General features: G+C 46.0%; 2 long non-coding RNA genes across 2 annotated transcripts; both read right to left on the minus strand.

Annotated features, from left to right (window-relative positions):
* Positions 1 to 6,902: 6,902 nt before the first annotated feature.
* On the minus strand, positions 6,903 to 11,644 carry LOC140633452 (uncharacterized). Its single transcript, XR_012031069.1, has 3 exons — positions 11,615 to 11,644; positions 8,458 to 8,611; positions 6,903 to 7,997 (listed from the first exon to the last, which is right to left on the minus strand). It is a non-coding gene; the product is annotated as an uncharacterized lncRNA (long non-coding RNA).
* Positions 11,645 to 34,529: 22,885 nt separating this feature from the next.
* On the minus strand, positions 34,530 to 37,207 carry LOC140633451 (uncharacterized). Its single transcript, XR_012031068.1, has 5 exons — positions 37,070 to 37,207; positions 35,549 to 35,614; positions 35,141 to 35,233; positions 34,834 to 34,984; positions 34,530 to 34,747 (listed from the first exon to the last, which is right to left on the minus strand). It is a non-coding gene; the product is annotated as an uncharacterized lncRNA (long non-coding RNA).
* Between the last annotated feature and the right edge of the window lie 34,882 nt (positions 37,208 to 72,089).

The raw sequence follows: 72,089 nt of genomic DNA on the forward strand, positions 1-72,089 counted from the left end.
TGTTGGTTGGAAAAAGATAGGCATGAACTCTATAAAGCTTAAAAGCTTTATTATAGGCTTTTTCTACATATTAAGTGTGCAGCACATGTCAGGTTTGTTCAGCTATTCTCTACTTATCTGTCCAAGAGAAGCCAGAACACAGAAGGAGGTTTCAGAAATCCTAGTTTTCTCAGCCAGAAAGTTAGTCCAGGACCCAGGGAACACAAGGCAGGTGCAGCTCCTGAATATTCAAGAAGAGAACGGTGACGGGCCGAAGTTAGAACGATCAGAGTTGAATTACTTAGATTAACAGAGTGAGCACCTAACAGGTGCCCATCCCTGTGCTGGAAACGCCCAGAAGCCAGGAAAACCAGCCCTCAAATTGCTCATCATCGGGTACATTGATATTCAGAGACAAACACAAAATGTTTTTTGGTTTCACATTTTTATTTAAATTCTAATTAGTTAACCTAGAGTGTGATGCTGGTTTCAGGAGTAGAACTTAGTGATTCCTCACTTACATCCAACACCCAGGGCTCATCACGACAAGTGTCCTCCTTAATACCCATCACCCATCTAGTCTCACCCCTGCCCACCTCCCTCCATCCCCACTTTGTTCTCTATAGTTAAGAGTTTCTAATGGGTTTGACATCCTCTCTGATTTTTCTTCCTATGTTTTGTTCCTTAAATCCCATATGGTGCAAAATCACACGGTATTTGTCTTTCTCTGACTGGCTTATTTCACTTAGTGTGATACATTCTAGCTCCATCCATGTCACTGCAAGTAGCAAGATTTCATTCTTCATGATGATTGAGTAATATTCCATCATGCATATAGACCACCTCTTCTTATCCATTCATCAGCTGATGGGCATTAGGCTCTTTCCATAATTTGGCTCTTGATGATGTTGTTATAAACATTGGGGAGCAGGTGCCCCTTCAAATCAGTATTTTTGTATCCTTTGGGTAAATACCTAGTAGGGCAATTGCTGGGTCATAGGGCAGCTCTATTTTTAACTTCTTGAGGAGCCCCCACACTGTTTCCAGAGTGGCCGCACCAGTTTGCATTCCCATCAACAATGTAAGCGGGTTCCTCTTTCTCCACAACCTCACCAACATCTGTTGTTTCTCGTGAAGTTAATTTTAGCCATTCTAACTGGTGTGAGATGGTATCTTATGATTTTTATTTGCATTTCCCTGACAATGAGTGATGTTGAGCTTCTTTCCACATGTCTGTTGGCCATCTGGATGTCTTTAGAAAAATGTCTATTCATGTCTGCTGCCCATTTCTTAACCAGATTATTTGTTTTTTGCGTGTTGACTTAGATACTTTCTTTATATATTTTGGATACTAACCTTTATCTAATATGTCATTTACAAGTATCTTCTATCTTTTAGTTTTGTTGACTGTTTCTTCTGCTGTTCAGAAACTTTCTATCTTGATGGAGTCCCAGTAGGTCATTTGTGCTTTTGTTTCCCTTACCTCAGGAGTTATGTGTACTAAGAAGTTGCTATGGCTGAGGTCAGACAGGTTACTGCTTATGTTCTCCTCAGGATGTTGATGATTTCCTGTCTCACATTTAGGCCTTTCACCCATTTTGAATTTACTTTTGTGTATTGTGTAAGAAAGTGGTTCGGTTTCATTCTTCTGCATGTGGCTTTCCAGTTTTCCCAACACCATTTGTTGAAGAGATTATCTTTTTTCCATTAGATATTCTTTCCTGATTTGTCAAAGATCAGTTGACCATGTGGTTGTGGGTCCATTTCTGGGTATTCTTTTCTGTTCCATTGATCTCTATGTCTGTTTTTGTGCCAATACCATGCCGTCTTGGTCACTACAGCTTTGGAATATAGCTTGAAGTCTGGAATCATGATACCTCTAATTTTGCTTTTGTTTTTCAATGTTCCCCTAGCTATTTAAGGTCTTTTGTGGTTCCGTATGAATTTTAGGATTGTTTGTTCCAAATCTGTGAAAACTGCTGATGATATTTTGATAGGGATTGCATCAAGTATGTAGATTACATTGGGAAATAAAGGTATTTTCACAATATTTATTCTTCCAATCCATGAGCATAGGATGTTTTTCTGTTTCTTTATGTCCTCTTCAATTTCTTTCATAATAAGCATTGTCTAGTTTTCAGATCCTTTGAGTCTTTGGTGAGGTTTATTCCTAGATATCTTATGGGTTTTAGTGCAATGGTAAGTGGGATCGAATCCTTGATTTTTCTTTCTGCTGCTTCATTATTGGTGTATAGATTTGCAGCAGAATTCTCTACATTGATTTTGTATCCTTCTGAATTCATGTAACAGTTCTAGCAAGACAAACACAAAATGTTTAAATGGCAGTACAACACTGTGTAAGACTTAGAGGAGTCAACCCCAAACTCTTCAACTGAATACTACTGCCTAAAGATTTTGAAAGGAAACACAAATACGGATACACACAAGCATAAAGGGCTGAGTCCCACCTTTTTCCAAAATTCATATGTTGAAGCTCTAACCCCCAGAATTTCGCATGTGACTGTATTTGGAAATGGGGTCTTTACTGAGGTGATTAAAGTAAAATGTGGTCATAGGGGTGAGCTCTAATCCAACAGGATTGTCCTTTGGAGATCAGACATAAATACACACATAGGGAAGAGCAGGTGAGCACAGGGGGAGAGGTGGCCATGCATAGGTAAGGAGAGAGGCCCCAGGAGAAACCAGCCCTGCCAACACCTTCATCTGGGCTTCCAGTCTCCAGAAATGTGGGGAAATAGATTTCTATTGGCTAGGGCACGTGGAACCCTCGATGGTGTTCCTCATTGCAGAGTTACTTGTCATTCAGCACTACTTTTCCAATGGAAGTTCGACTTTCCAATTGCTCTGTCTCCTTCCTTCTCAGCCATCACTGCCAATAAGACAGCTCTGACCTCTGATTTAACTGCTGACCTGGAAGTGGATGGTGTTTTCCTGTTTAACTTACATATAAAGAAACGGGTATTACAAGGGCTGAACATGTATTTTTTTGTGTCAAATACAGAAAGACAGGGGCATCATCACACTTTTTCCCACCTCTCTCCATGGTCCATTTCAGATTCCACACCAAGGCCTTTAAGGAAAAGAGCCAAGTTAGAGCCAAATGGTCTCTCTGTGGCTGATGGGCCCTGGACCAGGGCCGTCCTGACTCCCTCTCCCAATTAGCTTTCTGTGTATGTTTCCTTGAAACCAGACCCACCATGTGCCAGGGGACCCAGGCATCCTCTGACATGAGTTTTGAAATGCTGTGTTGAGAAAAATAGCAGCAAATGTGAACTTTCTTCAGACCAATAAAGGACCTGTGGCCTCAAAACACTTGAAAGCTACCAGGGAGCTTCCTGTGTATTGGTGGAGTGTATAATAGTTCAGCCCTCCTGTCCACCACGTTCTGTTCTTTGCCTGCTTCAAATTCACCTCCTGATGCAGCCTTGGAAGGCAGAGCTGGAGGAAATGAATTGCATTGCACACGTGCCTTGCTCAGGATTGCCAAACAAATGAAAGTGTCATAAGAAATGGTCAATGTGGTTTAAGCCTCTGGTCCCCCAACATGTGCATCTTCATTTGCCTTAAAGCCTTTTTTAGGAAGGAAGTGTGGGGAGCCTCCACAGCCCTTTCCTCTGCTGAAATCTCTCCTGTGACCAGAAAGTGTGACTCATTGATTCCTGCTCTGACATGAACATCTCTAATGAATGCCAGCTAACGAGAAGCAGGGTGACTACTTTCTTTAAGTATATTCCAGAAAGTTCTGGCAAGTTTGGAAAAATTGTAATGCTGTTAGGTCATCACAGTACAACATAGCTTTGGCTGAAGCAGAAAACAGGCAAACGAAGGGAAGCAGTAGGTGGGCTGCAGGCTACAGAGGAACTGGTTTGCAAATTGGTTCCCTGGAGCCACTGTGGCCTGCACAGTTATAAATTCTGTGTAGCTTTTTGCTAAGAACTCACATCAGCCTTTGAGAGAAATGGAGTTCTGATCTGACCTCCTCCTAATGGAGAACACAGATGTGGGAATCCAGAAGCCGCTCGATGTTCCGAGCCCGGGGCTGGGATCACAGGAGCAGGAAAACAGGCATTTTGTGCAACTCAGTCCTGAGCCTTGCATTAACTGCCAGTACCTCTAGGGTTTTATAATTCAAGTATAATTTGGTTGTTAAAAGAAAACATGCTACTTTGTTATGTTAGTTGTCCAAATGTTTCTTTTTTCCTAAAGAAAAAAATAATGTTCAAAATGAGTTCATTTCTCTTATAATACAGTGCTGTTTAGTAAGAATTAATTTCCATGAAGATCCAGTGATCTAATCAACAGACATTCATTGAGCAAGTATCTGAATACACATGCAAAACACCGTATCTTTGATGTAAAACAATAATAAATGTGAAAAGCAATGTTCTTATTCTGGTATTATTGTATAATAATCATAATCATAACAAAATTGTGCTTGTGTCCCTCTGTATAGTTTATGCTTGAATGAGACAATGGAACTGCATACCCAGACAATCCTGAACTAAGCGTCCGAGCAGCTAAGAGGCATGCCAAGACTAGACAGGTCATAGACCTCAGAATCAGGGCCAGATGCCCATTCAATGAGTCTATACCATCTCATGGACACACACACAGCAGCAACAAGCAGCCAATAAATACATCAACACAAACACTGCCTATACAGAAGTTGCTGCTGCTGCAATTTGGTGGCTGGTGGTCACCGAGTTCTGTCCCTGCTCTACCACTTACCAGCCGAGTGGTCTTGGGGGGCTGGTCTCCCTGTCCATCCGCCATTTCCTCACTTCTAATGAGACAAATAGTAATATATCTCAGGGGTGTTGAAAGGGTTTTATGAGTCAGTGTAAGTGAAAGGCTATACTGTGCTCGGCATCGAGGAAGCCTCCAATTTGAGGAATGTACAGAAATAGTTTGCTGCAGCCTGGGAGGCAAATAATTAAGAATAAAGAATACCGATGGGTAGGCTACCCGGAGGGAAGTGCGTGGAAATAGGCAATTGAGAAAACTGTACCAGAATGGCACAGTGTTTAGGAGCTGATTCCAGAAACCAAACAAGCATCTGGTAAGTTCTATGTCTAGCGAAGTACTAAGGATTGTGAGGACACAGACTTTTTTAGAATCCTTACCTTGGAAATAGCCCCCAGAGAATAGGGCTATTCTCTAACAGAACAGATTTACCTTACAGCAGCCCACCTTTCTGGTGGGAGGACTAGATCTGTTTTAGATGGCACAACACAAACACAGTAGAGATGCCGGAAAACGGTTGTAATTGCTAGGGAAGTCTTCTTGGAAGAGGTAAAATTTTAATGAGATCTTGAAATATAGGTAAATATTGTGAAAGAAAGTAATTTGAATAGGCATAAGATCAGAAATTAGAATACCAGATCAAGGCAGTCCTGGGAATTAAATTACAGAAAAGCCTAAGAAGTGGCAATCCCAAAATTGAGGATCAAGTTAAATATTCAAAACATTGTACTGAATTGACATGGAAGCATAATTTTTTAAAAGGATTTAAATTTTTTCCCCAAGTTCTATTTTGTCCTTAAATGCCTCTATATTCCTGACACAAATTTGATGCTTCTATTTTTGACTAGGAAGAGTGGAATATTTTTAACCAAGAGCATTCAGTCTTGAGGCTTCAAATTGCCAATTTGAAATGATCTTGGTTGTAGCTCAAAAACGCATATTAAGTTACACAGATGCAATTACACGTAGATTAAGGCAAAGAATTCTAGGCTCAAAATATTGCTATTGCTTTTATTATTACTCCATTGTTGTGGCATTACACATGTCTTATATGTATTTCCTTTGTGGGAATGCCTTTATTTCTGAGGGTTTTTGTAGTTTCAGCAAGTCATTTCATTATTCTTATAACTGTCTCTGGAGGGTCTTAAAAGAACGAGAAAATCTACATTATTATAACTAGTGGTTATAAACGTCTCTTTTTTAATAGATTGTATTCTTTTTAAAAAAAAAAAAAGATTGTATTCATTTATTTGAGACAGAAAAAGAGAGACAGAAAGCACAAGCAGGGGGGAGGGTCAAAGGCAGAGGGAGGATCAGACTCCCTTCTGAGCAGGGAGCCTGACATGGGGCTTCATCCCAGGACCCTGAGATCATGACCTGAGCCGAAGGCAGACATTTCATGAACTGAACCACCCAGGTGCCCCAATAGATTGTATATCTTAGAGCACTTTTAGATTCACAACAAAATTGAGAGGAAGGTACAGAGATTTCCCAAACACCCCCCCCCAACCCACATGAACATAGCTTCCCCGTTATCAATACCTCACCAGAGTGGTACACTTGTTACAACTGATGAACCTACACTGTCACATCATTATCATCATCCATAGTCCATATTTGATTTTAAAGTCCAGTCCTGGTGTTGCCTATTCTAGGGATTTGTATAAATATATTGTGACATGTGTCCACCATTGTGATATCATATAGAGCACATATGATCTATTTTAACCTTATGTATTTCATGTTTGAGTCAAGTCATGTTCACTATACTATTTACCCGTTGTTGCAGGAGCTTTTGATACATATATAGAGAGAAAGGGAATATACAAATAAGCATAAGGTATGTAGTGGTTTGATTGATGGATTTTAAAATTGTTAACAGGACAATTAAACCCAGTGATTTGATTGGATTCATTTTCTCATCTGTAAAATGGGGAACAATGATAGCTTCTTATTCCCAGGACTACAACTGGGATTGAAAGTCAACACATGAGTGGTATTTGGAAGAAGCCTCTGCAGAAAGTTACAAATGCTAGTGATTATTATAAAGGGGGGAGTTAAGAGAGGAGAGCAATGCTTACTGATTCATAGTTTCATTTGACAAATATTTCTTGAGTAATTACTGGCAGGAACTACATTGAAGGCCTGGAATTAAAACATAAACACATGAATTCCTAAAACTTCACTGTTTATTGGGGTAAAATTACATATAAACAGTTCATTTCAGTATATGGTGCAAGGCAATTAATAAAGTATCTTTCAAGTGCTCTCGATATACAGAGAAAGAATCCATTTTTAACCCATGTGACAGTAAATTTGTGTCCCTGAAGAAGAATGAACAGTTAATCATGTTCTGTAGATGGAATCCAGTATCAGAAACATCCAGATAGAAATTGTCATTGTTCTTTGGGCTGCTAGAGCAAAATTCCACAGACTTGGTGGCTTATAAACAACATACATTTATTACTTACTGTCTGCAGACTAGAAGTCCAAGATCAAGTGCCAGCAAATTCCATGTCTGGTGAGGCTTTCCTGGTTCATACATGGCATCTTCTCGCTGTGTCCTCACATGATGGGAGGATGAGTAGGCTCTCTGGGGTCTCTTTTTAAGAACATTAATCCCTTCATGGGGGCTTCAAGATCGTGACCTTATCACTGCCCAAAGTCTACATCTTGTAAGACCATCCTTTTGTGAGATAGCTTTCAACACATGAATTTTGAGAGGACACAAATGTTCAGTCCATAGCAGAAAGGCATATGAAGCAAGAGTCAAGGTGACCTATGTGGCTGCTGTGGGTTTTTGAAGCAGAAATAAGATGTACAGATGCCTGGAACTGGATCTGACTGCCCCATGGGAAGAGAAGGTGGCCTGCCAATCAGGCAATGCTTCCATGGCACCACATGGATACGTTTGTCTGAGGCCAAGCAAAGATGGCACAAGTCATGTGTAATGGGGTGAGAGTCCAATGAACCCCAAAGTTCTGGGTCCTATAGATCCACAGACTATGAAATGCCTCTGCCCTTCTTTATTTAAAAATGGTATTCTAGACTCCTTTTTACAGGATTTGAGCTCCATCTCTGCATTGGGTTTAACCTCTGAAGTCAAGGTGAATAGCACTACAGGGTGGTGCTGTTCTTGAGGACTGTACCCAAATCAGAACCTGGGAGATGTGAGAGCATCCCCTGCAGAAGCCCAGACTGCACCATTCCGTGAGAAGGTACCTCTTATCTCAGAAACCAGCCTCTTTCAATTCCTAAATGCAATGATGTAAAAGGAAAAGTGTGAGACCAAATAAGATGCAGCCTATGTGCCCACTGCAGGCTTCAGGACTTCTATGAACAGAGATTATACCGAGGGCCCACACTTGTCCGAGAGCTATAGGGCTGCCTCAAGGGCTTTAAAAAGTTTCACACACCAAACATTCTTACAGCGGCCATGAGCTATTCCAAGGTATGTGCACTCCCTCGGGGCTCTCCTGCTTGGAACGATAGCCAACATTAGAGCAGTCACCTGAGGTTCTCATACTGTGTCAGTGGGTCCAGCCTTTAGGATCCAAGTTGTAATGGTCTCATGCTCTAAGCAAGAGAGTTCTGATATTTTTCACATGGAAACAGACATAGGAAATGTTAACAGTTAGCTAGCCCATGGAATAATAGGGTGCTGCTGCTCCCAGCCACAGGCTCACGAGTTGGGGTACCAAAACCTCCACGCACCTGTGGCCCACCCACCACTACCAGCTCAACTGGTTGTGTGGTTTTGATCTCTACAGCAGACCCACAAAGAGTTCTGATCCTCTTTATCCTCTTTTGATTTATCCTAGTGTGTTTTTGCATTTTAAGCATTTTCACAAGACTTCTTGGACCGTTTCTGAAAGAAAAAGCAATATACAAAAAGAACAAAAATTAAACAAATAGCTCCAACCTAGAATTCACTTACAAATATCAAAAAGATATTTTGATATCTATCCCAAAATGGGTCTGGGGGAAATAGGGCAGAGAATGAACTGTTCCCCTCCAGTGTTCTGGGTCCTCGGTGATAGGAGAAAGAAAACATCGGCTGCTCTGTTGAGGCCATTTTGTTTGGTAGCTTTCTGCCTCTCCCCCACCCCCATTTTATTAGTGAAGAAATGTATCCGAAGCACAAACCACCGTCTGTTCAGAATATGATAAGTTGAGCCACTGAAGCATCACCATGTGCTAATGAGCTACAGGCAGCCAAGGAGCTGGGGACATACTGGCACGATGTCTGTCCTGCTGTGGGTGAGACACGGGGCAGCAACAGGCAGCAGCAAAGGCCCACGGAGACCACGGGCACTCTAAGGAGACAGCTTCGCTTGCTTGATTTTTGACAAAGCCTGAGCGTGGCTTCTGAAGAGAAGGGGTTGTTCAACTAGGCAGGCAGGAGAACAGGATACCTTCTTTCCTTTGTTTTGTCAGGACACCTGCATGTCACAGCGGGCACCAGAGGCCCACCTAGGGGCTGTCGCATTTGGACTGTTCAGGGAGCTAAACACTACGCAGTTCAGACAATGTCCCTCTGAACTACAGACACTTAGGATTCCCACCACAGGCTTCTGCAGAGGTTAGGTTGACGTTCTAAAATCTCGCCAACAACACTTTTTGTTTTGTTTTGTTGGCGAGTCCATTATTTTAGGAATCCTATTTCACTTCAGTGTGAAGTGGAGGTTGTTATTTATTAAGCTTTGTATAATTTTGGGGGTTTGTTTTTTCTCCTTAGCATAGAGTACAAAGAAGTTTGTCTTTCTTTGTGGTTTTTTTCCCCTTTGTGTAATGCAAATGTAAATAGGTAAAAAAAAAAAAAAATCAAAGATGAATCCAAGCGACTGAGAGATCTGTGGGTCCTCATTACTCCTCATGTCACTTCACTCCTGAAGGCATCCGACACCCAGCAGGGCCATCCTGACGAGAGGTAAGGGGACACAAGGCAAAATGACATACAAGGCTGCCCCGAGTGAGTCCATGAGTTAGTGAGGACTACACAGCCCACATAGTTTGAATTTCTCAGTCAATTGCCTGGTCAGTGTCCTACTATGGATGATACATTAGGCAAAATCGTTAGTATTGCACAGACTGAGCGTTTCTCTCTATTTTTGGAATGTCTGCAGAGATGTGAAGTTACAGCAAAGCAGACATGAGGAAGAGGAGGGAGTTCATCAGGAGAGTCAGAGAGAATGGTGGGCACATACACTTGTGTAGACACAACTATGTGTAAGGGGGCTGGACAACCATTGGCTCCCTCCAGAAACAATGAAGGACCGAGAGTTCTCACTTTCAGTTGTGTCGTTAATGAGTCTTCAAATTCAAAAGAAGAGTATGCATTTTGCAACTTTAAAAAATGTGTAAACCTGCAAATTAAGATTTCAAAACACCCCATCATGATAAAGGTGACTGTTGGGTCTAGACAAGTAGTATGTGGATTTTTACATTGGTCGGAGTCTTTATAAAGGAACCCAGGATCTCGAAGTGTAGACTACTTCAAACTAGGCCGTGTGCAGGTGGAGAAGCTGAATGTGGTGCACTGCACATTAATTGGTGCAAAATCTGGGTATGTATTTTGAGAACTTCTTGGGCATGGCCAGTGGTATTTTCCATCCTGGATCAGTAACATACATGTTTTTAAGTTATACCCTCCTGTCTGGGGCATGAAACACCCATCAGCAGAAGCTGGCCAACACCATTACCCAGGATTTTCCAATCCCACTACAGCTGGGCCTTTCTGACCAAGGCCCACTTTCACTGTCTGGTGATGTGCTCTCCCTTCTGCCTCCATTATAAGGTCTCTTTATAGTGAGTGAAGGCTTCCTCTCTGAACATTCCTTCAGGAATGAGAGGGAAATCTTGGAGAACGAGGAAAGAGAAAGAAGGAGCAGAGCCTTGCTAAGGTGGTTTAAGGAGCCCCAACTCTTTTGTAAGTAAGGGGAATAAATGCCTCTCAGAACTGTCTCCAAGATGAGCAACCCAACAAAACAAGAAAGCAAATGAAGTTGCAGGCCTGCAGCTTGTTCCCAGGGGCGGGAGGAACGCATGAGTCGATTCCTGAAAATATAGGTGGTGAAGAGGGTATCAGCCAATTGAAGAGACTCAGCCAAGCCCAGTGCAGGGAGTACTGTCCCAGCTTCAAAGACTGGTGAGGGGACTACTATTACACTATGTTACCTGAGCAAGACTAGAAATGGTGCATCAGATGCCACATTGGATGAAGTTGAGGAGGGGCAGGTGGTAAGAAGCATTGAGAATTCCCACAGACCCGCCACTAGAGGTTCCCAGGGCGACTGGTTCAGTGCTTATTCTGGAACCTGGCCAAACCTCGACCAAACAGTAGAATAATATGTCCATGGAGAAGGAAGGGACGTCCTCATCTGCCTGACCTAGACAGAGCTATAGCCCATCTCCAGTCCATATTCAGTCCAGCCCAATAGGAGGAATGGCCGAGGGAACTCCCAGGGCGCTGAGCCCCTGACCTGCTGCTGTACTATGTCAACATTCTCTTCAGATCCCACTAATAAGCAGATCACAGCTCTGTACAGAATTAGGCCACAGGATTTTCTTCCACGTAACTGACATTCTGCTGGAAATGGCTAGGAGCAGCACTTCCCAAACTGGACTGATAAACCTCATGATGCAAATAAACTATGCACCTTGGACACTGCAGAGGAGTTGCCACTGTTCCTGGCGCATCAGCCGTATTGTAAGTATCCTTAAAAAGATACGCATTGAGTTACTCTAGTAGTAAATCCAAGATGCGCTTGGATCCGTACCACTCTCCAGCAGGAGCAAGTACTGAAATTGTTGATACCTCTTAAAGTGACGGGGAAAATGGGAATGGCCTACCCATGGACAGCTTATCTACCTTAAGCTTCTGCAAAAGAGGAAGTTTGTGCATTTGTTTGTTTTTCCCCACAGCAGTACGCGCTACGCACGCATAGACCAGAGGGCAGCTGCGGAGAGAGCATCGCAAACAGAGCTGATGTGGATTGTGGAGGGATTGCTCGTGTCATTCTTGGTAATCTGAGATGGGATGGACCTGAGAATATTTGGGGAGACAACTGTCCACATGAGAAGCTGACTAGCTTTGGAAGTGTGTAGGATGCACGCCTGCTCTCCCTGTCCGTGGAATGCAGCTCCCTCCCTCACTGTATAGATATAATTAAGGCAAAGTGATAGGGTGGCCACCCTCAGGGCAGCAGAGGAAAAGGAACTACAGGTGGAGTTTGTGCAGTTGGGATGGGAAACCCCTACTCTCTCCCACCTGGGTGCAAAGGACAGAAGCAAGAGAGGTCTGTAGTAATAGTATTTCTCAAAACAAAAACAAAATCAAAGAGCCTGAGGATGATATTACCTCAAAACAGAGTCAAGCTGTGACCAGGCCATCAAAGATAGGAACAGCATCAGCCATTTCCCCACCCCATCCCCCACCCCACATCCCAATCCCAGGTCCCTTTGTTTACACTGGGATTCTTGTATAGGAATGAGTATAAACCTTTGATGTGAGGGACTGTGTCTTCCATTCCAGGAAGCTTGGTGTCCCAGATGTCTGGGAACAGCCATCAACCAACCAGCATCCATCCAGGAACCAGCTTTCATGGGGAAGGGTCTGGACAACATTTTGTGCGACTAACAGCTTTGAGGTCTGTAAGATGTCTCGTGTGAAGTGAGCTGGTGTGGAGTAGAAACTGGGGTCTCTCTTCAGATACTTTAAGAGACGTCAGAGGGAAGATGAGGCTGGCTGATACTTTAAGTCACCAAAGGAAAGATCTAGAAACAAGGGGACAGAAGTTACTTGGAAGCAGACTACCACTCAACATAAAAGAGAACTTTAGACCCTAAAAGTTCCACCAACGTTTTGTGAGCGCTGAGCTGTACGTCTCTGTATATCCCCAAACTGAAAATGAGTAACTCCTTTGCAGATCCCATCCCCAAGCAGCAGGATTTGCTCAAAAGTCTATCAAAGAAGAAGAGTTGTGTTTGCATGACAGGTAAGCACTTTGGAAATGCATGAAAGTCTGGTTAAAAAAAATTAAATAATTTGTTGTCAGAAAACCAGAACATTAAGTGAATCCAATTGGCCTTATCACTGTTACATAATACCAGATGATTAAGGAAAGATGGCTAGATCCCTTGAGTTACAACTTTTAAACCTGATGGAGCTTACTGTGGAATTAATGAACCTGGCACTTCTGATTTCTGCTACAAGGCTCAGCCGTCCACACAGCAACATGACACATTCCGGTTGACTGACCATCTGGTTGTTCCTGGTGGGCTACAGGGGCCAGCGTGGCCTGTTGGGATGAGGCTCCGACTTACCAGGCTCTGCTCAGTGGGGGCACGAGGCGAGCGGCCTCACACCCCGGACTCGACAAGGATTCTCGGCAATCAGACAGCAAGTAAGCAAATGTGCCGCCAGTCGGGTTTCTGTTCTGAGAGGAGCCTGATGGAATTAGTGCACGGTACTGAGCCAGATATTCCTAATTTTCAAAGAAATCTTGTTAGGAAAAATAGGTTCTTAAAACATCATCGAAACTGAAAGCCAATGACATCTTAGACCAATACTGACTTTTCTAAATATCTGCTGTGTCAGTTTTCATGAGGGGGAGGCTCCAAGGCCGAGCCCTGGTCATGAACGCTGGGTGGCTAAGCGACCAGAACCGTCTCTAACCAATACTCATGGGTACACCAACCTCGCATCGCCCAGGTCCATCGATGCTTGATACAAACACAAAGTAGGTGGTGATGCTTGTGTCGTGTTCCCTGCTTTTAGTCCCTGCTTTTAGTCCCTGCTTTTAGTCTGTCTCAGGACTCTGCTGAGTTTTCTCTGAACCAAGGGCTGCTGACACGGGAGGGAGCCAGAGAGGGAGACGAGGGAGTGTCTCCGTGTTGGGGAGGCACAAGGCTTTGAAGGCCAGGCCTGGAGGAGAGGAAGAGCGGGGGAGAGGCCGAGGAGCACCCCGGCTCTAGCATTGGCTGCCTGCCCTCTCCCGGGCCAGGGAATATGGGTCTGCATTCGCTTCCCCGTGAGACCTGGCACTAGGTAAGTAGATCTCCTGGGGACGACGTGCAATCAGGGAACTGTAACAGCTGGCTGCTTTTACCCTACCCGCCCCTTAGAATCCTCAGAACAAGCGAGTTAGAAAGCATCTAAGAGGTGGTAAAGTTTCAGAAGGAAATACGTGGAAAGGATTAGAGAGTAAAGTGAGGAGTTTCAAACGTGGATCTGTTATTGGCTGAGGAACAGCTTTCTTCTCTGAGTGATTTAGGGGTATTTCTGCTGCTCTGCTCTTACCCGATTTATTTTTTTTTTTTTTTACGGGAACAGATAGGTACATCTGATGGCCACATGCCATTCATTTGGGGGCACTGCTTAGAAATTGTCATCATTTAAGATTTCTGTTAATTGATTTCTTTTTTTTTTTTTTTTTTTTTGATTTATTTATTTTGGGCAGCCTGGGTGGCTCAGCAGTTTAGCACCGCCTCCAGCCCCGGGCCTGATCCTGGAGACCCGGGATCAAGTCCCAGGTCGGGCTTCTTGCATGGAGCCTGCTTCTCCCTCTGCCTGTGTCTCTGCCTCTCTCTCTGTCTCTCTCTCTCATAAATAAATAAACAAACAAACAAATAAATAAATAAAATCTTAAAAAATAAAAATAAAATAAATAAATAAATTTATTTATTTTGTCAATTGATTTCTATAACAATCGTATAAACTAGAAGATGCCAATCATTTGCATTGATGCTGTGTGTCCTGCTTGTATAAATTATTAGTACCTGCTGCACATTTGCATTCATGGCATATGTTGTACTTAGGTGTGCTATTGGCTCTTGGTTTTCCTCTGGAACAAATTGCTAGTCTATCCCCCACACATCTTCTGAGTCTTTCCCTATAACTGCCCCCAAGTAGTCAGAATATCTGAATTCGGTATATCAATTGGCTCACGTGCTGTGGTGAAGAAATCATTTGTGTTTGGAAAAAAAGAAAACATTGTCCGCAAGGAAAAAGTAAAAATATAAATTAGGGAAAACATACATTTTGCCGGCCTGTTCTGGTAACACACTCGTACATGCAAAGAAACTGCACCTCGGTGAGAAGAATAAGCCAAGTAAGTAATTCAGGAAAACAAAATGTTCAAGTGAAGAACCCAAAGAAAAACAAATTCTAAGTGTATAATTGTATTTGGACGTAAATGATCTCAGAATGTCAGAAGTAACAGCATAGAACTTCTTTTGAATGGTAGGAAAACCAAACCCCAAGAACCCCGATGTGAGGTGAGAGATCCTTGTCTCAGTCCTTCTAAAGGGAAACCATATGGAACCGCCAAAGTGTGGAAAAAACCCAGAATGGCTCACATTATCTTATCAGTCACACTGTCCTCAAGAGTTTTTTTTTTTCTTAGAATATATTTTTTTAAGTTTTGGGGGTTCCTGACTGGCTCAGTTGGAAGAATATGTGACTCTTGAGCTCCTGGTTGTAAGTTCAAGCCCCACATTGGGTGTAGAGATTACATAAATAAATAAAACTTTAAAAAATCATTTTATTTACCTTCCATTAACTCAGACTCTAGGACTGATGAGGTTACTGTTATGCCAAGGCGAGGGGAATAGACCAACCCACCTCGTGTTCCAAAATTGACGGCTGCTTAATTTATTTTGCATTTATTTGTAGCTCTCTTATCTGCCTACCTTAGGGCACAAATGGTCTGAGAAGGGGAAATAAAATAATTCGCTTTTTTGCTTCCATTTATAATTTATGCCCCAACTGCTCCTCAGATGGGTTTGAAGCCCAACGGTCCTGGTTAGTTGACCAGCTGGGAACTAAATTATTAAAACAATCCTTTGAAAATTAAAAAGACGCTTTCATATTCACTCCTCTTTTTTTTTCCCATGACTCGCTCATTTTTCGTGTTTTTCATGACATTTCAAATTTTGATCTAAATAACAGCAATAACTATCTTCAGATTCCCAAAATATTATAAACCAACAGTTATCTCATGTGACATTATGCCAGACGCAGATGACAGAGGCTGCACATGGCGCATCTTCCCCCAGGCGGGGAGGCGGCACGTCTGCGAGGGGCCTACAAGTCTCTGTGAAGCCAAGTGCGAGGAAGAGATGGATGGTGATGAACTTCGGTCCGGGGTGTTGGAGGACAGACTCATTCTGAGGACACTCAGGGTTGGTGGGAGCTGGAGTCGTAGAGATAGCCCTGCTTTAAAGGATAAATATATAAATGTAGGGCTTGCGGTTTTCCCAGATGCTCCCAGTTTACATCAGCTCACACCTGGGGACAGCTAGGAAAAAGAAAGGATCCTCAAGACTGGATAGAGCAAAGTTTGATCACAAAGGTAAAAAAAAAGGGCAGCTCGGAAAAGGATCAGGAGTCACGATGGAGTAAAAACAAGAAAATTCGCATCCTCCTTCTTTGACTTTGAAACATTCGTCTCACCCCAGGGAAATCAGAAATTTCTTAGAAATGAGCTCCACGGGGGCTGCGACGTGGAAAATTATCTTTAACCACAAATAAATCCATGGGAGACACAACTCCGTTTCTCAAGTATGTGGAAACCATTGATGCAAAATGCATTTGACTCATCGTTGGAAGGGAAGTTTTATTTAGCCGCGAAGCTGGGATGGTATTTTTAGAAAGAGTAAAGTTCAGGGAATTTTTAAAGTGTGGAATGCCTGCAGCAGATGACGGTTGGGGGGTGGGGTGCAGGAGTGACCGCCCTCCCCCTGCTGCCCCGCATTCCTGCACAGCAGCACTGAGGCCTGGGCTGCCTCGGGGGTCGGGGTCGGGGGACTCCCCCGGAGCAGCCGTGCCTGAAGCAGCCTTCTCTCAGTTTCTCCAGTGAGACCCGGCTCCCTGGAGAACACCATGTCAGAATTTCAGGACTGGGGAGGACCTGACTGGCCCATGGGTGCACCCCCCCACCCTATCCCAACGTAACCCTGAGGAGCGAGGCCCAGGGTTCTGGAAGCTTCCAACATCCCCACCAGCCAGGCTCCCCTGGGCACCACTGCCTTCACTTATCACCAGAGGATGTCACGCTGGAGGCCCCGAGGGAGGGGGATGCTCTCACCGCCTCCAGAGAAGGAGCACTCTGGGTGGAGCCGGGCTGTGCTGCCTGGCCGCCTGCGGCCTTCAGGGGAAGGGAGCAAGCACTGCACCCCCCCCCCCCCCCGGGGGAGAACCAGAGGTGCCAAACCTCCACCTTCCAGGAACGCGCCCGCCCTCCTGCCGTTGCCCTGAGGCTTCTGCAGCCTCTAGACCTGCTGGGACTCAGACTCCATGGGCAGGTGCGCCCTTCACCCGGCACCTCCCGACAGGTGGCCCGCGGCCGCGTCCTGAGCCCACCACGCCGGCCAGAGCACGGACAGGGACCAAGACACGGCCCACGTGCGGCAAATCCATCCTTCTCCCTCTAAAAGGAAAACCCTGCATCATCCTGATTCAACAGAACCTTATAAAGCCCAGGAGTCGTGATGGATTTGAACACTTGACCTTTCTCATCGGTGTTCCGCTCTGCGCGCTGACCTTTCCAGGCCTGGTTCTCGTAAGGGCCGTAGAATCCAGGCCCCAGGGAAACCAACAGGCCACAAAGTTACGTGATTGACTTTCAAACCCTCTCTGAGGGGCCCCTGGGTGGCTCCGTGGCTGAGCGTCTGCCTTCGGTTCAGGGCGTGACCCCGGGGTCCCAGGATCGAGTCCCACGTCAGGCCCCCCACAGGGAGCCTGCTTCTCCCTCTGCCTGGGTCTCTGCCTCTCTCTCTGTGTCTCTCAAGAATAAATAGATAAAATCTTAAAAATAAATAAGTAAAAAATAAAACCCTCTCTGAGCCGAGTGGATCAGATATTTTGGCATCCTTTTTTCTCATTTCCCCCCATTCCTTTTTAATCATTTCCCACACTGGATGGAAAGCGTTTTTGTCACACAGCTAAGATACGAGCATGTCTCTGTCCTTCGGACCCATCTGGCTGTCAGAGACTCAGACAGATATCTTGATCATTAGGAGGGACTAAAGGATGCCTGAGGATACATGGGACTTTGCCCGGTCAAGCAGCTATAAAACACGGAGTGGGGAATTCCCGATTTCCTAGCATGAATAACAACACAGCGTGTTTGCTGACACACCCCCTCCAGCCCACCCCTCCGCCTCCACGTGGAATTCGGAGCTGGCACTTAGGGCCGAGCACTGGTCAAGCGCAGAAAGGAGACGCAGCCCCCATCTTCGGCTCTCCGATGGTGTACCAGCCACACGCTTTAGAAGTTCCCTTCAGAATTCAGATTTTTGGAAATTCAGACAAAGACACATTTTGGTTTCGTTTCTGAAATATTAACTCGGGGGGGCAAAAGAAATCACTCTCAACGAAAAAAAAAAAACCACATTGTACTGCTCTGTGCTTCCTAATCTGCCTCCTTAGTGGGGACTTTCTTGTTTTCTTTTTTATGTCTCCACCCCTGGGATAAGGAAGCATTACATACAGCACAGAGGGCTCAGTATGTAAACAGGCAGCTTGAAACATGCATCCAACCTATGGGACCAGCTTCTAGATCATGCCAGGACCTCCCTGAGATATACCCTGCCCCCCCCAGCCCATTCTCGGGGGGTCTCATCAAGGATCCACATTCAATCCCTGGGAGGTCTACAATCTTGATGAGAGGTGTCATTTAACTCGACGCATGCGAGAGAGTGGGTCGGGGTCTCCCCTGGTAGCAACTTTAACTTGTGACAAAGCAGGAGGGGATGTGGAGGCCTCGGGGATCCAGACGCCTCCTCTTCTCTCACTGCTCCTTTGGCGCTAGGGTACCGTGCGGTGGCTCAGGCTGCTCCGAGAATGATCAACCACCGTGTGTGTACTTCAATCCCAGACCTACTTCGTCCACGTTCCAGATAGTGTATCAACCCCCCTGCTGGGCGTTGCCACCTGCACGGTCCGGTGGTGCGTCCAAATGGGCAAGTCCAACACGAAGCTGGCGCTTCTCTCCTGCCAAACGGTTCGTCGTTCAGCCTTCCTGGTGTCACCGATGGCAGTTCCATTCTTCCCATTGCTTGGGACAGAAATCTGCAGTTAACTTGGTCTTGCCCTCCTGCTGCACATCCGCAGCACCAAGGAACCCTGTCAGATGCTCGGGTCCGACCACTCTTCCCTGTCATTACAACACAGGTGTGAGCAATTCGAGCCTCTCACCTGGATTATGCAACAGCCTCGTAGCTGGTCTTGGTGCTTCCATCCGTGCTCCATTAGGGTTTATTCTTGACACAGCAACCAGGGTCAGCTTTAAGTGCCAAATAGCAGCATCTCTGGACTCAGTAGCTCCCTACTTCACTCCGAGCCGGAGTCATGTCCCGCGGACAAACACCCACCGGCACTGGCTGCCCTATTCCCCTCGTGTACTCTGCTTGGTCTATTGGAGTTTACTCTGCTCCAGCCCCCGTGCATCCTGGCCAAGCGTCGTCCTCCCCAAGATACCATCCTGCCCGGCCCCACTCCCGCTCCTGCGCCACCCCACCCTGACTTCCGTCCCTCCCCACACTGCACTCATCACCCTGTGACAAAGTGGAGCTGCCCAGTATGAGCTTCTGTTTAATGAACACCTGCCACCACCAGAGTGTCGTTGCCACACAAGAGGACACCTTTGTTTTTCTCGTTTACTATATCTCAAGTGCCAGCAAGAGTGCCTTGCACACAGTAGGCGTACATTTAATATTTGTTGAATGAATGCACATCTCCATGTGATCATGAGGGCCTGGAAGGATGCAAATAATTCTATCTCCACACACAAACACATATACCTCCTAACAGAGCCCACTCTTGTGTTTCCATCTCCCACTGGGAAACACGGTTCAACATTCTCGTGATGATTAACCCACTTGACTCATCGATCCAAGCCTTATCTCCCCTGTTAGACTGTGACCAGCTGAAGTACAGACAATCCTCACATTTTCCTTCCTTGAAATCTCCCCATCCTTAAATATAGTAATGATTTTGGGGGAAAAAAAAAGTCTTAATGACAAGGAATTTTTCTTCAAGTCCAAAACCTAAGGTTGGAGGTAGTAAGTATCCCCACATTCTAGTGTATCTTCTGGAACATTCCAAAGAGAATGCTACAGAGCTCCCAGAACCATTTCCTCTCTATCAGATTAACCTGTAGGTGACTTGACCTTCCATATTCTACAACCCATAACCCATCTAACCTACAAATCCTATAAAAATGGGAACTAGAACGCATTTTTCTTGAGTTGAGGATTTTTCTTGGGCCAGTCTTGGCTCCTTAGAAGTGTTGTAGTGAATGAGTTGTCAAAGGCCCCAAGACAAGGCCTGGGCTCTAAGAGAACTGCTCCTAGAGACTGGGGTGCCTGGCAATCCAAGCCCTCACTGAGCAGTTGTGAACAGCAGAAGTCTTCCCCATGTGGTTTCTGCATGGAACTTGGGAGGAGATTCTGAAAATTCCATGTAGACCCAAGTACCCTCCTCTTTACTGAAATGGGAAGCTGACAGGGTGAGAAGAGAGCCAACGATGGGCAGTCCACATGTCCATGTGCCTCCTCCACTCTCAACATTTGGTATGGAAACAAGCGTCAAAGGGACATTACTCAGAGGTGGCCTTGAGTGATAGCCTGCTTCCCTGATGAGTCTTCTTATATGTGGCAGAGTTTTTTAAAGGGAGGACGAGAGTGGGATATTTTTCTAATTCACACAAAATACTCCTGCTATTTGATTTGGTCCTTTCTAGTCTTAGATGATTAAAACAAATGGCACAGAGAAGAAGGAAATTGTATCTGGGAGACTGTGTTTCAAAGTCAATGGGAAACATGACAAATTTCTATTTGTGGATAATAGACCAGCATCCTCTTTATTTTTATCCATTTCCCCGGGGCACTGAGGTGTGATTCTTTGAAGCACAGTGTCACCTCCATGACATGATATTTCACAGAAAGGATGCTTTAGCACTGATCAATCTATACTCAAGCCATTGTGTAAGTAACATATCCACAAGTTTTGTGCTTGAGGAAATGGGTCTTTTTCAACAAAATACTATTTGTAGGACATCTTGTGTAGACCCAAAGTGCCTAATATAAACACTGAGGAAAAATAAACATAGCTCAGACACAAAGAAATCACACATGATGAGTTGTAATTAATTAGAAGATTAACTGCATAGATGAGACCATATTCTCTTTAATTTTATGGTTTCATAGATAAATGCCATGTCCAGAATAGCTCCAAAAGCCTAACAGGATACAGGAATATCTATTCTCTCCCAAGGACATTTTTAATGAGAAAATGAAGAAGTAATTCATCTTAAAAATAATAACCTTATTGGGTGCACCCCATTGAATTATTAGAAGGAAGCTCATTTTGAGTTGATTTTAATGATTTCTCCTTCACTGTTTCATCCATAACAGACAGAACTTTTGACTCTGTCCCTGACTTAGAGTAGAATTTTCAAGAGAAAGCGAATTTTGCAGCCACTTGGTTCATTTACCTTCTGCTAACAGTTAGCTTGGTCTTCTGAAATGTGCAGAGCTGGGTATGCTGGGTAGGGCTCTTGTCCAGAGTCAGGGCCTGCTGTGGGCTTCTCACTGTCTTTACTAATTCCAGCCTCTGTCATTGACTAGCTTGTGAACTTGGCCTCAGTTTCCTCATTAGTTAGATGAAAGAGGTCAGTTAGATTGTCTCCGATATGTAGAATCTCTAAGACTCACAAAGATCCTAGTAATGGACAAAAATCCCCTAGCATCATGGAAAGTGTCTGATCCAACGAAAATTACAAAATTATTTGTGGAACGTATTTCCATTTGGCAATCCATTATGTAACCAATGTTTCATGCATTTTTCAATGGCTCAAACATCGTATTATTTTTTAAATTTTAAAAATATATTTTTATTTATTTATTTGAGAGAGAGAGAACACACAGGAAGAGTTGAAGAGGGAGAGGGAGAAGCAGGCACCCTACAGACCAGGGAACTCAATGCAGGGTTCGATCCAGGGACCTGGGATCATGACCTGGGCCAAAGGCAGATGCATAACTGACTGAACCACCTTGGGCCCTTTATTTTTTTATTTTTCATCTATGAGAAAGTACCTGCTGTAATCGCACTATGTGCAGCCTAAGTGGTCACCCACAGAGGTCCTGCAATGCAACCTTACTGGTCAACTCAGTTCCTGGATGGTTTAGAAAGCCCTCTCTGTCCACTCTCACCATCTCTGTTCATTTATCTTATAAAATCAGTGATGCACAGATCCTTTGGCATTTAATATGACAATCAGTCCTTTGCAACCTTAACCTCTGTTTTATGCAGCTACTGGTATTGTGTATGTTTGCATGTTCTGTACTCCATCTTCCTATGTAGTCTGTTAGACGGAGTGGGGTGTTTTTATTTACCAGGTAGCATTTGCTTCAAGGCTCAGGGGAACTCAAGTGTTGGAATGGATGGTAAAGTGGTAGACCCGGGACCCTGAATGTAACATATGCCAGCAATGTTAGAGATTGCCAAGGAAGATGAGCCTTTCAGTGGAAGGAGCCTCTGTGGGACTTGGCATTGATCTGCCATGGTAAATTTTCCATGATTCACAATCTGGTTTTCACCCATATTGACCCCCAAATTTATCAAGAATGGTGACTTACACAGCATGTTAAAGAGTTCTAGGGCCACTTGTCGAGGCCCATGAATACATCTCAGAAAGAGAAACACAATCAGATGACTTAGAGGGATGCATTAGGTTAGACCAATCGCAGGTTAACCAATCGCAGGTTAGAGCTACACTGATTGCGACCACGTGATACACCAGGGTTTTTGCATAAATGCTTTCTGCAGGAGTTTTACACAGATAGCACTCAAGATAGGAGATCTGATAAAGGTATATCTCCAACACTGAGGCTCAGGTTTTCTCTGTTACTCCTCACTAGATCCTTTATCAAAACCATCAGGAGAAAATGAAGGTAGAAATAGTACTTGTGAGGATGTAATAAAGCTGAGGTGTTTTCATGTGCATTATTTCACTCAATACCATAAGGAAGTAGGGTTTCTCCATTGTAGAAATGAGATAACCCTCTCAAAATGGCACAGTTAGTAAGTGGGTTAATATATGGATTAATGAATGCAAAACTGTCGGAGTTCCAGATGTAGTCAAAGTGGGCCATGCAAAGATCATTAACAGAAATAATGCAGTCATTATATCAACTTAAAATGCAAATAGAAACTGGTAATGAGAGGCACCTATTAACTTCTGTCAAGGAGAATAACTCTTGAGCTAAGAGAGAATATCTCAAAAAGGAAAATCCTAAAACAAGCCGTCAGAAATGTGTATTTTATGTCTGCAGACACCGTGGAGCTGGAGATAGTCTAAGCTGAATCCCTTCTATTTTGTGCCCAGCCTGAAACTACAATCCCATCCTTTACCTGGACATCGGCTAGGAAACAGAGGAACCACATGGAGCCCGGCCCTGACATTTACGACATTGATGGAATAAATCACATCAGACAAACTTGATGTCTTTTCCTGGTGGAATTATAAAATTCTAGAAATGGAGATGACAGTAGATGCCACCTATGTTTATTTTAGTAAAATACTGGATATCATATTTTCATGACACCTTCCTTTAAAAAGAAATTCCAAATGGTTTGGAAATAATGACTGTCATCTATGTTTTGAAGGTAGCTATGGTGTTGTAAATAAAAGGGAATACTGAATAATCCAATGGAACCCAGTCTCTCCCAGGTGGTGAGAGCCAAGGAGGACGAGAGGGTTGGACCAGAGAATGCCTGATACATTGGGAAAGACGGAGGGATAAGAAAACACAGGTGGTTTGGGACAACGATTTTAAACATAACGAAAAGAAAAAAAACTTTAGAAATAATCTTAAAAGAGAATCAGAGGTAATTCACTGGATGAGTCCAGACCCAAAGGTTCCAGAAGGTGCCTGCCAAGTTAGAAGCACAGTGAAAGTGCACGAGCATAGCAGACTGCTGGATTCTAGCGTCCTGACCATGAGCCCCGTGACCTCTTGCTAGAGAGTCTCCCTGGTGAGGGTCAGGGGGGCGCTCGCCGTGGAGCCGCTGGTGCTGGGCATCTGTCTACAGAGCTGTGACTCCACCTGACATGCCTCCAGAATCCCCAGCCTGGTCCCTGGACCCATATGACCATAGTATTATAAACAGGCAGGTTGTTCCTTTTCAAGATTTTCACCATTACTTTTATTTCCTCCATGCCTATTCAATACTATTTTTCTCTTTCTACTATATATATATATATATTATATATTTTTTAGAAGGTCAAGAAATTTTTTCTGGCAAAGTTTTTCAAATGATTCACTTATAAAAATATCTACATTTTTGTACTTTTGGTTATGTTACCAGTAATGGGCTTCTCCTGAGAAACATAGTCCAGATAAATAGGTACATGGGTAGATAGATAGATAGATGATAGATTAGAGAGATGGAGGTTGATTGATTGATTGACTGATTATGAGATATTGGCTCCTGTGATTATGGAGGCTGAGTCCCGTGATCTGCTGTCTGCCAGCTGGAGATCCAGAGAGCCCGTGATATAATGCAGTCTGGACTCTGCGACCCCAAGAACCAGGGAAGCCAATATTGTAATATGCAGTCTGAGGGCAGGAGAAGAGATGTCCCAGCTCCTTTGTGAGGCAGGAAAAAAGGAACGAGATCCTCCTTCTTCTGCCTTTTGTTCTCTTCAGGCCATTGGTAGATTGGATGACACCCACACCCACCCACCCTTGGGAAAGGCCACCCACTTTGCTGGGTTCAACGGATTCAAATGCTCATATCTCATCTGAAAACACCCCCAGAGACACGCCTAGAAGGAATGCTTCATCTGAGCGCTCTGCGGCAGGTCAAACTCACACGTTAAATTAATCGTTGTAGCTACTTAACCTCAATATCTCTGTCTTCATCCTTTGAAATCAGTGGCGAAAGATTTAACATCCAAAGACCACCCAACCCTTCCTCCCAGGTATATTAAAGGATAGATGGAGTCACACACATTTAAATCTGAAAGAATTCTCAGGATCACAGGCTAAGGGATTTAGAATTTCCTCAGCTGTGCCTTTGCTTTTGGTCAAATGCAGTCAATGTGCTTGGAATCTGACGTCAAAGGGGGCCTTGTATAAACAACCACACGTTCAATGGGACGCCGGCTAGGTTGACAAGGGCTCACCGAGGACCAAAGTCTCTATGTCTCTTGTCATAGTCCAGAGGCAGGCAGGCTCCGGGGGCTGTGGGCAGCTCTGTTCCTTGAGGTCATCCAAGGGCCCAGGTACCTTCTCTCTTGTTGCTCACATCCTCCAGAATGATTGTTTCTGGTCTGCGGAGATGAAGCTGGCCCCAGTCCGCGAGATGAGAGAAGGGAGGGCTGGTGGAAACCAGCACAGGTCTGGGATCGCGCTCCTTTACCTGGAAAGTGGTCACGGGCCCCTCCTTAGCTGTACCTTCTTGACTCCCAAGGAGCAGGGGACGAAGGGGAGAGGTGGAGCCTGCTGCTATAAGGAAAAGGCAAGAAGGTGTGGAGTGACAATCAGAGCCTTTCCACATTCAGCACCCACATGCAAAAGCCTGGTAGCACGAGATTAAGGTGACGTGGTAGGGACCAGCTGGAAACAAGGATAAAGTAGCCACTGGAAAGAAATCCTTGTTTTGTTTTTGGATAAAATACAGGAAAGATATTGCCAGTAGAAGCCAACAGGAGAACAGACATCCAGGCCGCAGACCCTTCTCCCTCAATGTTGGGCAAATGTGTCCCTTGCTCTCCAGCTGCAGACATCATAGGCCACGTGTCGAGGTCCATGAAACACATCTGCAGCTTCCCCTGGTCTCTACATGTCCAGGCTTCTCCCGCACACGACCTACTCCCCGTCTCGACACCCATCACCTGCTGAGGCCACCAGAGGCTGTAAACATCCTCGTGTCGCCCTGTGCCCCGCTCGCTGGCCTCCGCCACCTGGCCTCACACAGGCCCCTTGCCGGGTCTCATCCCTTTGGAGACGTGCCCACGATCGCCCCTGTGACCACCAGGGCTCCTGATCCTTTTATCCTTGGATAGAAAAACACTTTTCACGGCAATGCTTCTGTACTTGCTGTCTGTGTTTGAAGTCCTTTTCCTGTTAAGGACCCCACAGCAGATGCGTCCCTACGGGAGGCAAGCACGACAAAGCCTTGGCCCTCAGCGCCTGCCCTGTGGCCCATGGCTGTGGCTCAGTCGCCAGCGAATGACGCACAGACAGCTGTCTTCAGGGCGCTTTTGACCCTACGCTCCCGGGGTAACAAAGGAGTAGTGGCAGGTCGCTGTGAAGCGCCGCAGCGGCAAAACTGGCAGCTCTCAGAAACGGTCACTCCTTATGGGTCCCAAACAATCCATATGTATGTTTAGGGACAGAAACCCTTCATGACCGTCGGTGAGCCAGCCTTAACGTGATGACTTGGCAACACGGGAAAGATAAAAGTCGCTGCCCAGACCTTTCATGTCGGTTGGCTACTGCACCAGCCCAGGCAGGACGACATCCGCTCCTTTCACGGGGCCAGGTTGGCTGATGGGCGGCCTCTCGGGGCAGAGGACACAGAGCCTGCTGGCGGCTGGCGGAGCAGCGGTGCCCCCTCCCGCCCCGCTCTGTCACCCTGTCTCGTCATATGTGCTCCGTGGTCCAAATGCAGCTTTCGTCTTCCACTCTTGCCCTTCCCAGAGCAGTTTGTTCCTCCCCCTCTGACATCTTATTAATATTTGCTCTTGGGAAAACGGGGACCGTGATCGAATTTTTAACTGTGCTTGATCGGATGCACATGCCACCTCTGCAGGATCCGCCCCTCAAGAGTCATCCCATCTCGTGGAACCCACACCGTGGCCCCAGGTTGGCAAACATTCAGCTCCCCGGGAGTGAGGAGCTGAGTAGCTTTCTAAACAGTGATGGTGACAACGAAGTGTGTAACTCAATGGTTGTATTCGGACAAGACGAGACTCGATGACCCACAGCGAGTCTGTGACAGCCCTGAAGCAGCCAGAAAGGCGCAGCCAGGTGGGCAGGGGTTCTAAGAGCGACAGAAGTACATCAAGAGGAAAGATTGAGACCCAGGGTAGCCACGGGGGTGCCGTGTCCACGCTCGATGCCAGGGACTCTCGCTTCCATTCCGTCAAGGAGCTTCCAGGCCAAGGGGACACTACAGGTCCCGGTCTGCCGGGGTTCCTGGGGACGCATCAAGGGGACAAAGCCTCAAAGAGGGTCTGATCTCCACGGGCGCACATGCTTTCACAGGGGCCAGCGAGGCAGTGGCCTGGCAAGGAACAGTCATCTCTTTCTAGCTCTTTGTTTGCATTTTAACTGGCAACGCATGTTAGAACAAGGGCACCTTGAGAGTGCCTCGAAATATCACATTTGTGGGTATTTGTTCACTTGGCGCAGAGGTGCAGCACAGTTCTTGCAGACCAGTGCAGGATGTTTTTTACCTTAGCTTTTATTTATTTATTTTACATTTTTTTTTAATTTAAGTTCAAGTTGCCCACATAGAGTATAACCCCCAGTTCTCATCCCATCACGTGCCCTCCTCAGTGCCCGTCACCCAGTATTTATTTATTTATTTATTTATTTATTTATTTATTTATTATAGACACACACACAGAGAGAGAGAGAGAGAGGCAGAGACACAGGAGGAGGGAGAAGCAGGCTCCATGCCAGGAGCCCGACATGGGACTCGATCCCGGGACTCCAGGATCACGCCCTGGGCCAAAGGCAGGCGCTAAACCACTGAGCCACCCAGGGATCCCCACCCAGTTTTTTAAATGTACCTTTCCCTGGGGTTCCCCAGGATCTGGAGCAACAGGAAATAGTGCTTTTGCTTCACTAATTTTTTCTTTGTTTGTTTCTAAAGTGCAGTGACCTCATATAATTTCACTCACTTGAAATACAGGCTCTGACTCCAGTTCTGGCAAAGCACAACCAGCTTAGGTTAAATTCACATATTATAATGGCTCATGCTGCTACCTTGACCCGCAGTCACAGCCCCCTAGCCCCTGCCCGGCTCCCCACATTTGCCTTGGTGCTGCTTTCCCTTGGGCAGGAATCCCATCAGCAGTGGGGCCTCCTCCACGGATATTCCCCCCACCACCACCCTGTTTCCCCTCACTTGCTCTTCCCACAGCTTCTCTCCTCTGAGTGACCTTAAGCTCCAGGTACTGCACTTAACACCTCTCAGCATGCTCAAGATGTGCATGTCTGTCTCCTCCAAAAATCCGTGGCTTGCTCCTCTTTATGCTCTTCGCACCGGGCACAGCAATGTAGGGGACGTGCGATGTGCCCATAAACACGTGAGCAGAAACGAGGAACTGTGCGTGACACACGCTAGTTATTTGGCCAAAGAGGCTGCAGATGAAGGAGCCCTCCTGCGACTGTGTGTAAACTCAAGCCTGCAGCTCACAGCCTGGGAATCACTGATCAGAATGGGCTTAGGAAAAAAATAAGAGGTGACACATTAATTCCTGTGGGCCCCACAAAGCTGAGCTGGTTCTGAGGACATCTCTGCTGATTCCGCAAGACAAAGCCTCCGGAGATGGACTCTGGACAAGAGCTCCGTTGAGTCTTTAGCAAGATGCCCTCCCCCCGCCTGGCAATGTCAGCGCAGAACTCAGAAATCCTACGGATCTCCTTACATGAGGAAACTGGCTTGCTGCTGAGTAGTCTGGGAGCCTCCATACAAGTCAGACTCTAGGCCCATAACGTAGATGTCACGGTCTAGTGATAGGAAGGCGCGTTACGTATTTTATTTAATCTTTGCACCAACCCTATGAGGCAGGTGTTACTGCAATCCCTACTCTACATATGTGAACACTGAGACTCAGAGGGCCTGAGGAGCTTCACCTGGTGTCCATCCTTCTCCAAAGCCTACCAGTATTGCCAGGGAAAGCACCCAGACCCGTGGAAGCTTCCAGCGTTGCCTCATCGCTGCTCCAAAGGCCTCACACTGCATCTCCCATCGAGGCATTCGCGCTCAGCAGCATCTCAGCTGTGACACCTGCTCTGACTGTCATATTCATCCACTGGTGTCCTTGACACAGTGGGAAGGCGACTGGCCTGGAAAACAGCCCAGTTTTTGTTCTGTTTTGTTTTGTTTTGTTTTGTTTTGTTTTTCTTTTAAATATTTTATTTATTTACTCATGAGACACAGAGAGAGAGAGAGGCAGAGACAGAGGCAGAGGGAGAAGCAGGCTCAATGCAGGGAGCCTGACGTGGGACTCCATCTCAGATCCCAGGCTCAACCGCTGAGCCACCTGGACACCCCAACAGCCCACATTGACGTCGCGCCTCAGCTGCAAGCTGGGGATAGGAGCATGGGTGTGTCTCCTAATCTTGCTTCCTAAAACAGAGGAGATTGACTGAGCATCATCCCCATGTAAGAGCAAACAGTCTACTCTTTTTCTTTCTTTCTTTCTTTCTTTCTTTCTTTCTTTCTTTCTTTCTTTCTTTCTTTCTTTCTCTTTCTTTCTTCTTTCTTCCTTTTCTTCCTGAGTAATTAACAATAATGATTGAATTGTTTTTGCCATTTCTTCTTATTTTATGGGAGCTTAATTTTGGAGAAAATTAAAACTCAAACACTAAAGAGACGCCCAATGCTGACTACGTGGAACACGGACAAGAAGCCTTTCCTGGCTATCTTGTGTTGGTGGCCTGAGGCCCGGAACGTACGCAGCGTGCCTCCTCGGAAGGTCTGGGACAGAAAATCACGTGGTCTCCACTGGCTCATGGTGGATGCTCAGGCTAGAAGAAGGATCTTGAGATGTGCACAATGCTGGTCATTTTCCAGGTAACGGCCTGGAAATTGTCACAGAAGAGACTTTTGACATCACCTTCCCTGGAGCTTTCGCTAAAGGAACATGCCATCCTTGAGAGTTTTCCATCATTAAATGAGAACCTGTGGCCTCTTTCCCCGCTACACCTATTCACAGGGGCCTTGGGTGCTGACCGCTGCATTGCCACCATCATTCTCTGAACCACATATTCCTCCAGAAGCATCCTCAGATTTTTGTATAATTAGGCAGCATTTCAGGTAAGTATAGCTTTAAACCTGTTGTGTGGTGTGGTGCCAGAGCAGAAGGTCAACAGGAACCGTTTTCATCATCAGCCACCTGAGCGGATCATGCCAGGGCCATGTGTGCCGCGGTAGCTTCTTGCACTGACTGCTTTGTTTTACACACTTGTGTTGGTTCCCTTCCATGTTCACCTTGTTAAGCTCTTGGTTTCTGGAGTCCGGCTGCCCCCAGGCAGGGACTGAGGGACGTGTAAACGCCAGTGCAGCTCAACACTGACCTCCAAGTTCTTTCCTTTCTCTGTCAGTATTCTGGGAAACGCTGCTGCCATCACCTACGCGATAGCCTGCTAATCTTTGAATTGGTCAAAAAGTCACTTATAAAGAGGAGCTGTTTCTTGTATAAAGGTTGGCACTCAGCAGAGCTGTTTTACAGGAAAACAGGGGGCCATTCGGACATCAGTGTGCCCAACCGGCATTAACTGTTCTTGACAATCCTGCCTCAATAACTGTTTTTTGTTTGGTTTGGTTTTGTTTTTTGTTTTTTGCCTAGTGCTGATGCCAGAGAAGCATAATGGGCTAAAGCAACCCAAGTGTGTCATCCTGCAGTTCTGGAGATCAGAGTAGGAACTGGGTCTCATGAGGCTAAAATCAAGCTATCCAGAAGGTGTCTTCCTTTCTGGAGGCTCCAGGAGAGAATCTGTTTCCTTTCCTTTCCAGCTTCTAGAAGTCACCTTTACTGCTGCTTTCGTGGCCCCTTCCATCAGCAAAGCCAGCAGAAATGTCAGACTGACTTCCTCTCATGATGGCATCTCTGTTGTTTCCTCCACGCCTAACACCCTCTTCCAATGGTAACGATCCTTGAGATCATATCAGGCCCACCGGGATAATCCAGGATAATCTCCCCATCTCAAAAGCTTTAACTTAATCATGACTATAAAGTTCCTTTGGCCAAGCAGAGTAACATATTCACAGGTTCTGGGGATTAAGATACAGACATCTTTGTGGGATCTTTTTTTTATTTTTTTCAGTTTACCAGAGTGTGGCCTCTGTTTAAGACAGGGAACTCAAGGGAATTCTGTTTAAGACAGGGAACTCAGGATCATCTTTGCTACTTTTCCTGCTTCTGTTCTTGCTAGGAACTGCAAGGAACTCCATCCTACTTTACGCATGTCTCATAATGCTAATAGCATATATTCTCTTTGTAGGGGACAAAGAGTTAATATTTCCTAGAACAGATGACATCTAGGAGAGGAGCAAGTGAGAATGAGTGGATGAAACCATGATGTGTGCATTCCAGATCACCGGAGCTAGACATCTTGGCAAGTAGGCCCTTGACTTTGTTCTAGTTGGTTCCCAGATGTCTGAGGGGACATATACACCAGATCACCATCCTCAATAAAGATGCTCAGACCCTGAACAAAGATGAGACTCTCTCCTTTCTTTTCTGAGTCCATCTGTACTGCTCTGTCTCCATCTTCAACCCTGCTTTCACCTCTTGCTGGCTCACATTTGAGTTCCATCCTTCTGAAGCCAAGGACCTTCTTGTCTGGTTCTATGGGACCCTGTGTGGGTCCTCAGCCCAACCTGTGGGCATCGTGTTTTCCAAGGATTCATGTCTCCCACATGCAGAATATATCACCATCCCCAGGCCCCTAAAGGCAGCCACCCTTTATAGCATCAGATCTAATTTCTCTCTCTCAGTCTAAAAGTCCCAAATCTCATCATCTAAATCAGGTCTGAAGTGAGGCTCTTGGCACAATCCACCCTGGGCCAAAGCTCCTCTCCATGTGAACCTGTGAAACTCATGAAACAGGTTATCTGCTTCTGAAATATAATGTTGAAACAGGCATGGAACAATAGTTATAGAGATTCACATTCAAAAAAAGTAGACAAGAAAGCAAAAAGGAGCCCCACCAGTCCCAAGCGATTCCAAAATCCAACTGGGCACACACCATTGGGAATCAAAGCCGGAGAACAATCCTCCTGCTGGGCTGGCTTTGAGTCATCCTTCCAAGAAACAACTAATCAACACCAAAGAACAGCATGTACAAACAGCTCTGTTAGGGTCAAGTCCAGGTTGGAAGAGTCCAAATTGGGGACACTCAGAAGATCCATCGTGGGGCAAAACCCCAGGTGTAGCATGGAGAGAATTCTGTGAAGGGCTCAGGCAGGAAAGCCTGGAAGTGTTTGAGTTCTATCCTCTTGAGATCTGGTGGCAGACAGGGCAACATTTCTTACAAAACACAGACAAATATCTATGTAAAAATTAATCTTTCAGAGTTTGATACTTCCATAAAAGTGAAAAAGTCTTCTTCCAGACATCAAAGAATACATTACACTCATCTAAAAGAAAATTAAGCTCCTGTCTGTTCTGAGTTAATAGCTCAGCCAAATGAATCATGTTTCCTAGGTTTACCCTGGTTTTGAATATTGGGCCTCACATAAGTCATGACAGAAGAATATTAGTCTCCCATTTGTACCCAGAAAAACAGGTGCAGAAACAGGAGAATATGCATTAGAGCCAAAGTGGAAATGCAACTTATAATCCAACATACTATTTTAATCACTGAAAAAAATCACTCTTGTTCATGCCCACGGAACCTGAAAACTCGTAGGATTTTCACTTTTAAAGAAGCGGACTATACAAGCTAGAAGCTGAGCTAGCTACCCGCCCCCCCTCCCCTGAAGACTGTCTGTAATGGTCTACCCTGCACCTCTGAGCTTCTGTACATCTGTCCGTTCTGGAATGTACCTCTGCAAGTCCTCAGTTGTCATGTAAACAAGGGAGAGTGTGGGGGGAACAACAAGGCATGCTAGATTCCCTTGCCACATTTGCTAGGCCAGCTCTTAGAGGTTAAGGGACAGGACCACTAACGTTCCCATGGATGTTGATAGGCATGCAAAGCACTCAAATATATATCAAGAATTTTTTTTTTTTTTACAATCTGAGAATATGATAGGATCAGTTGTTGAGGGGATTTTAAAGATTGGTCCAACCAACTAATTTCATAGATGAGAAAACAGAAGCTTAGAGAACTTACAAGGCTTAGGCAGCTATTGGTGGCAAGACCAGCACCAGAATTCAGGTTCTGTGCAGCTCTGCCCATTGCTTCTCTGCCTGTGTATATAAAGGAAAAACTCTAAGTCCCAGAGACCTTGTCTATATGGTTTTCCCTTTTGTACAGTAGTTTGAATCTAATGGATTGACTGTGTCATGCTTTCTAAAAACTCCTAGAAACCCACACAAGTGCACATAGACATATCTTGACAGCCTCCAAATATTGTGTACTGAGGAAATTCTCACAGTTAGCCCTGGGTGGGGCCAGATGCCTCGCAGGCCTTCTCCCCACCCAGGACGAACCCTCCATCTGTGGGTAGGGGGGCACCCAGGCTTGGAGATGGGTTGACAGGTCTACCCACCATGGAACCCCTTCAGCCCTGGGACAGCCGAGCCTCTGACGACATCAGGCTGCAAGCTTCCCATCACAGGCACACTATAAGGTGATGTGCAAATATTATAATTTCCCACACACACCAGGTCTGGAAATGCCTCAGGATAACATTTGGGCTGCATTTTGTGTATTGCGCTGAGTATTTCATAAACATTACCTCATACAATCCTCATGTCTATCTACATGCACGTCATCATCGTGCTTTAGTAGGCATAGGGAGGGGAGGGGACTTTCACAGAATACATCCTAGCCAGTGACTGGCCCTGGATCTCACACAGAGGACATGGGAAGGTTCCAGAAAAGCTTATCTAACCTATACCTGCAAATCATTGGAGTCAAACAAGACCAACAGATGCTCCTGCTATTAGCAGAAGAAAGCAGCAAATCGGATGAGATTCTACCTGAAGGAGGAGCTTGAACTCACCTGTGGATCGCTGGCATCCAGACAGAGCTAACACATGTGCCCACCTCACTAAATCACTCTAAGGCCACAGAGGAGGGAGGTAGAGCCAACTGAGCTGTCAGGCGCCGAAGACTGAAATACTTTCTACTGAACTTTCATCTTCAAAGCTCTGCTGGCTGGAAGGGTGACACCGGACCGCCCGCATGCAAGGTGCAAGTCTTCAGCGGCCCGTAGCCACTTGCACAAGTCCCCTTCGCGAAATATGTATTTCCCTCCGCCCACATCCCATCCTATCTGAGTAGGATGAAATGACACATTCCTTTTCCCAAGTGGGCTGCTTGCGCATATCAGCCACATCAAGAATTTGAAGAACGATAACGCGGAGCCCATAGTAACTTGCCGGCAGAATTTGCTCCACGAGGTAATCCAGCTGAGAGAGGCAATAGAGTCACACACAAATTCTAAATGCCATTTCAAAGCCAACCAGGGGCTGGAGAATCACTGATTTGTGTTTATGGTAATGACATTGAAAAGTCTAAAAATTATAGGGTTGTTTGCAGAGATGGGCGTCTTATAAAATAACGGCATCCAGCTTTGTGTAAACATGAAAGAAAGTCATCATGCTGTGGAGGGTGAAAAAAAAAAGTTTCTTTAAAAGAATGGAGAAAATAAGACTCCATTTCAGACCAAAAAAAAAACTTCAAAGGCTATCAGGATAGTCATGTAGTCATGGAATTTTAAAAAGAGAATCTCCCTCAAAGAATTCTCTAAAATTTCCTAAACTTAAAAGCATTATTTCTCTTCAGACACCTAATTGAAATTGCATTACCAAACCCTACAATACAACCTCTCACCAAGAAATAAAAACAGATTGCCTGCATAGTGGATGTTCCGTGCTTGCCACATTTATTTTTTTTATTAATTTTTTTTTGCTCTATTTTTATTGGAGTTAGATTTGCCAACATATAGTATAACACCCAGTGCTCATCCCATCAAGTGCCCCCCTCAGTGCCTGTCACCCAGTCACCCCGTCCCCAGCCCACATTTAAATACGATTATTGATCTTCTTCCCACGGTCAGGATACCAACATTCCATGGCAACTGCGAAAGAAAGACCAAGATAATATTTTCCACGGCAATATTTAGGCCCTTAGGGGGTATTTGCTTATGTTTAGAGGCTGTGTCACCTGAGAAGCGTGGGCAATGATCAGATGTCTTCTTGAGCATATTTTGGGGTTTTTTCCTAGTCACAAATGGCTTGCCCCTAAGCTGTTCAGAGGTTCCCATGGGTTGCATTCGGGGCCATCGCGTGAGCATCAACCTGCCCAGAGCAAAGGCCTGCATGGATGGAATGAGAGTCTCTCAGCCTTTGAGGCATTTGAATTCCATTAACCCCAGGGGCAGTATATGGAGAGGCTTTTCAATGTGTCATCTCTGTGATCCACAAAAGCCATTCGACACCCCAGGTCGGCCTTCATCGGCCAGTTGGCCTACCTCTGCTCAGCACATGGGGAATAACCGCACTCACTCCTGGAACAGCCGTGAGGACTCCCGACAGGAGCAATTCAGAAGCATCCCCTCCAGTGCCTGAAATAGCACGGGGACTCAGTAATCTCGGCCCTTCCTGTTATTGGTTCACACTGATACTAATGATCTCAGTAGTGTAGACACTACATTTTTAGGAAGCGTGAGCAGATAGTTGCATTTCACAATATAAAATGTGAATGCATTATTTTAACAATTTCCCTTGGATCATAGAGCTTGAAATATATATTATTTCATGGGTTTTAAAATTGAATGAGATATATTACCGAGTCTTTAAGTGTCGTAGGAATGATCAGTACTATTATGCCTTTGGGACCTCTGTACGTAACATATATGTTTACATGTGTGTATATTTACCTAAGTTTAGTCACTTCAGAGATCTTGGCAGATACGTTGATGCTGGATTCTTCAACACCATTTGTTCTGAAAAACAAATATATCACAGAAACAAAACCACAGCTTGGGAAGATACCCTCTTAGCAAATACGGGGCTTATAGTAAACTGTCTGTTGTAGGCTAAAGTTGTGTCACTCACAGTGGTTGCACTCAAGTATCTGCAAACTCAATAGCTATTCCAACCGCTTCTATATTGAGGCTTCCCCTTAAATCAATATCTCGTTTTCTCTGAAATCTATTCAGAAAAAGCAGCACATGTAATCAGCTCTTCTGGCTAATGGTATCGTGTACAATATATTCAGTTACAGAGGATTTGAGGACGATCAAAGCAGAACCTTGGGCTTCCAGGGCTTGCCCTGGAAGCTGCGGGAAGAGAAGTCCTTTTCCATTTGACAACGAAGTAAGAATTTTCACAAAACATTTTCTTAAAAAAAAAATACACAATATCAACTAGACATCAATAATCAATTTTTTTAGAGGGGGAGGAGGTGCTGAGACAGAGGGAGAGAGAGAATCTCAAGCCGACTCTCTGATGAGCACAGAATCCACAAGGGGCTCGATCTTAGTACCCTGAGATCAGGACCTGAACCGAAATGAAGAGTTGGGTGTTTGAGCCACCCACGATCTCAGATTTTTTAAAAAGAAAAAACATTTGGATAAAGAAGATGTGGTTTATGTATACAATGGAATATTCCTCAGCCATTAGAAATGACAAATACCCACCATTTGCTTCAACGTGGATGGAACTGGCGGGTATTATGCTGAGTGAAGTAAGTCAATCGGAGAAGGACAAACATTGTACGGTCTCATTCATTTGGGGAATATAAATAATAGTGAAAGGGAATATAAGGGAAGGGAGAAGAAATGTGTGGGAAATATCAGAAAGGGAGACAGAACGTAAAGACTGCTAACTCTGGGAAACGAACTAGGGGTGATGGAAGGGGAGGAGGGCGGGGGTGGGGGTGAATGGGTGACGGGCGCTGAGTGGGGCACTTGACGGGATGAGGACTGGTGTTATTCTGTATGTTGTAAATTGAACACCAATAAAAAATAAATTTATTATTAAAAAAAAGAAAAAAAAGAAAAAACATTTGAGGAGACCAGGGAATTTTTTTAAAGTTCCATAATATATTTCTACAATATCCTATTTATCTTGAATTCTCAGAAACGTATTATTAGAAATCTTTGCATTCACAAAAACACGCACATTCATGCCATTTAGATCTTTACCAGACAGTCCCTGACACCCTCGCATACACAATAAAAATTATTTACTCCCTGCAAAGGACCAACGTCAAAACACTTTAAGGATATGGGCAAATGAATTCTTCCGTCTTTGATTTCTTCTTGACTGCATACAAGAGAAAAATAGATGCTAATGACAGCCAAAGGAAAACCTTATTTTCTGAGTGATCCAACATATCCAAAGAAATACTGACTTCTAAAAAATACACATTTTTTTAAAATGGATTATTTACAAACCTCAAGTATAAAACAATTACATGGTGTGTAGGTACAGACGCAGTGCTTCCTCTCATTGGAGCCTAGCACCATCCTTTTCACCACGCTTTCCTTGCTAGCTAGCCAACATGCTTTTGTTTTATCATTCAAGGCCTAGCCCTGATTTCTGACATCACAAGACAGTGTTGCTATGGGAACGGTGGCTTTGTGTGTCCCTGAGGAAACAAAGGGTGGGTTCCATGTGAGGATTTCAGAGCAAACCTGGTCCCCTGTGTTAGTAACTGGTTGTGGTCACCAGCATATTAAATATTATCAGCAAAATTCCATTCATCCTTTACAAGTCCTGTTTCCAGTAAATCCTTCTTTCAATACATGACATTATAACCCTGGCACACAAAAAACGAGGTTTTGCAAGGTTTGGAAGCTCACCTTTCAAAAGCAGGTAGCAGGATTTTGAATCCTGGCTTTTGTCTTTGGAACTCCAGGTCACAGCTGTTCTGGGAGATTTCAGATTCTCTTGTCACTTTTTTTTTTTTTTTTTTTTTTTTTTTTTTTATCTTGGTGCCCATATGACAAATTTTAAAGTAGATGAAGAGTCAATCCGGTAGTCCTGCAGCTCTCCCAACTCCCAGCCATTGCCATTTGGCTAAATTCAAGTACCTGATTTACATGTGTAGACAACCCTAGTGAAAAAGCCAGAAAAATTCAAAATCTCCATTAAAAAACCTTGTAGTGATTGAAGTTATAGTATTACATCAAATAAGTTCTGTCAAGTGACTGTATAATTGTTTACAGATATGATGTATTTATTCACCACACTGTGCATTTTTTTAAGATTTATTTATTTATTTTAGAGAGAGAAAGGGAGGAGCAACAGAGAGAGAGAGACAGAGAATCTCAAGATCTCAAGCAGGCACCCCACTGAGCATGGAGAATGACTCGGGGCTCGATCCCAGGACCCCTAGCCTAGATCATGACCTGAGCCAAAACTCAAGAGTCGGACCCTTGACAGACTGAGCCACCCAGGCGCCCCTACTTGTTCATTCTTAAACTATTTTAACTTGTTTTCCTTCCAACATTCCTGCAGTAAAATAAACGAATCATTAAGTGTACAGTCGTGCTCCTTACCCAGAGCGGATATGTTCCAACAATCCCAGGGGAGGCCTGAAATCGAGGAGCTTCATCGACACCCAGAATCTTTGAATCATAGCCTTTCAAAGGTTCTGACAGCTACCTTTGTGAGTTTACTTGACCAACGTCGTAGTTTCTGGAAATGGGACATATGGCACCAGAGTATATATTCTTGCGTGTCTGGTGGTAGTATGTCGGGCGGATATGCATCCACACTTTGTCCTGTCTACATTCCACGGCGTGACTATATCCCACATCATTTAGCATTAGACTGGAAACACTAGAGCTGTTTCCACTTTGGGGCCATTGTGATGAAGCCACAGTAAACTTTTTCATAAATGCCTTTTTGTGGATATCTGCACTCTTTGTTCTTGGCTGACATTGTTAGATTCACTTATTCTAATTGTTTCTCTGTTTATTCTAAAGGATTGCTTATCTGTATATTCTAAAGGATTTTCTATCTAGGCAACCATGGTGTCTTTGCAAAACGATAGTTTTATTTCTTTATTCCCAATTTCTTTTGCTTGGCTGTTGCACGGGACAGGGATCCTGGTCGATCACTGGATGGAAGTCGCTATACTGGATTCCCACTCTGAAGCAGAAAGCTTTCAAGATTTGGTTATCAAGTATATTTTCTGTAGCTTGCTTTTAGTGGATTCTCTTCATTATATAAAGGAAACCTCCCCCTCTGTTTGTAGTTTGCTGAGAGTTTTTCCTTGAATGGGTGCTGAACATAACAAGTGCTTACTTTGCATTTTATGGATGATCTCATGTGATTTCCCTTCTTTAATATGTTTAATATGATAAATCACATCGTTTGAATTCTCAGTGTTAAACCTGCATCCATAGGATCAGCCCAACGTGGTTGTGATGCGTTATTCTTTGTATCACCATTGGTTTGGCTGTTAATACTCCGCCTACGAGATAGTACCTGTGTTGATGACGATTTGCCTGCACTTTTCTTGTCCCCCGAGGGCCCGTTATGCCGTGGCAGTGAAGTCACACTGGCCTCACGGGAAGTCCGCAGGTGTTTCCCATATTCCGTGGTCCAGATCCGTTTGTGTACGATTCGCACAAATTCTTCCTTAAGTCTTGACGACTTAACGCTGTTAATTCTCCAGGATCTGAGCTCTAAATTACAGATTCCATTCACAGAAATAAGATCATGAACATTTTCTATTTCTTCTCATCTTCATTCATTTGTTCACGTCATCTTAAATCTCAAACTGATTTGCAAAACACTGTTCGAGACACTCTCTTGTTTCCCACTGCCCAGAGCCTATGAGTAGATCGCCTTCCCTCACAGTAGGAACTTTCCAGATGTAAGATAAGGATCTTAGATGGAGAGATTATCCTGGATTATCTGAGTGGTCCCAGTGCAATCCGAGGCATCCTTTAAGAGAGAGGGGGCAGCTGGGGGCTTTGTGTTGGAGGGGAGCCCAGGCCAGAGCGCCGTGAGCCCGAAAGCAGGACGCAGCCCCCGAGTGCAGGTCCCTCTACCTGCGGAGAGTGACACTGCTTCTCCTGAGTGCCCCCAAAGGAACATGTTCCTGCATTCACCCTGCCCCCACCCCACAGCACCCATGTGGCCTGCTCACCTCCAGGCCTAGAGGCCCCTACATCCGTGTTGTTAGCCCCAGCGCCAGGAAACGATCTGCCATTATCCGCCACGTTGTTAGGATCCGCAGTGATGCTGCATTTCTTTCCTTTCCCCATATTCTGCATTTGTGCTTTTCCATTTTTTTTTTTCCTGACCAGGTTTGCTAAGTTGTGTCTGTTTTATCAATTGATTCAGAGAACCAGGTTTTGAATTCATTGATTCCCTGGGCTGTCCAGTTTATATCTCTTTGATAACTGCTTTCATGTCTATTATTCTAACACTAATCAGTCACTTCTAATCTGTCTGGCTTTATTCGGGTTTTCTTCTCCTGTCTCCTAACATAGGTTACTTACAGCCCAGTTATACATCCAAAGATACACGTGCATACGAGTATGGCAAGAAATGTGTGAGAATCCGTATGGTAGTCTTGGCACAATCACCTGAACAGGAAGTAATTTAAATGTCCATCAGTTGCCGTGTGTGTTCAACCTAGAGTTTGGGGGCGCTTGGGTGGCCTAGTCCGTGAGGTGTCCGACTCTTGACTTTGGCTCAGGTCATGATCTCGGGATGGTGAAATGGAGCACTGCATTGGGCCCTGTGCTGGACACATGGAGTCTGCTGAAAATTCTCTCTCTCTCTACCCCTCCCCCTCCCCACCACCTGTTATCTTGTTCACATACCCTCTCTCTCAAAAAATAAAAATTGGGACGCTTGAATGGCTCAGTGGTTGAGCATCTGTCTTGGGCTCAGGGTGTGATCCCAAGGTCCTGGGATCGAGTCCCACGTCGAGCTCCCTGCATGGAGCCTGCTTCTCCCTCTGCCTGTGTCTCTACCTCTCTCTCTCTCTGTGTTTCTCATTAATGAATGAATGAATGAATGAATGATTAATTAATTAATTTAATTAAAAGAATACACTAAGGAGTTTGACTTTTATCCTGAAAAACTGTGGGGCAGGGTAGGCAGGGCACTCACTGGCTTCCAGCACATGAATGACATTATCAGCAGGTGTTTTTGAAAGATCTTCTCTGGCACAGTTTGGAGATGCATCGGAGAGGGCCAGGCTGGGTGAATCTGAGCCAAGTGGAAGGTCGTTTAATAACCTAGGAGACGATGTACTGGCAGAGGGAGTGACAAGGATGGACAGGTGCAAGCGGTAATATTAATATTAATGAGATGAAGCCCGTGGCTCATGGTTGGATATGGGGTGAGTGATGGCCACAGTCAGGGCTGTTTCTGGGGCTGAGGCATCTTTCCTGTCCATTCCGTTCAATTTCTTCCACTTCTCCACGTCACCGCACACCCTAGACAGCTTGCTTCCCAAACCTTCTCCCTGTGCGACAAGTGGATAACAGGCTCCGAGGATTTGCTTCTGCGTCCACGATCTGCCCTGGTTCTTCAGTGGCTTCTTCTCAACCTTAGCTCCACTCGTTGACTTTTCAGAGGAATTCCAGGCCCTTTCTGCCTCTCTGTCTACACTGTGTTCTTAAGTGCATCCATCTTCCTGGGTTTAAGTACTACGCTAATGTCTCACAAATATGTATGTTTATCTAATCATACTCTGGTCCCTCAACCACAGACTCTGCCCCCCAGCCCCCTACACACACACATACTCCATCTTCAACCAACTGTCCTAAAATCACTGCATGCCCTATGCAGAGAGGGGAAACCCACTTTCCAGCCCTATATCCACCCCATCCCTTTTCTTTCTCAACCATCTTTAGCTCAGAAAAGTGGATTCTTATCTATTCAGTTACTTAAGCCAAACCTGAGTTCATTTTCTCTCTCATTTTATTTAGTCCTGTGTTTTAAAGCTTCATATTATATCTATAAGGGGATTTAAAAAAATTAAAAAGTTCTTACCAAGGTCTGCAGAACCTGTGAAAACCAGGCCACATCCATTCACCTCTCAGAACCCTTGCCCGGCACTTTCCAAGTATTCAGTAAGCTCTGGACACCTTGGGCCCCCTCTGCCTCTCAAGGAGCCACCGTTGCTTTGCTGTGTGCACTCCCTCTGCTGCAAAAGCTCTTCCCCTACTTCTCATGCACTCGGGCCCTCCCTAGCCCCTCTCTCCAGGAATGCCTCTCGCCTCTGCCCTTTCTCCCTCATCCCTGCACCGAGACTACATTATTTCTGGCGCTTACTATGGGTGGTAACAACACTTGCATCTTCTGTTCCTGGTGTATCATTGCCTGTATCCCCTGCTGAGCTGAGAGCTCCATGGAGACAGAGACCAGACCTTTGTCTTCACCCACAGTAAGACAGGGTTGATTGATGTGGGGCAGGAAAATATTCGGACTGGTCTTTAATAAGTTGAGCCACAATGTTAAGGATGGTTATTTCTGAGGGCATGTGGGTGGCTCAGTTGGTTAAGCATCTAACTTCTGCTCAGGCCATGATCCCAGGGTCCTGGGATGGAGTCCCGCATCAGGCTTCCTGCTAATCGAAGGTCTGCTTCTCCCTCTTTTTTCCCTCTCCCTCAAGTAAATCAATTAAAAAAAAAAATCTTGACGGGATGAGCACTGGGTGTTATTCTGTATGTTGGTAAATTGAACACCAATAAAAAATAAATTTATTATAAAAAAATCTTCTAAAAAATGTTTAAAAATTAAAAAAGGATGACTATTTCTGGGTTATGGATGGAGAGATTTTTGTGTTCCTCATTGTACTTTACTACATATACCAACTTTGACTATATTTATCACTTGTTACTTTTATAATCCTAAAAACAAGCCCAACAATAAAAAAGATGCAAAAGTCACATTCATGATGCACAATAACATCATTAGAAGCCTGTTTTTTTTTTCATTTAAATTCAATTTGTCAACATATAGTTTAATACCCAGCGCTCATCCCATCACGTGCCCTCCTCAGTGCCCTTCACCCAGTCACCCCATTCCCCGGCCCCCCTCCCCTTCCACAACCCTTTGTTTGAGAAACCTATTTTTGAATGATGGTGCTCTGAGGGTCTCATCCTTGCCTAATTGGAAAGCTCCAACTACCCAGAATAACCCGCAACACTGCATTTAGTTCATTTTACTATCTGGGTTCTGTAACGTGGAGACTACTGCTTCTATACCCCATGCATGTAGGAAGACGGAGAGAGGGCCATCACTTCTAGCCTCTTTTCAATCTGGGGTCTACATCAAGGGTTTTCATTTCTAATAGTCATTCTTTCTTTTTTTCTCATTCCTCCTTGACTTTCAGAAAGGGAACTTTTTTTTTTTCTTCCTAGCATCTGTGCCACAAGATTTCAAATCGACTTAAAGGGCATGCGGTTGGATATAGTTGCCTTTCTGCCCGGCGGGTGTAAGCTTTTTCTTAGGCAGACTCCCCACTGACTTCCCAAAATAGCGGGGAGTCAATGTGGTTAAACGTGTTTCCAGTCTACACAGATTTATTTATGTGGATTCATAAGTGAGTCACATCTATACTGTTATTTTATTCTAGAGCAATTGGCAACGTATTAAAGAGCTGTTCTTTTGACAGCTATGTGATGCATCCAGATGAAAAGTGTCCCGGGCTTGTAAGAGCCCTACTCACAAGAGCTAACATGTATTGGATGCTGACGCGGTGTTAAAGATGGTGAGCACACCTTCACAAGTTCGTCGTCCTTGTTCTCACTTCACAGGTCAGCAAATTGAGAGCCAGGGATTAAATCACTCCTCCTGGGCTCGGGATCCGTATTGGGACCCACTGGCTGCCCTTTCTCCTCTCACGACTCTGTGGGTCTCTCTTCCCTTTTTTCTCCATTTCCCTTGCTCTCCCCATCTGTGTCCCTTGGACTTCACCCCTAAAGTAGAAAAGAAATAAAAATAAGGCCAAACCAGTGTGGTGACTCATTTGTAAGCCAAGCATAATTTGACTTCAATATTGCACAGCACATAAAGCTAATTTTGAGACAGCTTACTTTTTCCCTTGTGGAATTGCAAGATAAAGTCACTTTATGGAGGAAATATAGCTGCTCCAAAATAGACGAGAAACCACTTTCCTTGCTCTGATTGCCCATTTGGAACCTTGCAAGGCTGCATTAAGAACCGCCGTACCCCGGCTCTCCCTCATCCCACTTCCTCCACCTGGAAATACCACATGAGTCAGAATCATGAGTGTGGTTTCATCCACAGCCTTCTTTCTCATGGTTCGAAAATGTGCTTTTACTGGAAAACACCCTGATATATCCCAGAGCTAAATACTTAGGATATATTTTTATTTAACGAAAAGAGAACAGGATGGCAATTGTCCATTCAAAGCCAAGAGAGAACAACCCCGTGTGGCGGTGTGCACCAGCTGGAATGCACAAGTTCTCTCTGATGGGCAGGTACCTGTAACGAGAAATGAGTTCACACTTGACACAGTTGCTTAAAAAGGTGTTGGTGGAGGGACTCCTGGGTGGCTCAGCGGTTGAGCATCTGCCCTCGGCCCAGGGCGTGACCCCAGGGTCCCGGGATTGAGTCTCACATTGGGCTCCCTGCAGGGAGCCTGCTTCTCCCTCTGCCTGTGTCTCTGCCTCTCTCTCTGTCTCTCCTCTCTGTGTCTCTCATGAATAAATAAATAAAATATTTTTTAAAAAAAGGAATTGACCAGAAAGATTAGCCTCCTCACATATGCAAACAAACAAGGAGCTGAAAGTTGTAATAACAGGCTTGGAGGGGCCGGGCTCCAGGGTGGAGGCACGGGAGAGATGCTATGACCTCAGGCAAGTCACTGAGCTTCTCCACGCTCTAATTTGCTCCCATGAAAATGAGCATAATGATACCTGTCCTGACACCATCATTGTTATAAGACCAAATGAGATGTATTATCTGAAAGCGCTTTGAAAATTCTAAATCACAACTGACTGCAAGATACTATTTACCTCCCCTGCTGTAACTTCCATTCACGGAATTTGAGGCAGAAAGTGGTTTTTCTGAAAGAAATCAATCAGGAACAATTAGTACTTGAAGTTTCCTACGTAGAGTTTATTTGTAGTCTCTTCCCAAGTAGAAATTACTCGAAATTTACTGGGACCGAGTTTGTTTGCGTTATGTTCCTAGAAACATCCTTAGGTTTTCGAAGCAACAGAGATACTCTGGCTATAGCATGATAATTGTGTTTCTGGGAAAGCTGATACTTACTGCTCGAGATTCTTTTATAAACTGTTGTTTCAGTGGGAACGGTAAGGTGTAGAAATTAGATTACATCGGACCCACAATTGCAAAGTTGGTTTTGTCAGAGGACTTTCTGGCAGCCAGCTGATTCAGTCATTGCAGATGCACACATTCCAGCCTGAGCATCGTTGAGCAAATCGCACGTTCCGTCACATCCGGGCTCTGCTCATGAGGAGTGGCCTTTCCTTTCCTGTCACCACTTGTGCCCTCATTCCCAAGGTGCTTTTCACGTGTTCTAGATATATTGTCGCTCCCTGTTACCATGTTTAATGCACAAAGCTACTCAATGTGTCTGTATCACCGGACACTAACAATTGGGAACAACCAGTGTCTGGCTTCCGGTGCAGATCTTCCTCCCAGGACAATACCCCTCTTTATATCCGGTTAAAATAACACAACCTCTTGCTGTAGAATTAATGTCGGTGTTATTTTCATTCCAGTTTTTTAAAATAAGATGAAATTCCAAAAAAGTGCATTTCCAGGTTAGGCTGAACAGTAATAATAGTAATGAGGACCATAATAGCGGCTCCTACGTACCGAGTATTCGGTGCTTCAGAATCATTTTCAATGACAGTGAGAGGACACCAGGCAATCACTTCTCACTGGTGCACTACAGCCTACATTTCGTGAGCTACTGAGTGGTAGCCATATGCCAGGGATCAAAATATTAATACTAACATCCCTTATTTTCAAGTGCTTCAATATATGCCAAAGTCGCTAAATGCTTTTGTATGTAGTTACCTTAATCTGCACAGTAAAAACTGATAGGTACCATGACACTTACCTTATAGACGAGGAAACTGAGCATAAGAGGCATGAAGTGACTTCTCTTGAATATGATACCTGGACACCTGTCAAATCATAATTTTAACCGAGGTCAGTGTGACCTCAAGGTCTGACCTCTTACGCATGGCTTCATTTGATGTGAACACAAGAGTCACGGCAAATAATTTTTGCGTGCCCCAACAGAGCAGGTGTTCTCTTCCTATTAAACATAGACCATCTTATAAAGCAAGATACAAATCATAAAGCCAACAAACAAGCAACCCTACCAGATCGAGAGCCACCCTCAGTCTGTCATCGTAGGATCTGCTTCCATGGAAGGTGTAGGAGTTGACAGGCGTGTCTGAGCTGCGTGGACCCCATAAGAGCCACTTACCCTACAGACAACCTGTATGTTCTTTTTTTTTTTAAGATTTTATTTATTTATTCATAGAGACACAGCTAGAGAGAGAGAGGCAGAGACACAGGCAGAGAGAGAAGCAGGCACCACACTGGGAGCCCGATGCGGGACTCGATCCCGGGGTCTCCAGGATCACGCCCTGGGCTGCAGGCGGCGCTAAACCGCTGCGCCACCAGGGCTGCCCCTGCATGTTCTTTTATCAGATGGACAGTTGGGGGAATGCAACCAGTGTCCAGACCAGTCTGGGATCCTGGGAACAAAACCATTTTCCATCCCTTTGATTTTTTTTTTTTCATTTGTGTCTTGATTTGAAAGTATTTTCAGACGAACTGCAGTGTTCCCAACATCTCCCCGGCTCCTGGAATCTGGATTGGAGAGACGAGGCTCCTCTCTGCAGCAGCCAGGAAGAGATGGCACATAATCAGCTGCTCTGAAGCCCACATTGAACCTGTCTAGACTGAATAGCCCTGGAGCAGACAAATGCATTTGGTTAATAGGGATCTGCCTGCAGCTTATTTATCCTCAAAGGCTCATTGGGAAGCTCACTGCTTAAAAAAGTTGATCAGGATGGAGATTAATTGGAGACGATTGAATGCCCCCATGAGCAATTGCTGTTGACACTTGTAAAATGTTCCAAACTCGTTCCCCACTCCCCAAGTATGTGTGGGTCCTAAACTCTGTGCCCTGATTTGTCACAGTGTAGGGTTCTTTACACACAGTATCTCCTTTAGTTCTCACAATGCCTAAAAATGCAGGTACCGATCATATTCCCAATCAGTAGATGTAGAAGTTAAAGCTTAGACACATCCCTTCCCTACGTTCAGATAAAAGAAAGAAAAAAAAAATCTGAATAAGGGGGCCCCCAACTTCAGAACTCTATTTTTATGTTCTATAGTGTCAACTTTGGGGCTTGGATCGTTCACTCACCTGCATGTTACGGGGTACACCAACCCCTAATTATCTTTCAAGATAAATGTTTGTGCTGTCCATAGCACCCCATTGCACCCCTTTATGTAAAAGTGAGACTTGGCTCTCTATTCAAGTTGGAGTCTTGGATCGGTCCATAGTTCCATGAGGGAATATCAGTGATATTTTCTGTTTATATGCTTATACCTTATATGCTTAATGCTGGCACCGTAACCTTCAAGTAGTCTTTCAAATGACTTCAAAAGTCTAATATTGAGAAATGAGATTTCTGGAGGGCTGCCCAAAAGATATATACAGCTCCCCCAGTCTTCTGGCCTAGACCTAATCACTGGACAGAACCAGACCAACTCTCTCCTAGGACATGGAGGGATGCCCAAAGAGAACTCATGTCCATGTTCATCGCTGAGATGCCGAGCAGGAGGGGTTTAACCTCATTACTTCAGTATTTTCCCTATAAATGCTCAGGGGAGAATAGACATTGATACCTCAGTGCCCAGGGGAAAAGGCAAAAACAACAAAAAGGTTTCTTCAAAGACTTAATATTATTTATGGATTATTTGTAGATAATGTGAATTATTATCTAGATGCTTCATTTCCCCCCTTTTCCTCTGACCACTTGGCAGTGACTCAAATTCAGCAACGACGTCGAATGTGTGGCATTAATTTTTTTTTTGTGGCATTAATTTTTGTGTGCTTTTATCACTCTTTTAATCTCTTCTTACAGTTCTACTTTGTCCATTTTTCTTGGTTTTTCTACCTAAAAATTGAGTCCAGAGTTTTTGGGCTGCCTCAAAAATTTACAACTGGTATTGTCAGCTGTCCTGATCGCCGTTGAGTCCTAATCAACCACCAACAGTGATTCACTACAAAGTTCTGATCCCCGGTCCTCTCTGTCCAGGGCTGGCTACATCCTTTGCAGGCTTGGTGCAAACTGAAAATGAAGAGCTGATAGGGGGCAAGGAATCAAGCTCTCCTTCTCCTGGACTTGTCACCCTGACCCATACGGAGCATTGGCTTGTGGGGGCAAATCTGGAGATGGACCCTCCAGGGTACAGGTTCATTCTAGGGACAGGGTTATCCCGTGTGACTGTCCTGGCACCATGGCCCTGAGGCTGGCCCTGCCCCAGCCTCTCCCATTTCTCCCAGACAAATTCTCATTCTTGCTTCTTTTGTCCAACCTTCCCTGAAATTCAGGGCAAAATATTTTAGCCCCGTGGTGACTAAGTCAGGCCATCCAGCTGCTGCCCTCCTATGACCAGCCTGGGGATACCCACTGATTTCTAGCTGTCCAAGGCAGGAGAAAATCACATCCCTGTCGCCTTCTGGCACCTTGCCCTTTCTGTTCAAATTACCAGGATTTGATAGGACAAGTGTCAGTGGCGTCTCTGCACAAACTCCCTGCATCCTGAGATCATAACTCAAAAAAGTTGGCCATGTGCTCACTATCTCCTCCCCTATCTTGGTTCAATTTCCTCATACTGAATGAGTTCACCCTCTCTTGATGGAAGGTTATGGTTTGTTTTTTTTTGTTTGTTTGTTTGTTTTTTTTATGAAGAAAAGGAAAGCAAAATAGGAATGAACAGCTTCAGCTTTTGTCACCTGTTAACATCACGCCGTGTGCCTGGGGCACAACTTCTATCCTCTCCCACCCCACACATAGCCAATAAAGCCATGTCTGTCCTTCTTACTAACACAAGCCACTCTAACCCTGCTGTGGGCTTCTGCACTCCGTCATTGAGCGCAGAGCACTCCATCGCGGCTTGGACCATGGCTCTTGGCCCAAGACTATGGTGGCTTCTCATCTTCCCATCACAGCCAGTGCCACATATCAGACTTTTTTGGGAAGCCAAATTAATCCTTGCATATCACCCCACTGTCCCTATCTGTCCTCATCAACTCTCTTTCAACTCAACCCTTGCTCCCAGAGGTGGACCCGGGAGGCTCATAGCTCTGACATGGGAGTGGGCACTATGGACCAACTGTGTCCCCTCGAAATTCCCATGTTGGAACCTAACACCCAGTGTGATGGGAGGTCATTAGGTCATGAGACCAGAGCCCTGGGGGTGGGATTAGTGCCCTTGTAAAAGATACCCCAGAGACCTTCCCTGCCCCTGGCATCATACAAAGACCCCATGACAAGACATCTTTTTTGAACCTGGGAACTGGGTCTCACCAGATACCTCATCTCCTGGCACCTTGCTCTTGGGTGTCCAGCCTACTGGCTTGGCTCCCTGTTTTGCCACCAACCAGCCAGGCGACCCTTGAAAGTCACGTAACCTCTCCAAGCCTCATGTTTCATCTTTAAGTTGAGGCTCGTAAGAGCAGCTACCTTATAGACTTATTATGGTGAGGATCAAGTAAATAAGTAAGCAAAGTGCTTAAAGAGCACACTCAGGGGATGCCAGCTATCACCATTATTTAAGGAGGGCACACACCCTTTGCCACAGGCCACACCAGTCCTCACTGCCTCACCCTTGACAGATTCATGCACTTCCTGCCTGTCCTGCAGGTGCCTGGGCTTCTCACAGCTCCCTTACGTCTCTCCATAGTGTATCCAAGCCTGTCACCCCGAGTTCCACCAGAATGAAGTTTTCACCTTCCAGAACACAACTAGCCGCACTTGAACCCATCAGTTTTCCATCACATCCATACTTCAGGAGGGAAGTGGGCTCCCCCCGGGGCCTCACCGTAATGTGCATGAAGGTGGAGAGCCCGCAGGTGGGGGTGAGGCTGGCGTCCCTCTCCCCAGGCAATGTCCCTTTCTGCGACCTGCCACAGCTGCTCCGATCAAGATGTCAGGGTAGAGCCCAGAGAGTTTCATCATGGCAGGGGAGGCAAACCCGGAGGGGGGTGGCGGTCAGCAGGGAGCCAGCGAAATGCCAGATGCTCCCTTGACTCCTCCTCTCAGGGCTGCAGGGCCTGTTGGATGCATTTCCGTGCACTTCTTTCCATTATGGTCCTTGCTGTCAGGCCATCGCAAAGTTGCCATTTGGGGAGGGCAAAGCCCTTCGTCCTTCATCCAACACTTCACAACTGGCAGTAGATCTGTTTTAAAATTGCATGTTTTCCCCCCCTTTCTAACTAATTTAGGATAAACTGGGTCAGCCCAGGAATTCGGGTGTCACAAAGAACCAGCTCCGAGCGCTAACACAGGGGATACTGCCTTCGGCTTAAATACAAAGAGTCCGGACAAGAGAAAGAGAACTGATCTTTCACCTCCAAACCTGCAAGCAGCTCTTCCCCCAAATCCAACACCAGAAGCCTCCTGGGAAAGCCTACTGTTGCCATGGAGACGGGACCCCCGGGCGCCTCTCAGCTGCCGCCTCCTGCTCCCGCCACCTCCTTTCTGGGCCAGGGAGTTTTCAACTGATAATGTCAGGCTGGCACCTGTCTCGGTCCCAGACAGCGGGGGTTTGGTTGCATTGCTTTTTTTTTTTTTTTTTTTTTTTTTTTGCCTTCTTTTCCTTCTTTACATTTTTTTCCTCCTCTCTTGTTTTTGGAAACTATAGGGGCCTTAGTTTAAATCTATACCTAGTGAGAATCGCACACAACGCAAGCCCCCGACCTGCATGAATACACTGTGCGCAGACTGTACAACCCCGAGCAGCTATAAAACAGTGGGCAACACGCTCACAGCCTTAACAGTTCAGGGGGTGGTTTCTGACCCGCCCCCTTGGCTGCTGGGGCTTCTTTCTTGCAGGTGGGCAGGACTTGGAGGCCACTGATGCTGGGAAGTGTCCTAGAGTGGCCCTATTACGGAGACACCTGTGACCAATTATTTCTGCTGAAAAAAAAAAACAAAAAAAGCGGCCCCCCTGTGACTCACTGATGGTGTAGCAGGAAAGTGCTCGCAGGCTCCAGGCTAAGTCAGGGGTGCACGGTGCAGATGACAGCAACGCCTCTGAGTCCTCCCGCGCCCACGCACTACCCAGCATAACGGATTCTCGGTAGAGACTTTGTGTCTCAGGGCAGTTTGAGGTTCGCAGCAAAATCACAGGGCCAGTGCAGAGATTTCCATATCCACTCCCAGCTGCCCCCATGGCCAACATCCCCACCACATGGTACATCTATTACAACCCATGGGCCCACGCTGATGATTAACGTCACCCCAAGTCCACAGGGGCCATTGAGGTTCACTCTTGGTGCTGTGCATTTTACGGGTTTAAGCAAATGTACAGCAGCATGTACCCACCATTATAGTATCCCGCAGAGTGTTTTCACCGACCCGAAAAACCCCCTGTGCACCACCGTCCATCCCTCCTCCCAACCCCTGGCAACCGTTAATCTCTTTGCTGTGCCCTCTCCAGACTGCCATAGGGTCGGAGCCATGCAGTATGGAGCCTTTCAGACTGGCTTCTTCTATTTAGTAACAGTGCGAACAAGGTTTTTCCTATTGTTTCATGGCTTGGCAGCTTCTTCTCTTTCTTCCTTTCTTCCTCTTCACATCCTTAGTTGTGTACGCCTTGTTCTGTAGTCTTCAGTTTGTTCTCAGAGAGAGTCGCCCTCTACCCAGTTGTGGATTTTGGTGAATCTGCGGGAGGAGGTGGGTTGAGGATCTTCCTACTATTCCATCTTGATCCCACCGAGGGTTCATGTCATGTTAGTGCTGACTAGTCCCTTGTCTGTTTAGTTATCCACCCACTTGCGGATGGACATCTTGGTTGCTTCCAAATTTTGGCGATAATAAAGTTGCTGTAAGCTTTCTTGTGAAGATTTCTGTGTAGACATAAGTTCTCAACTCCTTTGGGTGAATACCAAGGAGCAGCACTGCTAGATCTTATGGTAAAGATATGTTTAGTTTTGTAAGAAATTGAAAGAAACTGCCAAACCATGTTCTAAAGTGGTTGCGCCATTTTGCATTCCCACCGGCCATGAGCAGGAGTCCCTGTTGCTCCCCAGATCATTGTTATTTATTTATTTTTGACATTTGTCCATCCCTTTTCCTCCAGCAAAATGCACCTGAAGGGAACTAATTTAATCAGAATCATCCAAAGAGGGACTCGTGGGTGGCTCTGTGGTTGAGCATCTACCTCAATGGTTCAGGTCATGACCCCGGGGTCCTGGGATCGAGTCCCACATGGGGCTCCCTGCATGGAGCCTGCTTCTCCATCTGCCTGTGTCTCTGCCTCTCTCTGTGTCTCTCATGAATAAATAAATTAAATCTTTCTTAAAAAATCATCCAAAAGTCTTCAAATCTGAAGCTCATTGTCATAGCATGAGGAGCACAGTCATAAGGAAATCCTAGTCACCTAAAAAGGAAAAATATATTTCTCATCGAGAAATAAAAATATAAGGCAAATCTTGAACATGGGTGCGGCTTTGCACTTTAATCAGGTAAGAACCCTATTTATTACTTATAATATCTGTGTTTATAACATTCTCAAACAGAAACTTGTTGTCAATAAATCAGGCATCACAGAGAGTAAGGCACCTTTGTGTTGACCAGACATCTCTATTAAATACCATCCTAAAGGAAATATGGTTTAGAACAATTTATTGGAAGCAATATATATGTATTTTAAGGATAGAGTTTGAAAAGCATCCCATCTTTGGTTGGACAACGATCCACTAAAGCCAATAATCCAGCATTAGTACAATGAGGCACCGGGACTGGATGTAGCATCAGAATACCACAGACCCTTCCCTCCTAAACCTGTGCTAGAGTGATGGCCATGGTGAGGCTCCATGTGTCTAACCCGCCTGAGCAGAGCAAAGACCTCCAAACCAGGTAGATGGACCCCAAGCTGTCCCTACAGGGGCCCCGATTTTGCTTCAGCTCAGAGATGACATGACCAGACTCTCCTGGGTTCCAACTCACAGTGAAGCTCTGTGCTGACTGCATTGTGCGTGTGTGCACGTGGCATTCCTAAGTGTCTCAAATTTGCCCACAGGTAGAAGTGTTCAGGCAAAAACACTGGGCCTTTAGGGTGTCCTGACTCCTAGGTTTCGGTGTTTCCGGGAGAGGAGACCCAGTTCTCAGGTGCCTCCTCTGATCCGTGTGACCAGGGGGGAACCCCACGTGCTGCTTGTGGCCTGTACTGTGTGAACATAGATCCAGCCCATGGAGATACTCCCAGGAGAGGTGGCTGTGATGACGTCATGCAAGCAGGTGGTTTTTGACCCCACCTTCCGGGAGTTGGTGGGGGGGAGTGGTGGCAAAAAAAAAAATGCCATTTATTCAAAAATTGAAGTAAAATAGGTGTGAACAAGGATAAATAAAATAAATCATTTGGGCTGATGTTCAGAACAAGAGGAACACACAGTGGGGATGGAGGAAAACGCTTCCCAGGTTGCAACACCGGCAGGTGCTTCCAGAATGTCTGGACAATGTGCAGGAGACGCTGACCCGGGGTCGCCCGCCAGGAGACTCCTCAGAGAAGCAAGGCCCCTGCCCCACAGATGGGAGGAAGCGTACCCCGGAGTCCACAGCACTCTGGCCATGCTTCTGCAGGGGGCTAGGGCAAGTGCTGGGAACACCGCCCCCTCCCTGGGCCACTGGTGGTCACACACCCTGCCAACAAGGGCAAAGGAAACCCCGTCAACAACCCCAAGGTCCCTGTGGGGAGGTAACTGCGAGGGGTGTGGAGGTGTGAACTGTCTTTTCAGAACTTATTGTTTTCCTTTCTCATCTAACTAAGTATAATTACAAAGTTTTAAAGGAATAGAGCACAACAATTTTAATTAATGCATTAATGCATGCTGTTTGGTGGGGGGTGGCATGGGTGCTGAGGGGGGACCCTTTTATGCTCATTAGATCCTCTGTCTTAAACCCTTCACATATTCCTATGTTCTTCCTAATTTCAGAGGGACAGGATTTTTATTTCCTTAATTCTATATAAGAATTAATACAATTCTATATAAGACATAATTCTATAAGACACACCCAAGAAGGGAGTCACGTCTCAATTAACAACTGGACCAAAGTTTTACAAGTGGTTGAATGGAATAAAAGTGAGGCATGGGGACAGGGGCCTGGGGGGCCGCACAGGGAGGCCCCACACCTCGGCACCCCACCCCTCGGACATCACCCCACTTTTTCCTTTGTGTCAGCAGTGACTCCCTTACGATCCTACGATACCTATTTGTGCTTCTATCCCGGGCTCGGCCAGGCTGCACGCACTTCACACAATGCAGAAATACGAAATGACAATCTCAACGGCGTCTTGGAGCACGCATCCTCCACACATCCTCCCGCTCCCGTGGGTGTAAACACCTTTCTATTTAAATCCTGTTACAGATCTCTCACCTAGAGCAGCCTCTAAATTAGCATTTGATCTTTTACCAAATTGCATCTCAAAGGCCCGAGGAGGAGCGCAGCCCAAGAGGCAGAGGCATAGGGCAACAGCCCAGCAGGTGGTGGGAAGGGCAGTCTGGGAACGGAGCCCTCCAGGTATGGGGAGGACCACCTAAATCACGGGAGTGGGAAATAACAGATTCTTGGGCATAACAGAAACGTGTGAGAACGTAATTGCCACAGATTTCATCGTGCCCAAAATACAACCTGGGGAAGCGATCCTGAACATACTGCAATGCATAAAATCCCCACATTTGTAACTCGACACTCAAAATATGCAGGGAAGGTTGGGGCTCGTCCTCCATGCCGGCTTTGAGACCGCTTCGGCCAGCCAGCCAGCCGTGTTGGTGGGATCACAGGGACTGAGTGTGGACGTGAGGAGAAGGAACACAGCAGACAGGGTCCGCCTCCTGGGGAAGGTGCGTCCCAGGTGGAGCAGGAGGTCTAGACGCCAGGAGGCGTGGCCCACAGACCCCCTTCCTGGGCGCAGGGCCCTAGAGCTTGGGGGGGGGGAGGCTGCTCTTCACAAGGATCACAAATACTGTTTATCACTCAGGAGGTTGAGGGGGGCCCAGGGCAAAGACTGCATCCCCAGCTTGATCGAAAATGCTAGGATGGGAACCCCTGCACCCCTTCTGGGATTATTTGCATGAACTCCTGGCCTGGGGCGATTCCTGAAAACCAGGGTTGCCTCCCTATTATTTTCAGGTGGCGAAGAAGTCTCCCCAACCTCTTCCTAAGTTAGGGTTTGGGCGTAAGCTCGCCAACCTCAGAGGGGCGGTGTCCTTATAAAAACAAGCACAGGCATCATGTGTCTGCCTTCGTTGTAGGATTCCTGGAATAATGGAGAGCACAGGGGAGGACATGATGGTCCAGGGGACTTTAAGCCAGGTGGTCTCTGTGACACGGTGGTGGTAGCTGGGTTGGAACTCACTTTATTAGAAACTAGGAGGTGGAGGAAACCAGAGCTGGGGGTGGGGGGACCTTCAAACAGCCTGGGGTTGGGGCCCGAGAATCCAGAAGTGGAATGTGAGCCGCACGTCATGAGGGCCAGAGGACACAGTGGCTTGGTAGCGAGGGTGAGAGGTGATGGTGAGGACCCTAGAGGCTCATTAGGGCTCCGCGGGGGCGGCAGGGACCGCAAGGAGCAGGAGCCAGACAGAACCGTTGGGTGCAACAGAGGAAGCAGAATGAGGCAGAAGCTGCCCCGGGAGTTGCTGGAGGCCGTGCTGGATGGGGTCAGGCCTGGCCACAGCGGCCCAGTGGGAGGCCCCGAGGAGAGAGCTTTAGTGGGGAGCCCCCTTGTCAGACAGAGCTGCAAGCAGGAGGGCTGGCTGGGCCAGAGCCTCCAGGTAGCGTCTCCCCCAGGCTCTCACATGTCCACAGCTCCCCGGGCTTCTTGGGGTCCGGACCTGCGCCCCCGGCCCTGGGAGGACATGCCTATTGGTGTCCCTTCCCTGCTCCACGTGCTGCCTGTAAGCACACGTGCACGCACGCACACTCACACATGCAGCCTTTTCCTGAGCAAACCCCCATTCCGAAAAAATACCACGAATTCCTTACCTCGGTTTGTCTCCTGCAAGTAATCTGCTAGAAACACAACTTGCCTCTGAGCTCCCAGGCTCCTGCGCCGGGACCCCCGGGGCGTCCAGGCTCAGCGGCCTGTGATGCTTCGCAGCTGCAGTGCCCGTCCCACTGCAGGCGCTGCCGTGACCGTGACTGCTGGGCGCACTGCTGCTATCGTGCGGCAAGGTCGGGGGCTACAGGGGCTCTCGACCGGCTCCTGGAGGAGGCGTGACTCTCTTGTTCACCCCGCTGACGACAGCAGAGCCACATGCAGTCACGCCACGGGCCCCGGTCACATCCCTGCTCGCTTGGCGGGCCTGTCCCTGAGACACCCGTGACCGAGGCCTCATTGCAACGCGAGCCACGGAAAGCCTCGTCCCCATGGCCAGGGCGGGTGCGGAGTGAGCTCAGGCTCCGCATGGGGACATTCAAGGATGTCTGTTCTACTCATTGGTTTCTCCGACTGGGGCAATCGCTGGAGGTTGTTCCCAGTTGCAGGCCCTGCAGGGTGGCCGGCAGCTTCTGATGGGTAGCTACATGATGCACACCGCACCTGAGTCAATTTTCTGACTGCTGTGACACAGGAGCCATGAGTGTGGCCCTGCCCTACGGCTCAGGTGCGCTGCCTGATGACCACGTAGCCTGTGGCGGGTGAAGGGACACGGCCTCTGATGCGTCTCCCATTCTGGTCGCTCTGTCCCCGGTCATGCAGCGTGGACGAGGGGGCCCCGCTCCAGACACGCCGGTAGACGATCCATCACTCTTCCCCTTGGCCATCCTTGGGAGAAGACAAAGTCCTTGATTCTCTCTCCTGCCAAATTTTTCAAAGAAATGGGTTGACGTGGAGTTTCTCCCATGGAAGAGACTGGTAAAGAGTAAAGGCAGATGGCCCCAGACCCCCACTGAATTTCAATCGTTTCTACCTCAGACTCGTTCCCTTTGGAATCTGAAAATTGTCCCGAATGAATTCTCACGTTCTTACCCCATTCCATTTCTATTCATTCATCCATTTGTTATTTCATTTACTTATATATCAGCACTGACTCATTGGTGTCCCTCAAAATTCATAGGCCAAAGTCCCAACCCCCAACCTCTCAGAACATGATTATATTTGGAAATAAGGTCTTTAAAGAGATAATGAAGGTAAAATGAGGTCATGATGGTGGGCCCTAGTCCAGTCTGACTGGAATCCCCATGCACACAGAGGGGTGGCCACGGGAGGATGCAGGGAGAGGACCCCATCTCCACACCAAGGAGAGTGGCCTCGGGAGGAACCAGTCTTGCCAACACCTTGATCTTGGACTTCCAGGCTCTGGGATGTGAGGCACTACTATCTGATGTTACAGCTAAGGCCTATGGTGGTGTTGGCTATGGCAGGCCGAGCAGATGAACACAGCCCCCAGGCCTACCAGGAGATGGAGATACACTGGTGAATAAAAGAGACGAGTTCCCTCTCCCATCCGCCATGTGGATGAGGATTCCGTCTGGGAGTAGGAAGTGGCCCTCACCAGATATCGAGTCTGCCCACACTCAGTCTTGAACGTCCCACCTCCAGAGCGGAGAGGTGAGCTCTGCTGTGATAAGCCCCCCAGTCTATGGTATTGGATATGGCAGCGCCAACACACCAAGGCACCCTCTCCCATGCATTGTCTTCTACAATTCCCAATATTCATGAGCAAGATCTTGAAAATTAAGCCACAGTCTACTCGCAAGTGGAACTGCTGTGCTTCCCATCAGTAACGGCTTGATGAAAGGTGATCATCGTGTAGGTCTATGGGAGGGCAGACGGGTCTGTTGAGTTAGTGCTTTGATGAAGCTGTAATTCCTCTGTTCCTCGGGCTTATATTGCGGAATACAACACTGGTTCTCAACCTTGGCTGCAAACACCTGGGGAGCTTTAGCAATGCTGATGCCTGGGCCCTACCCCCAGAGACTCTGATTTGATCGATCTGGACAGAGGCCGGAGAATGGGGATGCTTAACACCCACCCCCTCCCGGGGAACTCTGATGAGCAGCCACGATTGGAAGCTGCTGCTCTGGAGCACTAACGAGCACATCCACATCCAGCAGACGCTAGAGGATGCTTTGCCCATCTCCTCAAATACCTGCCCTTGGGTGAGTGTCAGGCTGATGACTCTGGGTGGAAATCCAATCCAACCCAACCAACATCTCAGAGCCTGTGTAAATGGGCGATTCATGGGGGAGTGAGCCCTTATAAGGTGTGACTGGGAACTTGAGGCATTTGCAGTTTGTGTTGTGGGGGGACAGAGGGTATGTAGGGGTTGAAGGGAAGACGGGGATAAAGCTTACACAATGGCACTTAATAGTTGAATTGTCTGCAGAAAGAGGCTGATGGTTTGGGGGCAAGCATCACCTGCTCTGCGTCAGCAGGCTCCCCACTGTGGTGTTGATCCTATGAGGTCTCCATAAAGCTCCCCACTTTACACACTGGCAAACCAATGCCTAGCGAGTGTTGCAGGGTCACATGACCCGTGATGTCAGAGCTGCATTTGACCTTGGGTCTGAGTTGCCTCAAGGCCCTGCTTTTCCAATGAAAGACACTGAAAATACAGTGGGTTCTAGAAGAATCCAAAGAACAAAATCACATGCACAGACAAGTTGCCTGTCTTCTTTGCCTTGTTTCCTTTTTAACAGCTTACCGACAGTCTTGAAAATCCCCCTCCAGGGCTAAGACCCAACAGGCTGGGGGCCTGCAGCTCCAGCTTCCTTGGAGCTGATCCTCCACAGATTGATGATGTCATGGGATGGATTATTGACATGTGTTGTTGTCTCTGTGCTCAGTCGTCTATATGATCTATACATCAACATGTCTTTGATCCTGATGCTTGCTGCACAAGCTCCCTGACATGTATACACTTGGTATGTGTAAAATTGGAGCATCAGTCAGAGGGCCGTCTGGAATCCCACTCCAATCACTCAACTGAGAAGAGGCCATTCACAGACTCGTGGGCAGAGGGAGGAGAACCAAACAGGATGCAGAGGCCCCTAGAGACCAGCAGTGGCAGGAAGACCAGAGAGAGCAGGAAAGGGAACAGGGTCACTGGCACTCAGGGGGAAGTGGGGGCCATAGGGAAGGAGCCATCTGGCAGGGGCTGCCAAACCAGGAATGGACACCACATCCTTCTGTCTCTCCAGGGCACTCATCCGACAACCCCCACAGGAAGCCAGACAGCAAGGGAGCTGGCCCATGCTATCCTATTGTCAGCCCCCCCAGGCAGAGGGCAGGACAGCAATCGTGGAGAAGGGATAAGCCGCAGGGATGGCACAAATGGGAAAACCGACATAGGCAGTTCTCGGTACAGTCAATGGCAGTGAGTGAGTCAGGGAAGAGAGGAAACCAGTGAATCTTGAGTTATTGCCTCAGTAACCTGCCCTACGTGACTCCCTTTGGAGCGTAAGCTCAAGGGGGCATGGAGTTCTGCATCTCCACCTTCTCCAACGATACCTGTCCCATGTGGTGTTTAGTTTGTTAGTTGGTTAATTAAATAAACATATGTCATATTTTTTTAATTCGAAAAACATCTGTCAGATGTTCTGTGGAGGTTTCCTGAAGAACAGCCAGTTGGTTGAAGGACTAGGTAACCTGGAGTCTCGTGATGAAACTCGGAGCAGCGGTTTGACTGTACATCTTCCGTGGAGTCTGGAGCTGTGAAGGCTGAGCCAGTCCACAAAGGCTCGGCCTAGAGAAGCCTGGTGGAGTCTGTGATACCACAAGGCTGTCTCTTGGCTGGGCAGGTGCAGTCCCCCGCCTCTGCCTCCTGCTTCCCAAACATTAAATCGGGATGCTTACTAAGCCCCCAAACCTCCTACATCCATGAGACCTGTCGGTGAAGTATGCCTTTAGAGTTTGAGAATCATTTGATTTCAAGGAACAGCTTTCAAGGCGAGCAAATCCACATGATAAATATAAGCTGGCTTTAATTTTTAGGCTCCATCATGACATTTCTGATGAAAACTTATACCTCCCTCCTGCACCAAGACTTTGAAATACTATTCTATAAAACAGTTACTGTTAAACATAACCAGGACCCCTCTCATGTCATCTACCATGTCGCTTAGCCTTACCCTACTTTTACTGTCATCCTCTGCTCTGTAACATCTGTGACCTCCTTCGACCTGACAGGATATAAGCTATGGGACGATGGGATCTTTGAGTCCCATGCTGGATGATGTGTCCCAAAGAGCTAAAACAGCCCTGACCCACAGCATGTGGGCAATGATGCCTGCTGCACCAATGGGAGGAGTCCAGTGCTTACTCCATGTAAGAGACACACAGCCTGGCCTGCCGCTGTTGGGTAGAACCAAGGCTTGGTGCTGAATGATGCCCGCCCCCCTAGAGGACAGCAGGAGGTGAGGGAGGGAAGTCAGGAGAGGAGAGGAAGCAAAAGAAGGCCATATAGGCACTAGGCGATCCCTTGGAAAGCCATGTGTGAGGGGCTCACTGGGGCCTGTGGTCACTACATGGTTGACATTGGCGGGACAACCCAGTGTGAACTGTGCCGGCCTCTCTTCACAGCTCCTGAATGCTCCATCGGATTCACATCTGTGTTTCTGCTATTGGTGTTCCCTCCACCCCAACCGTCTTCTCCTTTCCCACCTCCTGTTTATCTAGCAAACCCCCTACTTGTTCTTCAAAACCCACTGAGCCGTCCTTTCTGCCCCTTGCTCATGTAAGACCTTTCTCGTGTCACAGACGATGAAAACAATACGAGCTCACGTCCCGAGGACTTACTATACTCCAGGCACCCTCTTTGTTCAGTTCTGTGACCAACCCCTCGGAGTATGGAAATCGAAGCAGAGAAGGGCCTGGCCCAGCCCAGCCTACAGCCACTGTCCTATGTCTCAGGTGCATCTTACCCACTAACCTCAGAGAGGAAGAGCCATGTTGCCGATTTCTTTGTATCTCCAAACCCCACTCTAGTGCTGGACACATAGTAGATGCTTCATCAATATTCATTCAATAGTCAATAATTATTCTCTTGGGTTCTCTCCCTTGGTACTCTCCCACCTGCAGCCTGCCTGTTAAATTATTTTTTGTGCCAAGAGTAAAATAGGAGGATTCTCAGAGATTTTTGACATTGGAAAGGAGAGATGAGTAGAACATTTAACACGTCGCCTAAGAAGGAGTGTGCTGGAATTTCAGGGGAGTGCCCACCTTGGAGAACGTTCCAGAATATCTCCAAGTACACGGTTTCATTGGTTCCTTGAAGATGCTGAGGAGCAGGAGTGAGTGGAGCAGGACCCTCCTGGGAGAAGCACCATGTTCCTCTGCTTCTCCCCACAGCCCTCAAGACCAGGCTGTGCCCCGATGAGTGACAAGCAGCTCACAGTGTAGAGATGTCCACGCTGGCAGAGGAGCGAGGGCAAGTTTGGGAAGAAAAGGAATGTGGATGAGAAATCTGGTGAAAATCCAGCAATCGATTGAGTGTGAGGGGCTTTTCTTCCTCACCCGAAACTCCATGTGTTTTCTTAGGCAAATTTTCAATTTGATCAATTAAAAATTGTAGAAGCGTTCTCTGACTTTATAATTTTTTTTTAATTTTTATTTATTTATGATAGTCCCAGAGAGAGAGAGAGAGAGAGAGGCAGAGACATAGGCAGAGAAGCAGGCTCCATGCACCGGGAGCCTGATGTGGGATTCGATCCCGGGTCTCCAGGATCGCGCCCTGAGCCAAAGGCAGGCGCCAAACTGCTGCGCCACCCAGGGATCCCTATTTTTTTTTTTATAATTTTTTTTTAAATTTTATTTTTTTTTAATTTTCTCTCACTTTAATATATATGACTGTGTGCACGTTTAACGCATGCATGCAGACATCCTAAATAATATTTTACTATTTACCTAATTGACAAATACCTGAATCATTCCAAACCAAGTATTTCAAGAACTTAAATTTTGTTCCTCCTTAAATTTTGACCTAAAATCATAATTGCTTTATTTGCCCTTGTCATTTTATTTACAAATATAAGTAGCGCATGCTTATTAAACAAAATTTGTGTAAAACTGAAAGGTTGCCCTTGTTTATATTTTATGTATTTTGTGCTAGGCTAATAAAAGATCCCTGAGCCTTGGGGTCCGCGCTCCCAGCTGCACCTGTCCTGAGGAGTGACGGCTACGGCCGCATCTTCCCAACAGCTTGGGCAGAAAATAAGAAATATTCTGACTTTTTACAAAGCAGATGTATAAAATGTATATTTTAGAAGAGTTGGGGGAGGATTTTCTCTCCTGGTTAGGATATAAAAGTTGGAAGAGAAAGCCACATTCTGACCATTGAGACGTAGACACACATTCCACAGAATCAGAGGATTTTAAAACCAATGATGATGATGATGAGCTAAGGACACAGAAGAACCAAAATCAAGTGGGTTCCTGTCCCCAGAGGACAGACAGACAGAGGCTGTTCCCTCCCCTGGTGGAGAAGGAGCTGGCAAGGGGGAGCAGGCAGCTGGGCTTCTTGGGGTCGTGGCCAGAGGGGACCAGCCGGATGGGCCAGACCCCCGGGAAGCACAGCCCAGCTGCACCCCTGCCCACGCCCCCACCCCCGCACATGGCCGTGGGCCTAACACACTACCCCGACCTGCAGCCAGGTTCTCCAACACGCGTGTCCAGCAGAAGAAAATCCAACGCAACACGTGTGGGAACTGATGGTTTGGGGAGATTGGCTGGAAAGAGGGCATGGGGGCCCTTTCAGGGCGACAGAAACGTCCTCCATGTTGGTGGCATGACAGTGCCCAGAGTGACAGCCCGCTAGTGTGTGTCACTCACACACCCATGAAAACAAAGTGTGAATAAAATAAAAATGCATGGGGACGTCTGGGTGGCTCAGCGGTTGAGCATCTGCCTTCGGTTCAGGTCATGATCCCGGGGTCCTGGGATCGAGTCCCGCGTGGGGCTCCAGGTAGGGAGCCTGCTTCTCCCTCTGCCTGTGTCTCTGCCTCTCTCTCTGTGTCTCTCACAAATAAATAAAGTCTTTAAAAATAAATAAATAATAAATAAAAATGCGTGAAGTGTCTGGACATCCTGACTGTTGAAAGTTGAGCGTCTATAAAAAATGCAAGTAAGTTTTTCTGGATTATTTACACATAATTCACTAAACTCTTTATGACATCATATTATTTTATAATCTAATCTGACTTGAAATGTTTTGTACTCAGAGTAGAGGAAGATAGAAGTTTTGACTTACAGGAATTCTTTTTTGTTTTTTCTTTTCTTGTAAGAATAGCACAACGATTAAAGTTTTGATGGGAAAACTTCGTTTTCGAGTTGTACTATTAAAAATGTCAGGCTCATATTAATATTGTGATTCCCCGTCCCCCGACCCTATAAAAAAAAAATCCACCCTTTTATTTATCTTTTCCTTTGCAACTAGGCCTTGAGAGCCGGTACGTGGGCTCAACGCTAACCTTCCCCCACAAATACAGGCCTGGTGAAGAGGAGAGTTAATCTTCAAAGAACAGTCCAATAAGTCCTCCATTAAGATATAAAGATGTGTTTGTATGCAAACTTTGGGTCTGTAACTTTGAGTCACTGAGACACTCAGTGACTTAATGAGCAACAAGCCAGTTAAGAAAGTAAGCTGTTGGAAGAGGAATGAATAAAACATATTAAGCAATGTGACAATGAAGCCGAATATGGAGATTCCTAAGCCATAAGACACTGAATTTGAATTTCACGTGGGAAGGACTCTGCCAGCGAGTTTTTTTGTATTCTTCTTCTTCTTTTTTTTTTTTAATCCAGCATGTCGTTTTAATTAAATTATAACTCTGATTTAGACATAAATCAACCAGACCCTGTTGGGTTTCATTTTTAGCACAAAGATCCTATCATCTCCAGCATTTCATTCAGAGCTAATTAAATATGGATTTATGGTTCTTGGTACCTTGAAACAGGGGAGGACTTCCAGAACTTGCTGAGCCATTGAGAAGCGAGCTATTTTGAGGATAGTAACTGAATGTCAGACATTTGCCACAGCACTCTGCTTCTCAAAGCTAAATGTGTTTTCTGGGTGTGTAAACAAGCCTCATAAAACTCTCATTGTTTCCATCCCTAGTAACAGTGTAAATCCACCACAAACTGAGCGTCTCTGTTTGCCGCCAACACGATTTCAACACAATGCTTCCACCCTCGCTTCCAGAACCTTCCTTCTTGGCCTTCCCTGAACACCAGCAAAGCCAACGTGCACACCGTCTCCTTATTCAAAACTTCTCACCTCCCCCCAAACACATACACACACACACACACACGCAGCCCCCCATCCCCAGCAAAAAAAAAAAAAAAAAAAAATGCTGTTGAGTATTTTCAATTCTGGTTGTGGGTTAGTAAACATATTTTAGCTGAGTTTATCGAATGCCTGGAAAACCCACACGCCCGCTTCGTCCGCTAATGACCTTAATGCCGTCTCTGGAGGTGCCCGGCTGCCTCGCTCTCACGGTTAACACTTTCAGGTTGGAGGGAAGAAATATGCCAAATACAAACAAGAACCCACTTCTTTCCACATCAAACAGAAGCCATTTAGTTAGACAGAAAAATGCCCTCCTGGAAGGAAGGGTCCATGGATATGAGAAGAAAAATACCGTTTTCAGGAACTCATGGAAATGAAGTGCAGCAAGCAATTTGTTTTTTTTTTTTTTTTTTTTTTTTTTTTTAAGGATGTTTGCCTGTGTCCTGGGAGCGAACTGGTGGTTTTGAGACGTACAGAAGGATGGCCTGTGTAAAAGCGGGCAGCGGGACAGGCTTCCCGGGTTCCTGGTGCCTTGTTAACGGTTTTTAAGAGACAGTTGGATGCCCGTGAGCAACACATTTGGAGATTTAAAAAAAAAAAAAAAAAAGACGGCTATGAACATGATCAAAAAAGGTTTGAACAGAAACAGGGATCCTTGGTGGAAAATCCATTTGAATGGGGGAAACTGCAAAGTGGGACATCTGATGTGGTGTGAAGAGCGTTGGAACAAAAGATGAAGCTCTGGGAATAAATCGGGACTCTTCCCAGAAAGTAGGTGGAACCCTGATTTGGTCGGTTGGTGGCAGTTAGTGGTGAGACACCCTGGACCAGGGTTGGGAGGCTTTGTAACTTGATTCCAAATCCGAGATTAGCCGAATGCATGTGTCAACTGTTCCACAGCGTTGTCTTCACACACACACACACACACACACACACACACACACACAATCAACTCAAAAATAAATGTGGTTATTTCTAGCTTAAAAAAAAAAAAGTTAAAATTCCCTTTGAAACACAATTGTCTGCCTTGTACCAGAAAAAAATCTCTAGTAATCTCTATATATCGTTAAGGATCTGTTGCTACTTCCCAGCTCTGACACTAGGGGTTGAGGAGCTGCTCTCTCGGCTTCACTCCCCAGAACAGAGCCCTGTGCACCGTTGGGGTATGAACCCCGGTGATGGGGATGACCCTGCGCTGTTGGGGTATGGACCCTGGTGATGGGGGTGACTGTGCACCATGGGGGTATGAACCCTGGTGATGGAGATGATCGTGCACCATTGGGGTATGGACCCTGGTGATGGGGATGACCATGCCCCATTGGGGTATGGACCCCGATGATGGGGATGATTGTGCACCGTTGGGGTATGGACCCCGGTGAGGGGGATGACCGTGTACCATTGGGTATGGACCTTGGTGATGAGGATAACTGTGCACCATATGGGTTTTCAACGTTGCAGCATGGCTCCCAAGCAAGGACACAGCATGGTGCTCAGGCTGGTCCCCAGCCTCCCCGCATCAAGGCAACATGGACAGACATGTGTGAGACTTGGCTGTGGGCATCTGAATTACTCTCATTATTCTTTTTTTTTTTTTTTTAAGATTTTACTTATTTATTCATGAGAGACACAGAGAGAGAGGCAGAGACCCAGGCAGAGGGAGAAGCAGGCTCCCTGCGGAGACCGGATGCAGGACTCGATCCCAGGACCCCGGAATCCCCCCTGGGCTGAAGGGAGATGCTCAACCCCTGAGCCCCCGGGTGCCCCTCCCTCATCATCACACCGAGGAGGGATTGCTCCCATGTCCTTGTGGCACAACAACAAACAGGAAAGCCCGGGGCCCTGACCCACATGGCCAGCGATGCGAGCCTGTAGCGCTTGAACCATGTTTGGCCAACACCCATTCTTCGAGGTGGTACCCCCAGCTGCGTGAAGGAAAGGCCTCTCTTGCTTTTTATTTTTTTCCACACAGACTAAGCAATTCTTGACCGTGGGTTTCCTGCAAAGAAAACCCGTTCGTGTTTTTCTCTCAGTCACTGAGGGGTTAGCATACCTCCCCTGCACGGCCCACATCATGCTCAGCGCCAAATCCTGCAAATGCGGGACACGTGGGTCGGCTCAGGAGAAGCCAGCCCTCCCAGGGCATCAGAGGCGAGGCCCCTGCTGGGTCCGCTTCTGCGGAGGGAGGAGGGTAGCAGCAGGGCGGCCTGCGCGGAGGCGGGGAGGCCGGACTCCCTCTCCAGATTCGGCGGCTGGGCCGGCCCAGCAGGTGCCTGCGAATGTCACAAGAGCTGCAGTCCACCTGCGCAGGCTCTGCAGAGCTTTCGGGCTGTTTGCAATCCCATGAGTCATGCATTTACAAGCGTTTTTTGAACAGGGGAAACCCCTCCCTACTTGAAATGGGACTCTCCTAGGAAAGGAGACAACGTCCAACCAAACACCATACAACCCACCCGCGGCTGCGCTCCTCTCCCTCTTCCCGACCCTTCTATGGACAAGAGCAGCCTGAGCTGTAGAAGCCTGACATCCCATCCTGTTGTGAATCAAATAAGGCCAAACTCTCTTCGGGCTCACATGGAACAAACAAATTAGCACCTTGGCCAACCTAACGATCAGGTCACGGGCCAAAGGAAACACAAATGGCTTTGTGGGTTTAGAGAAAAATGTGCTAACCTGAGCTTAAAAAAAAAAAAAAAAGACCGAAAACAAGCTTGGCCTGTTATCATCGGAGACATGAAGAGGGATGAACTAACACACCCTCCTCCCCCTAAACTGTTGTTTTTAGGTGCAGATTCCTGGTGTGATCACTTTTGCATAAGAGCATCTCCATTTTGGGGTGAGTCAGACCTTTCCAGAGCACCTGGAGCAGTTGGCAACTGTGTCACCCGTACTTTCCCCTCCCGGTGAGAGCATCCTCAGGTCTGCTTGGGCTTTCTCGTGTCAGACTCTAAAATCAAGTCTGCACCCTTGCTCTTACATGTAACTGAGGTTGAGAACCTTCTCCTAAGAGGGGGGCCAAAAAAGAGCAAGATTCAGTCAGATGTGGCATGAGCCGCTTTGGGTTAGATGATTCAACCCATTTTTGTGGATTTCCCAAGATGCTTTCTAAAACTGTTGAAAAATAGCCTGTGTGATCTTGTAGCAAATTAAACAAAAAGGCAAACCACCAAGTGCCTGCCTGTTTGAATAGAAGAACCACAAAAACTCTGATTCATGGTGACCCGCTGTGGAGGAGGAGATGTCCGGACCGTCAGTTAAGCTGTAACGTACGCAAACTCCAGGTCACTGCATTCCTTTTGGGGGTTTAATGAAAGACAGAGGGAGGGTTGGCAACATTTTTAACAGCCCTAAGGATCATCACGCAGAAATACCGGTAGAGGTTGTACCAGGATGCGGGGTTTTGCCAACTTTGGGTTTCAATGAATTGCAGGGATAGAGGACACGTGCTTTTCTTTTTTTTTTTTTTTTTCTTTTTTTTAATTTTAGGAGCTAAATAATCTCTCCACATATATTTTCCTTAACGATTAAAAAAAAAAAAAAAAGAAGGATTCCCACATGTTTTGAAGTCTATTTTCTTCCTGACTGCACACACCCACATTTCTTTGCTGACTTACTCATGGAGCAAAACAATAAGCACCCAATCTGTTTTTCAGCAGCCGTGATGACTGGCCAGGCTTTTCCCTGCATACTTCACGCCAATGGAATTTCCAGCACACCCACTCTTTGTGTCCTTCTTGTTGATGTTGACATTGTTGTTGGGTGTTTTCCTCTGGCCTGGAGAGGAGGGAGGCTCTGCGCTCTCACTTACCTCTCAGGGAAACATCCTAACAAAGAAACAGATTTGGAAGATGTTAGGCCCTGCCCAATCTAGTGGTTTGGTTTATCCAACCCTCAGGCTCATTCACACACAGAGCTTCCTTTTCTGAACAAAGCCTCCCTCCCTCCCTCCCTCCCTCCCTCCCTCCCTCCCTCCCTCTCTCCCTCCCTCCTTCCGTCTGTCCCTCCCCCCCTTGGGGGGTGGGGGTGATCCCCTTTGTCTGGGAGATGTCCTGTCCCCAGGGTAGCTTGTGAAATGTGCAGTTTTGCTGAGGAACCACAATAACAACACTCCTTGCTCGTTTTTTTTTTTTTTTTTTTTTTCCTGAAGGTGGATTTGTTGCTAGTGGGGTGATTACTACTACTCTCTGGAGCAGGGGAGCGTCAGCCCTTAGAGGATTCCTGAGTGAGAAGGAATGCACAGACTTGGGAAAATTTAGCACACACGCCAAGAGAATGCCGGGCACCCTGTGTTTTGCCAAAAGCCATCTAGAATTTCCTGTTTTCCAAGTCTCAGATGTAACTTCACCTTTTGGGGTCACGTTTTCTCTGTTCCTGGGAATCTGGGACTTTCTATTCCTGATTTCTCTAAGGACTATGAAAGATATTCAATGAGCTTATAACAAATACACAAATGCTTTTGTCTTAGCACTATTATTTATGAGTGGACTCAATGGATCTGAAACCATATGCATTCAATTTCCCTTTAATTATTTATCAGCTTGGCATAAAGGAGGGGGAAGCTGCATCAAGCCTATAAAGGATATCATTCTATCCTTAAACACAGCAAAATAATTTCGGACGTTTAATAGTCTGTGAACAATTAAAAACTTACATTGAAATACCTTACATTTAAAACGGCTTCCAGTCAGTAGAAACCGAAATATCATAATTTGTGTTTCATCTCATCTTCAGCCGTCTCTGAGTGTTGGGATATATAATAGAAGCCTTTAATAGTCACAGAGGGAAAAACAGCAAACAAATGGATACTTTCATATTTTTAGGAAAACATCCTTAAGGTCTCTTCAAAGATTAAAAAATATATATATTGTTAGTTGTTTCTGAATAGGGAAACAAAGGCAAACACAAACTCTCAATGACATAAAGTTGGATTCTACAGAAATCTTCGAAGGAAATCTCAAGTCTACAATCTGCTTACTCTTTCCTTCAAATTTCCAGCCAGCCTAGCACTTATTTTAATTGAAATGTACCCACATGTACTCAGAAAATGTCCTCCGTCTAAAATAGAAACAGGACAAGGCTTCCCTGAAAAATCATCCTATGATGATTCTGGAAGTGCTCAGACATGTCACCTATTGTTAGAGCAGCATGAGCTGTGAAGGCTGGGAGGCATCTTCTGGCTACCCCCTCTGCTGGAAAACAGGAGCTGGGACAAGACTATTGACTGGAATAACCCTAAATTCACGCATATAGGTTCTCCCCATTCTTATCTCCTGTATAGGATTCCCGTGTAAGCTGTAATCGGCTCTTACAGGCACCTCTGTTCATATACACTCACATCCCTCCTGTTGAATTTGTGTTCCTGGCGTTTGTCTAACACTGAAGTGGACTTTTTATAAGCAACTTAGAAGATTTCTTGCCTTCTTTTTCAGCTCACTGCTGCAAGCTCTACTCCTGGGGCCTACAGCAGTAACTTCTGACTAGTGGAAGCTTCTGAGGCCCAGATGGCTTGTATCTGTGTGGCTGGGAGTTTGTCATGAGATGGTTTTCAAAAATGCACATCAACTTGATAGTTACAAGACCGTGATATTCATAACTTCACCTTGTTGATGACAGAAGTCTAGAATTTGGGGGAAAAAAAATTCTTTGTGAACTCTTGATCACGTTCCACACAGTCAGATACACTAACAATTCCAAGGGAACTCCAGAGCTCAATTGCCATGATGGTCTTCATGCTGCTTAGCAGAAGGTAGCAAGGCCAGCATGAGGAAGGTAGGAGGAATGTCCATCTGCCGGGAAATGGAATGGTGGTTAGTGGTGATCTTCAACAAGCTTGTCTTTCCAAAGAGACAGAAAGGCATTTGTGAAGCTTCTATGTGTCACACTTTCCTCCTTGATGCAATTTTGATAATCGTTTGTCTTAAAGCCTAGAGCGGTGTTGAAAGAAACAAATGAGCTAATGGTTATGAAAGCACTGCTTGAAAATGCTATATAAATATCATGCTGTCACCAGCTATTTGTGAGATTGGGGAGGGAACAACTGGCTTCACACACATACAGAAATAACAACAGGCTGACTTCACCTTCAATACGAACTTCGTTTCAAAGCTACTGATAGCTTGGTCATTATACTCAAACTAGAAGAGGGTTTTCAGGAAAAGGTAAAATCATCGCCCTATGCAGATTTCAAATAAATGCATGTTAAAGAATGTATTTCACTCAGATGATGCGAAGGAGCCAGGCAGATGCAACAACCCCTTCAAAGGAAATGTGAGAAAAGCACAATTGTATGTGTGATAAAGGGAGTCGGTTGCAAATGGGGACAAAACTGGAGGGAAGGGCGGATGGGAGAAGGAGGAAGTCAATTAAATCACTACCAGAAAGGGTAGAACTTGCATATTTATCAATTACCTATAGCTTACAAAGAATTACAGAAACAAAAACAAAAAGTCCCCCCACAGACAATGCCCAGGATTAGACTCTGCTAATCCTGAAGGATATGCTCTAGATGATACAGTTTTCCACTGAAGCACAAAACTTGTTCTACACACGCAAAAGCACAGATCCTTGAGATCAGGGTCCAGCACATGCGCCAAATCCAGCCCAAGAGACTATTTCCGTAAATAAGGTATTAGTGGAAGCCAGCCACGCCCACTCATTTGTGTTCCTTTGGTGCCACAGCGCAGCTAAGCAGTTTCTACGGAGACCATCTGGCCCTCGAAGCCTAAAATACATTATTTGGCCCTTTATAGAAAAGGTTTGCTGATCCTTGCTTTCTATCAATACAGAGTTCTCCGCCATAACTAGCTGATTATCCATTTATTTTCTAATTAAAGCATATCCAGGTAGGGTGCTGGTGTCCCCATATCAGTGAAATTCTCCTTTGCCGTGAACCTTTGTCTTCCAATGAGCCAAATCTTTGTGTTGGTCATCAAACGTCATACACCCCCCACAAAACCAGCTGCCACCAACCTTCTTTATTATTTGGGTTTTGGTTCTTCTTCTTCTTTTTTTTTTAATGTTTTATCTTTAACAAGTTGGCAAACAAATATATTGCTGAAATCTGGGGACATGTCCGTCCACGTGTGGGATCTCTACTATGAATGGGCGTGTTCAGGTCATCCTTCAGGCTCAGCGTGGCACAAATTCTACACCATCAGGTGCACAAAAGTCTTCCCATAATTTTCGCCTCTCTGAATTCATTTTAATTGACTTTATTTTCTGCCATCAGAGAGAAAGGAGGACTCTCAAAGCTCTCCCAAAGATGTAACCCAGATTGCGAAGGTTCTGTATTCCTCCAAGATGACTCCTGAGCAACACAGCATACTTGTATAAATTAGGATGAGCTAACTTCTGTAACAGGGAGCCTCCAAAACATAGAGCAGCTTGGGCACGGTCCCCTGATGTAACAGAATTAAGCCAGTGAGTGAGTTCATGGATGTCCACCTTCTACCCCAGACACTGCTGTCGTCCTCATTCAGCTTGTAGGGCCACCCTGTGACCATCCGCACTTTGGCTCGCCGAAAGGAAGGTCTTATAAACCCAGTTTGGAACTGGCTCCTGTCCTTTCTGCTCACATCCCTTATCTAAAATTCATTAGCGTGGAAGTCTCCAGCTACTGGATGGGCCAGAAAACATGGTCTCTACTGAGAACAGCATCCTAAAGTGGATAGGGAGCATGGATGCTGGTCGCCGATTACCCCCCTTCTGCGCTGTACCGGCCAGACAGGCAGGTCTCCTGATGCCCAAATCCATCCCCAGCGTCACCAATAAAGCTTGAGATTTCTCCAACAGCAACACAAAGTCTGCTGTTCTGCGATTAGCAATGGTGCTGATTTTAAAATATGAACATGCCTGAAAAGGAGAGATAATGATAGGAGAATCATTCTCATTATGTGCAAATAATTTCTTTTAGCTTCGAGTGTTGATGAGATACAGTGGATTTAAGGGGGAAGAAAGAA

The sequence above is a fragment of the Canis lupus genome, chromosome 5 (assembly GCF_048164855.1).
Source record: "Canis lupus baileyi chromosome 5, mCanLup2.hap1, whole genome shotgun sequence".
NCBI classification, from domain to species: Eukaryota; Metazoa; Chordata; class Mammalia; order Carnivora; family Canidae; genus Canis; species Canis lupus.